The 61,095-nt window shown below is 30.9% G+C and overlaps 5 protein-coding genes and 1 long non-coding RNA gene across 8 annotated transcripts in view; 4 read left to right on the top strand and 2 right to left on the bottom strand.

Annotated features, from left to right (window-relative positions):
* The first annotated feature begins 983 nt into the window (after nt 1-983).
* On the top strand, nt 984-8,019 carry LOC139487888 (THO complex subunit 4-like). Its single transcript, XM_071273054.1, has 6 exons — nt 984-1,357; nt 3,160-3,324; nt 3,778-3,925; nt 4,639-4,762; nt 5,412-5,574; nt 6,140-8,019. The coding sequence occupies exons 1-6, from the start codon at nt 1,097-1,099 to the stop codon at nt 6,152-6,154; spliced, it is 876 nt and encodes a 291-aa protein (XP_071129155.1). The 5' UTR covers nt 984-1,096; the 3' UTR covers nt 6,155-8,019.
* A 2,968-nt stretch (nt 8,020-10,987) lies between these two features.
* Nucleotides 10,988-14,986, bottom strand: LOC139487886 (oocyte zinc finger protein XlCOF6-like). 2 transcript variants are annotated; one of them, XM_071273052.1, is made up of 2 exons: nt 14,911-14,986; nt 10,988-13,450 (listed from the first exon to the last, which is right to left on the bottom strand). In XM_071273052.1, the coding sequence occupies exon 2, from the start codon at nt 13,354-13,356 to the stop codon at nt 11,515-11,517; it is 1,842 nt and encodes a 613-aa protein (XP_071129153.1). In that variant the 5' UTR covers nt 13,357-13,450; nt 14,911-14,986; the 3' UTR covers nt 10,988-11,514. The 2 variants fall into 2 exon arrangements, with proteins under 2 accessions (XP_071129153.1, XP_071129154.1); XM_071273053.1 differs by having other exon boundaries at nt 14,870-14,969.
* Nucleotides 14,987-18,862: 3,876 nt separating this feature from the next.
* On the bottom strand, nt 18,863-31,435 carry LOC139487885 (putative leucine-rich repeat-containing protein DDB_G0290503). Of its 2 annotated transcripts, none has more exons than XM_071273051.1 (7): nt 31,406-31,435; nt 28,225-28,299; nt 27,582-27,731; nt 26,733-26,843; nt 25,684-25,734; nt 23,962-24,796; nt 18,863-22,460 (listed from the first exon to the last, which is right to left on the bottom strand). In XM_071273051.1, exons 1-7 carry the CDS (start codon nt 31,413-31,415, stop codon nt 22,397-22,399), a joined length of 1,296 nt encoding a protein of 431 aa, XP_071129152.1. In that variant the 5' UTR covers nt 31,416-31,435; the 3' UTR covers nt 18,863-22,396. The 2 variants fall into 2 exon arrangements, with proteins under 2 accessions (XP_071129152.1, XP_071129151.1); XM_071273050.1 differs by having other exon boundaries at nt 25,660-25,734; nt 31,406-31,434.
* A 1,439-nt stretch (nt 31,436-32,874) lies between these two features.
* On the top strand, nt 32,875-36,013 carry LOC139490283 (uncharacterized). Its single transcript, XM_071277124.1, has 4 exons — nt 32,875-33,475; nt 34,082-34,132; nt 35,281-35,335; nt 35,876-36,013. Coding segments are annotated over exons 1-4 (699 nt in total). The 5' UTR covers nt 32,875-32,884; the 3' UTR covers nt 35,878-36,013.
* A 4,514-nt stretch (nt 36,014-40,527) lies between these two features.
* LOC139487884 (uncharacterized) lies at nt 40,528-44,295 on the top strand. Its single transcript, XR_011655897.1, has 4 exons — nt 40,528-41,110; nt 41,604-41,651; nt 41,858-41,919; nt 43,991-44,295. It is a non-coding gene; the product is annotated as an uncharacterized lncRNA (long non-coding RNA).
* A 12,366-nt stretch (nt 44,296-56,661) lies between these two features.
* LOC139487883 (cytochrome P450 2B4-like) overlaps nt 56,662-61,095 on the top strand; it is an 11,454-nt gene continuing 7,020 nt past the window's right edge. Inside the window, exon 1 of the mRNA XM_071273049.1 lies at nt 56,662-57,041. Coding sequence (XP_071129150.1) covers nt 56,690-57,041 — 352 coding nt within the window. The 5' untranslated portion in view covers nt 56,662-56,689. The remainder of the gene's footprint in view (nt 57,042-61,095) is intronic.

Below are 61,095 nucleotides of genomic sequence, written 5' to 3'. Positions count from 1 at the left end.
AGAACAAAACTATTGTTTTGTCCTAATAATTAACATAAACAATTAATTTTATGCATTGATTTGTATAGATTGCAATACTATATGCACACACATAGTACATTACAATATTTTTTGGTGTATTTCCCCCGGCTTTAACATCTTAAAAAAGGTATATCATTATAAGGATTATATATATTGTATATTTGTGTCTGTTATTTGGTTTGTAATCTGTTATTTATTGGATTTTCTTTCTCTGTATTCTCTTTGGTAAACGGACAGAAAGTCACAGGACAAAAAGTCACAGGACATAAAGTCACAAATTAGGTAGGACAAATAGTCACAGGACAAAAAGTCACAAATAATTTGCTGACAATTGCTTGGATATATAAGAGAATATTTTGAAATATGCATACTAAAGTTGAGGAAATGTGTCATTATACTTGAAAAATGAAGATTTATTTAATTTTAATCATGCAAAAGATATATTTCTTGGCACCATGAAGCCATTTAAGTGCAAAGCAACGTTGACAATATGTTTTTTTTAACAATTATTTGATCATCTTAAATGAAAAATTTTGTTTACAAAGTTGGTTTATATACAATAGTTCAAGAAAAATACAAAAATATTTTTGTAGAAATAAGGGTTTTTTATTCAAAGAAAATATGAATTGTAACTTTTTGTCCTGTGACTTTTTGTCCGTGACTTTTTGTCTGTGACTTTTTGTCCTGTGACTTTCTGTCCTACATTCTAATCTTTATGCCCCTCGGGGTCCAACATTGGCTCATAAAATTTATATAATCTAATTCTTTTTTTTTTTTTTTTATCTTTTACAGTACATATACGCCATATTTACAAGAAAAAGACTAGGCATTCTTCGAGTTTTTTGTTGGGCGTAAGGCATAGTACATTTTAACATAAGATTCATGTGCCCCTGTGATCGAGGCAAGATCCAACCCGCACTTATTTTTTTTCAAAAGCAAGGGGAGACAATCTTATTATAAAATTCCCTATCCCATCGTGCACCACTCGTATGCCGCCATTTTCACTAAACAGAGAACACGAGAACACCAACAAAGCCGGTAGATATTGATTGAACAACGTATTTCTACAAAGGTTATGACAATGGGAGACAAAATGGACATGAGTTTAGATGATATAATCAAGTCAACCAAAAAAGGAGGTCGTGGTAGAGGAGGCGGTCAAAGGAGGGGACGCGGTTCCGGCGGCGGTGGTGCCGGTGGTGCAACAAGAGGTAGACGCGGGGGAGGAGGCTTTGGGGGCCGACAGAATCGAGGCGGCGGTGGAGGAGGAGTGTTTCGTGGCGGCATTCAGAAAAGAAGAACCAGTGGTGGTGGAGGAAGACAAAGCTTTTCCCGGGTAAACTTCAAAAATGATGTCGACATCAGACCAGTCTTTGTTTTTGTTGTGTACATAATTTCATTTCATTATTTTGTCTATTTCTTAATATAATTTGTGGATGCTAGGCCTTAAAACTTTTGCAACTGCACAGGTTATCATTACTTAAGAGTAGTTTTTGTCCAATTCACTAATTTTTTATGCCCCACCTACGATAGTAGAGGGGCATTATGTTTTCTGGTCTGTGCGTCCGTCCGTTCGTTCGTCCGTCTGTCCCGCTTCAGGTTAAAGTTTTTGGTCGAGGTAGTTTTTGATGAAGTTGAAGTCCAATCGACTTCAAACTTGGTACACATGTTCCCTATGATATGATCTTTCTAATTTTAATGCCAAATTAGAGATTTTACCCCACTTTCACGGTCCACTGAACATAGAAAATGATAGTGCGAGTGGGGCATTCGTGTACTGAGGACACATTCTTGTTTATGATTATTATCAACATGCTCATTAATTTGAGGAATATAAATACACCTTATCGTTAAGCCTGGCTGACATGAAAATCTGTCCCATTTGAACTATGGCTTCATACAAAAATGAAAATCACTTAAATTCCATTGTGGCGTCAGATATTTGTATTGTTTCAAAATTTTACAGGAACCTGTGTGATGTCCAGTTTTGAGTAATGGCGGATAAATAGCCATAATAAGGTGTATTATAAACCATCTTATCGCTATTTTGTGCATTTTTGTTTGATCTTTTTATGTGATAATTTTTCATATCATGCTACTCGCCTGAGATGGAAAATTATCGCTAGAAATAAAGGAGGCATGTGGCGTTGCTAATGAAATTGAAAACGTTGTCATAGGTAAAATAGCGATAAACAGATCATCATTGGTCATCTCAACTCGATTGCTTTTTTTGCTTTCGTCTTTTCGGCTCAAGCGAGAAAATCAATCTTGTTGAGATAATCAACAATAATCTATAAATATATGTAGTATTATTTTTTGTTAGATCACAGACAATTGTGTTCTGTGAATGGGGGATTTACTATCTATACTTGTACAAAGTTCATGAAACATGTTATATTGTTGTAAAGATAAATAAATTACCAGCAGATTGATGTGTGTACATGTTTAATCATGGGAAATGCAAGGGAATGTTAGAAAATATAGGTTGAATTAAACACTTTTTGTTAGCTACATGTACCTTGTGATTTTTCATACTACATATGATATATCTGTTATTTATTTCATGATCAGTCTTCAGGCTCAACCATATATGTAGGCTCACCAGCCTAGGCTTGTAAAAATGCTGTCTTGCCTGTCAAAAATATCTCTACACGCCAATAGAATATAGCTAAAAATTTTATAAGACTCAGCTTCAGGCCTGTAGATTTAAAATATTGACGTGAAGACTGCTTGTTCTGAAAAAGTATGCACAAATACACAATGTTCTAAAATTATTTCATGGTTTTCTACATTTACAATTGTATATATTGTATATATAATTTACATGATAAATTGTGAATTGATGAATTAAAGACTAAGTTGCCAGACACAATAACTATGATTTTGACATCAAGTTCTGGACTCTATATATTATTTGTTTATCATGTTGATAGGACTGTTGAATATTTGTCTAATAACCAGCATATTTGCCTGAAATTGTATAAAAAAAACCCACTTTTTTGCTGACTTTTTGACAGCCTTTTGTATCTGTTTATACATGCTGATGCCAGTTAAGTTAAACAAGTAATCTAGAATGTAACACCATGAAACGTGATTGATGCATAAAAATTAATAGGATTTGTTTTTCCATTTGTTTAGTCTAAAGACACACCAGATGATGTATGGAAGCATGATATGTTTGACGGAGATGTTGGTACAATGAAGAGGGGTAGAGGAGGAGGAGCTGCTGTTGGGGGTGGTGGCAGCACAAGTAAACTACATATATCCAATTTAGACTTTGGGGTCAATGATTCTGATATACAGGTACTTCAATTTAATAAGATTTTCATGTTGTTCCTAGTTCTTTTGCTTTTATGTAGGAGTTTGAAATATAGGAAAAGAAACATTTAATACATACATGTACAAAATGCAGATAGTCTTGTTATCTTGTATTCTTAATTTTCAAAACATGCAGATATTTGAATAAAATCTTACCAGTGAGGAATTACATTTGTATTTTATATTTCAATGTATTAATACAAGTTTTAAGATTACACGAATATGTATTTTAAACAAAATCATTATAAATATTACTAAATTAAAGGTGGCATAGTTTTGTTCATAAAATCTTAAGACATGAAGAAAAACAAAATGATAGACATATTACCTTGAATCATATAATAGATGTTTTAACAAAAGAACCAGTTAGAAAATATGATCATAACTGCTCAATTTGAGTACATTTAAGCATGCTTGCATTTTAATTTTTTTCTTCAGGAACTGTTTGCAGAATTTGGTCCATTGAAGAAGGCAGCTATACACTATGACAGATCTGGAAGATCTTTAGGCACAGCAGAAGTGATATATGAGAGAAATTCAGATGCTGCAAAAGCCATGAAACAATATAATAATGTTCCTTTAGATGGTAATAGTCAATGAATATATACATGTTGTTACATAACATCTTTTTATCTGGTATCAAATAGTTAGGTAATTTCTACTGTTCCAGTTGAATCTGAATAACAATATATTGTGTAAATAAAAGTTTATTAAAAATATATAAACACATAAGGATAAAAATCATTGATCTTTTTATGAAGACTAAGTAAAGTAATGTCAAGTAAAAAAGTATGTAGGAAATTCCATAGTAAGCACCTGTTTTGTCCAAATTATATGAAATTTTTATCAAGAGATTAATATAAGCAATAATTTACAGTGACCTAATCATTACTGATCAAGGACTTTCTAGTTTGTGTCAATGCGAGAATTTTATGAAAACTACAGGTTTATATTAGCAACTTTCTCGGAAGCTGACACCATGATATAGCCTTTTTTTGCTGATTTGGCGTAATAAAAAATCAATCAATCTTTGAAGCTGAATGATCATTTCATTTTAAATTCAAAATCATTGGACAGATACATGTGCTGTACATTTTTAAAAACACATTAACTTTACTCCTAATATCATGTTTGGCCTCAATCAATATTTAAAGTAGCACAAAAGTCAATTTTGTTCATACGCATGTATATATTGTTACAGTTAATTTCATTTCCCATGTCATGATGACAAATTGTATTTCCATGATTGTATTATGCTATAAAGATTTAAAACTTAATTTTTATATAATAATGTTTTAGGCCGACCCATGAATATACAGTTGATTGGTCCAACAGATTCTGGTTCAGGAGATGGATTTAATAGAAGCAGACTAGGTGTAAGCAGAGGAGGTGGTGGTGGTGGAGGAAGAGGAGGAGGACGAGGGTAGGTTGCTCTTAATTTAAAATAGCTTTAGCTAACTCATAATGATATATATATACAGCTATATAAATTATATGTGTGTGCAGCTGGCAATCAAACAGTTTTAAGTTTACTCTAAAGTCTATATACAGCTGATCAAATGTTTTTGTTTGATACTTGATAAAATTATGGAAGATTTTTTTCGCCTACAATTGTGTGGTTAATGATATTCCCTGAATTCATATGTTTGATCATTGTACTATAACTATAACCTGATAATGGAGCAGCGGTACATAGTAATCCTGGTGTCTACTCATCCATTTGTTCATTATCAATGTTAGATATGGTTTGACTGCTAATGAGACAACTGTTAAAGCTAAAGTTAACGTGGATGTAAACAATCATAAGTCTGTCCATATATATTGTATGTAAACGATGATTAAAACAACATTACTGCTGGAGGATATTATAAATAGAATGATAAGTTAAGTTTCAGAAAAAAGGCTGATTACTTCTGTTTAATTCCATTTTCAAGTATTTTCTAGGTAAATCTGCAAATTAAATATGTTTAAGATATAAAATTCTTACATTTGATAATATATACGTTATATATAACATGCAAGTCTTATTTATGAAATATAACCTATGTTTTCACTGAACTTTTAAATTGAAGGTTTAGTCGTGGTGGCAGGCGAGGAGGAGGAGGAGGTGGTGGTGGTGGTGGTGGTGGAGGAGGAGGATTTAGAGGTCGGGGAGGAAGAGGACGTGGAGGAGGAAATAAGAAACCTAGAACAGCAGAAGAACTTGATGCTGAATTAGAAGCATATAATTCAAAGGTAAAAGTTAGAATAAACTTTTGGGAGTATTGCTGATTCATCAAACATCGTGCACATACTTAAAAAAATAATTTTATTGATCATAAGCCAAAGGATGCATATTAGAGAGATATAAAGATAACATAATAATGGGGTGCTATAATTGAAGTGTTTTGGAACAGAATATATCATTTATTGTTGCAGTCAGGTAAAATTGACACCGTGTTTTGGTTGAATATTTTAAACTACCAACCACATTTATTTGAGATAATGTTATTCAATAAGGGGAACCAAAAATCTTTCAAAATAAGCCAGTACTGTCCTACCTTTTATTGGGATTACACAAATTTATTACAAACTAAGAAAGATCTGTATTGAATGACAAAAAAATCAATAAAAATATTAGACATCCACTGATAAGTTATAAAATGACTAGAGATGAGACACTTGACCTTAGAAAGGGAGATAAGCAAGCTATGTATATCATAACAATTTAAAGGTTGTCAAAAAACTGGTGTGTTGTGTTTTCTTATAGTTATGAAAAATGTGTTGTTATTAAATAATATTTTAAATTATTCATTTGCAGATGGAAACTGATTGATGTTTGAAAGAACTTATATAGGAAAGGCAAAGGAAATAATTCTCACTGACACTTGATTGAGTATTGTAGTTATGTGAAAACTTTATAAGAGTGAATGGATCCATCATCGAGTAAAGAGAAGAATGAAATATACTGTGATCATTGATAAATTCTTGTAAGATTCAATTTCAGTGAACAGCCTAAATAGGCTTGGAGAGCGTGTACTCGATAAATGAAATAGAAGAACTATTATATCTTATTTCAAATGAAATCTACATGTTTTTATTTTGTTGATTTTAATATTTGCAATTCAGTTTTCAAAGTAATTTATATTTGCATATAATTTTATTTTGTTTTATTATTTTAAACAATTTAAAATTTATACTTCATATTAAACAAGAAAAAAAAATGCACATGTAAACCTGAACATTTATTATTATTTATTTTCGTCCTAAAAGTTTCATGGACAATATGGACTTAGCATAACATTTTTGAGTATATAATAAATATAAATACATAAATATTTCCATTTTCCACATATTAAAAAGACTCATATATTAATCTCTTGTTCCTATAAATGTTGATTATAAGCTCCCCCAAAAAACTTATTCTGGACACAAGGCAACTGAACAAAAAAATTTTGGAATTCTGCACACAAATTATGTCAGTATCTTTCTAAGTCCATATAGGTACCAAAAACTTATTCATTGACATATGCATTATTGTTTTGAGAGAAAAAGAAAAATACACAAATGTTACATTGTGGTTGGTCATGATTTGAATACATTGAATAATAGTTAATTTGTTTTACTGTAATATGTACTATTTATGTTGATGTTTTTTGTATGTCATACAAGATATATGTCATGGTTACTTCAGGTATGCTAGAACATTTATAAAACTTGAGAACCTGATTTAGTTTTCATCACACAAATCACTTTTGTATTTTATTGTTTTATTTTAATGTGTAAGATTGATCAAATCAGTTGATAGTAGAGAAAGCCAAGTGATCGAATAATTTGGTCATTAGGAAAATTTGATCTTCTTTATATTTCCATATCACATTAAATGTTAAAAAAAATACTGCAGTACAAATGAAGTTGGACCAGGAATGAATGTGAAAATTATTTTAATTTTGAAATAGAAAAGGGCTGACATGACTAGATTTTAGTGTATTTGGGTAATTTATGGTTAGAATCAGTTGTAGTTGTTTTATTTGGCATTTTTTCTTTGTGGGTACTCTCCAGCTTTATTACTTGGGGATCTCAATTTTGAACACTAGTGCTGTGTTTTATATATAACCTAATATATTTTTTGCAATTTTGCACATATTACAAATAAATACCTTTTTGACTAAAGTCTATGTTCTCTTTTACTGTATTTGTAGACAATATTTATTTTCCATTAATATTTTTTCAAAACATGAAGAAAATAAAGGGCAGAAACAGAGATGAATGGAAATTTTAATTTTAAATATGTATTACTTCAGACCTTTTTGTCAAGTTGTTTGTGACTATCATATGATTCAATGGATAATTCGTTTGAAATCAAAATCAACTTGTGTCAAATTGTCATTGTTAAATTTCTCCAAAAGTTGTGTGAAAATGAATTTAAAGGCCGACAATTCTATACTTAAATGACTTAAGGTGTATAATCAAATTTTATTCAGAAAATATACCTCTTTTTAAAAATGTTCATTTGAATGTGATGGTTGAATTGATGATGAGAAAACTAATATTGCAAATGTTCAATTTGCTAGAAAAGGATCTCTTAATTTTTAATTTTCATTTAAATATTTCTTGCAGGAAGGATTTAACGCATTTCATTTACATTTATCAATTCATCATCATCAAAATATGTCTTGTAAATAAAATATTTTTTATTCATTTTGTGTATTTTATTGCTTTGTTATCACAATATGTAATGAGGTGTAAACTAAGAATACCGTCTTCAGTGCACATGACATATTCCTACAGAACATATGCTTATAAATTTGCTGTGGTCTATTGCAGGAACTAATGTCTAGCAAATATTTCATTCCAATAAAATTTAACATCATGCAAGTTCTATATAAGAAAAGTGATCTAAACAAAGGTGAACAATATTGATTTCTCTTGCATATGTTAAAACAAAAAAAAACCACCCGGTTGCAAGTGATTTAATCAAAACACCCATCTTACCTTGGTGAAAAATGGAGAACACTGACTGTATTTTGCACTCTGGAAATGTCTATACAGTATACGTTCCACAAAAAGTTCACGAGGCCAAATACTTAAAAAGATGTTTCTAAGGTGAACTGTCAGCCATGATTCAGGAAGTTGCAATCTTAGTTTTGGTACAGCATCTAATGTTATATTGGGGCCTTGGTGGTTGAGTGGTATTAGTAGTTCCTCTTCTGTCAATTGCAGCTTTCCCCAACAACAAAAACTGGCTACCAAAAAAAAAGCCAACATGTTGTGTTGAAAGTTTTCATTAAACTCCAATCAATCTAATGTAATATTAAAATCAAGTCTGTTCTGCAAAAAACGTTTTGGAGCAGATGGTACTAGCAAAAGTGCTGACCCAAGTTTTAGCAATAGAAATTAATGATGCATGTACTGAGTTCTGTGTTCTTGACAGTAAGTCAACTATTTTTGGTGTATCAAATTATTGTAAGGTGTACATGTCTGGCAGATATTCATGCGATCATGACCTTATTTTTATGGTTCATTGATCTCTAGTTTTTGTGTTTGGTCTTTTTTTTGTCAAGCCTGTGACCTCTGTCGCAGAAAGCTTCACATAGGAATAGTAATTCTGAGGTGGTGGCATTTTACTCCTTAAAAGCTTTATATTTTAGAAGGTGAAAGACCTGGATGTTTTATTCTTTGTAAAAAGAGGCCTCATGTTACGATATTTCCGTCTGTCCATTATCCTTGACCTTATTTTCTTGGTTCAGCGACTATTTGAAAAAAAAAATTAATGTTAATTTCTCTCTTATTATGAGTAAAAGGGTGACTATATTTGGTATGTGGGTAGCTTGCAAGGTCCTCATGCCCGTCAAGACAGTTTTCACTTGACCTCAACCTCATTTCATAGATAAGTGAAGTCCATATCTTGGATACTTTAAGCAATAGGTCTAGTATATTCAGTGTATAGAAGGACTGTAATTTGTAAATGTCCAACATGGTTTAGTGGTTAAGTTAAGATTTGTGTTTTAGTCTGTATACTGTATGCAATATGTTTAAAACATTTGATGTATGAAAATATTTTGATGATGTACATGTCGGTCTCGCAGGTTTGAATTGACCTTGGCCTCATTTTCACAGTTCATTACTCAGTATTAAGTGTTTGTGTTTTTGTCTGTTTTTCTTCAACTATAAGCAATAGGTCACCTTTATTTGTTGTATGGAAGAATTGGAGGCTGTACATGTCTGCCTAGCATGGTTCATCTGACATTGACCTCATTTTCATGGTTCATTGGTCAATGTTTAGTTTTCTTGATTTAGTCTGTAAGTTAGAAACTATAAGCAATAGGTCATCTATATTTAGTGTATTGAATGATTGTAAGGTGTAAATGTATTTCATGTTTGGTTTGTATGACCATGACCTCATTTTCTTGGATCATGTTAAGTTTACGTGATAGTTGTAGTTTAGCTTTATATTTATGAATATCAACATGATATCAATGATTAGTAAAGAAGGCAAGACATTTCAGCGTGTGCACTCTTGTTATAACTATAAACAGAAGTCATTTATATTTTGACAAACTATGTTGGATTATGTCCTATTCTATTATCCTTCAACTGTATGCCTATTTTAACCAAAGTTGGTTGGTCAATGAGGTTGGAGATCCCTACTGAAATTTGGGACAACAGGTCAAAGATTGAGGTCACAGAAGCTATTGATAGACTGAATTGTGGGTTTCAACATCTTATCTTTTGAACCAAATGTCCCAACTTTTAACAACATTGATTTGTTAATAACCATGATGCAAGTCAATAAATAAACTAACACCTTTTGATTTTTGAGGTCACTTGGTAAAAGAATAAGGTTACAGCAGCAATTGGCCAAGTCTGAAATCAGGGCAACAAATTTGTTTTTTGATGTTTTCTTTTTTAGTGTTTTTGTCCATTGTTGGAGACAATCTGAAAGATCTGATAAGTGCTAACATGTTACAAGTCATCACGGTCAGAGCACAGACCTGACAGACCCCCTATGATGTTATTTAGTTGAGAAATCTGGAAAAATGTGACAAAATATTAATAGATATAGGAAGATGTTGTTTGAGTCAATTGAGTGCCAATGAGACATCTCTCCATCCAAGTAACAATTTATAAAAGTAAACCATTAACATGGAGCCTTAGCTCACACTGAACAGTTTATTCAACTCATTGAAAAATGAAAAGTATCAGCAAAGAGGAAGGAGGTGTTCGACAGATAAAAAAATTGCTCACAAAATACAACTCATCACTGTTAAGATGTTAACCAATATGAATTGAATTTGTTTAGAAGAAACTAAGAAAAGTGAGACAAAAATACTAGTTGGACAAAAGAAAGGACGATTGCAATACACTATATCAAAATAATTTTGGTTGCATCTTTGCAACGTTTTTCTTCAGATCATCACAATGTAATATACAATGTCAATATACAATGTACATGTCAGATATATTATGAGTAAAAAAAATAATTATGATACAGGATAACGGAAGACTATAAGGAAGCCAAGACTTTTACCAATTGTAACTTGGAATGAGAGTTGGCTCATTAGCACTTATATCACATCATCTTATATCTATATATATGGAACATAATGCTTAAGGACATCTCATGACATCATATCATCTCTTATTATATTTTATTTAAAATATTTTGATATTTATTCAACTTCAGTTTTTACACATTGGTTGTAAGCATCAACATTTGTTACATTGTTTAAATGCTCTTAAAACCCATCCATTTATTTATAATGAATTTGATCTTAAATATTTTATGTACATTTTGACAATAATTAACATTAAATAGGCTTAAATTTTCATATCTACAAATGTGCATATTCATTCCCTGATACTCAAAATACTTGTACACACCTCATCATAAGCATGATAAGTTAACAACTTTACTATTCTAAAATCTTGTACTGTTAATTAGTGATAAAATATAAGTTTGATGTTTTTTTTTTTAAGTTTAAAAGGATTAATAAAAGGTTTTTCATTTTAATCATTAATAAAAAAAATTGTTTTCATATATACTTGTCTTTCGATTCAGAAGGGTGACGTCAAACATGTATATTTGAAAAAGTAATAATTAAATTTTTTTTCTCTCAAAAAATGAAATAAATCTATGTCAAAACACATAAACAAGACAATCTCTACTTGCACAACAACCATTTACAATGTACTTTACTGATTTTCTTTCTTTATAGCATTCTCCCTTTTGACAAGAGATAAAACTTGCTTTCCACTTAATATCTCTTTTAGACTTTCTGCACTGACTTTAAAAGATCCTATTTTGTTTAACATAAGCACATTACTAGTAGTGGAATTGAGGTTGCTGTCTTCCTCATGGTGGCTGTTGAAAGGAATATATCTTGAAGGTTGTTCAGTCTTTACTGTAGGATTTGGCAATGTGGAACTTGTAAGACCTGACTTTGCATTGGAAATAGAAAATTCTTGTAAGTCATGTCCATCTATTATTGTGCTAACAGTAAAATTTGGTTGTACTGTATCTAAATTCTTAAACTTATTGGATGAAGCAATGTGTTCTTCAAAACCTACCAATCTTGTTTTCTGTCCTATAGTTTCATCTTCAACTTTTATTTTTGGTGCCGGTAATTCCTTCTCATGCGATTTCATATGTTTAACAAGTGCTTTATTAGAACTATATCTTGCTTGACAAATTCCACAGTGAAATGGTCTTGAATGTGTGTTTTGATGCATCTTATAACTTAATTTTGATTTTAAAGTTTTTCCACAAATTGAACATACAAATGGGCAATAATATCCTGTGTGTTTTCTGATGTGTTCTTTTCTTGTACTTTTATAATCAAACATTTTACCACAAAATTCACACTCAAATGGCTTTGGTTTACAGACTTTTCTTCCAGAATGAGTTCTTTTGGTATGAATATTTAGATAATAAATATTACAGTAAGATTTAGGACAATACTGACATGAAAATGGTCTTTTTCCAAAATGGGTATTTAAGTGACCTTCATATATTGCTTTTACAAAAAATCCTTTTTTACAAATATGACAAGTATAAGGATATTTTACATTTTCTGGGTCAGTGTGACATCTTCTGAAATGGTCAACTAAGCAGGTTTTAAAACTAAATTTTTTGTCACAAACTGTACAATTAAACTTCTTTTCTCCTGAACGTGTTGAATGAATCCTCTTGTAGTGTAATTTAAGATTTTTTTCAGATTTTGTCTTAGTTCCGCAGATATCACAACTGTAGGTAGTACTGCTATGCACTTCTTTTATATGTCTTTTTAAAACAGACAATCGGAAGAAAAACTTGTGACAAAGGTGACATGTAACAGGTCTATCATAATTTCCAGTGTGAATCTTCTCATGTCTTTCAAGCAGTTTGTATGTAGAATATTTTTTATTGCACAAAGAACATTCAAAAAACTGTCTCTCATGTGTTATAGAATGGGCATCCAGTTCTGAAGGAGAATGAAATTTGTGACCACATATTTCATATGCATGCCTTTTTTCTTTGACATGACGTCGATAGTGATTTCTTCTACCCTCTGAGGTTAACAATTCTTTTCCACAAATGCTACAAGTAAACTTATCAGTAGAATGGGTCTGTTGATGAACGAATAAACGATGTTTTGAAGTGAAAGTTTTACCACATTCTTTGCATGCAAATGGTCTAGGTATTTGATTGTAGTGATACTTCATATGAATAAATAAGTTGTATCTTTGGTTAAAGCTTTTTCCACAATTCCTACAAGTATGAACCAAGTTTTCTGCATGCATACGTTTCAAGTGAATCTTTAAAGAGTATTCAGAAAAGTAAAAGTTTTTGCATATCTGACACTGGCACTTCTTGGATCCTTGATTTCTCGTTAAAGTAATATTCTCATCTTGACTATTTGAAGATTTATTGATTTGTGACAAAAAGTCTGGGTCTGTCTCCTTTTGTTGATCACTTATTAAAGTATTCTCATCTTGATTATATGATGATTCATTGATTTGTGACAAAAAGTCTGTGCCTGTCTCCTTCTGTTGCATCTCTAATTCTGTGAGTTGTATATTTTGCCAATTTCTCTCTTACAGTGCACTATAATGTTGCATTCCAATATCTCTCATTTCATTATTTATTGCTCTGAAAACAGAATGATTCATTTAAATTCAACTGAAACTAAAGATAAAATAATAGATTGTAGATTAGAAATTATTTAGTATTTGTCAATAAAACTCTTAGGTTCCATTGCAAAGATTTCAAAGAAATTCTATCTTCATACACAAAATTAGACTCTAAGAACATAAAGAATAAATATACTTAAAATCTACATACACTTTTGAGAATGTAAAAACTTTGTGATAAAACTGTTCCTCTTCTTTTCAGACAACATACATGTATGTGTTATGAAGGTCAACTATCCATATACATGATAATTGATAATATACAATTATAGAAGTTATATATGGCAGGCATGTAGCTGCTGTTAGACACTTTAGTCACATGCCTACATATAATTTTTTCTCACCAATTTTGGTTTATTTAAAAAATTAATAAGCAATGTTAACTTATCTGTCTTTCATGTCTGCATGTAGATGCATGTGAAGTCGTCAAAACCCTTTTCTATTATCCTTAGTGAATCAGTAGAGCATTGGAACTGTATGTCATCATATATTCCACCTTAATATTCTACTGATTCATGTATGTTGTGGGCCAAAAAAAAAATTATTTCACTTCTAAAAATGATTTTTTCATAATTAGGCCTAAAAAAAATATGTGTTTTTCCAGTAACATCCTTTTTAAAATAAGGGTAAGTAAGAAGTTTTTTTTGTTTTTTTTTTACACATGGGAAATCGATTTTTAAAAATACAATAAAATGCAAATCGGCCAGGGAAAAAGCTGAAATTCCAGATTTTTTTTTTTTTTTTGGCTGATGCCATAAAAAAGTTAGGGTTGGGGGGCACAAACAAGGGTCAGTCTAAATTTTGTTAGATAGTATGAACAGAACATAACAGAACTTCAGCATGACATATTGACTGTGTATGTGTTTGTGAGGCCAGGGAAGGGTGAAGGTTTAAGAATCAAAAGATGAATGGTGGACATGCAGTCCAAAAGATAGTAATATTATGGTAGTCTCAGTGTTTATTTATCTATTTCTTTTTTTTAATGTAGGCTCATCAATATGTACTATCAATTGACGTATATTTTAATTATACTGAAGCAGAAACAGGTTCTGCTGCTTAATAAAGGGCTATGCTGATCCAAATGAAATAAAATAACCAGTAGCCTAAATGTTTTTGTACACCAAATTTTGCAACTAAGATGCTGAAAAAACGTTTTCTGTTGTACGGGGCTTCAACCCCTACCAATGCTCTTCCCTAAACCTGCTGTGGGCCTGCCACAATTTGTGCCTATAGAGTATAGTTTATTGGATACCTAGCTACGCCCATTTTTTGGGTAGTCGACCATCATAACACATATATGGGTTAGAGTTCCAGATGGCACCCACATATCCCCACTTAGTCATACTTATTAGATAGTAAATTTATATTGGGAACTAACTGTGAGTGACAATATCCATTATCTTACTCCAATAATCTAACCTTTGTTTTTGCTTTCTCTTTTAGTTTTGGGAACTATATGGGAAGGGGAGAGAAACGACTGCAACATGTGTGAATGCATCTACTTGCCTGTAAATCCTCCCTAATGATAAGGAACACATCAATTATCCACAGAAGCTTAACTAGTTTCTCACATATATACATGACCTGTAATGACTGTAATCGACATAATTTTATCTGATTATTTCTTATTTATATTTAGTAATCAAATATTTCAAAAGTTGCCCTTTTTTATATTGTAGGTGTTTTTAAAAAGTATTTTTTTGTTTTTTGTTTTTTGGTGTTTTAAGATATTTTTACGCAACTTTTAAGCACTGCAATTTTGCTATTAGGTGGTCGCCAGTTTTTATTGGTTGAGGAAGCTGGAGTGCCCGTAGAAAACTACCAACCTTTGATAGGAAAACTGACAATCCTTGTCAATTATGATTGGAGTCGAGTGCACCTGCATGATTTGTTAAAAGTACATGTAATTTCTGAGACTGCTATAACCTGGGACATAATATATTGATAGTATACTTGTTTCAGCTATAATACATAGTATGTTCTAGGTAATTTGTAATGAAGTTTGCATGTGCTATTGATACTTTTAAAGAGAAATATACTGTAAATCAAATTCTTCTACTTCTATGTGGTTATAGTCTCAGCCTCAGTCGAAATTTCCATAAAACAGATATACTGTGCACCACATGTCTACACAATCAATAATATTTCAGGGGAAGAGAAATCTTGGAGATTGATCATTTATTTTAATCTTAATACTTTACTTTTTACCAGACCAAGTTATTTTTTCAAAATTCTCAATCCTGAAAAATCAAAAGGATGTCAGTTTTAATATTTGAATATGGTTAGCAGTACTTTATGGATGTTGCTGGATTTCCAATTTAGCTAATGTCTATTTCTTCACTTAATCTCAGCTCTAATAAGTGTTCTATCTTTTTGCCCTGAAATTTAATATTCCCTTAACGCTATTTTGTCTTCAGAAAGCAATATGAAAATATTTGAAAAATTATTTTGGAATGTTAAAAACTCTTTGAATGTTTTAGTTGTCATTGGTTGATCTCAGTCATATTTGTTTTACTTCTAGCATAGATCAGGCTATTGGGTTTTTTTTTTTTTTTTTTTAAATTATTTCACATTTTTTCTGCCAGACCATTTAAAACTTACTATAGAGTATGAGTTTGGCTCATAATGTTGACAGCTATATAATGATCTATAGTTGCTTGTATCTACATCAATTGGTCTCAAGGTGGACAGATGACTCATTGGCAATAATACCACATCTCTAAATATTCAAGCAAACCAAAATTGGAAAATGAGAAGTTAAGCATTTACAAAGAAAGTGGCATTTTATCCCTGTATGTCTGTACTCAATGTGAACAAAAAATTTATGAAACTGTTTTATTATTTTTAAGAGTTAGGGAGCTACCATTTGATTTTTATGGGGGGGCTAGGATGAAATTTGAAAAAAATAGGCAGGACAGGAATTTTGAATTAAAAAAAAAGGCAGGATAAGACACTTGCAAAAAAAAAAAGTCAGGATGACAATTTAGGTAAAAAAAAGTCAGGATAAACTAAAAAAAAAAGGCAGGACCGAATAGAGTTAAAAATAAAAAGGCAGGACAGAGATTACAACTAAAAAAAATGCAGGACAAAATTTTTCATCCTAGCCCCCCCATAAAAATCAAATGGTAGCTCCCTTAAGGTACTCGTTATTGTTCATGTGCCTGGGGAATATTTAATGCTCTCCATACATAACAGGGAGCATTTTTTCTAGTGTATTTTAATACACATCATATTAAAGTTTTAGTTTTAAGGTAGTTTAAAGAGGTTTTGATCCAGATTTTGTGATTTAGTGAAGGTGAAAAGTGTGAGGTAGACATTGGTTCCAATGTACAGATATTCTTGTTCTGTCATGAGGAAGTCAAGTGTTATTTTAAATTGACATAAACAAAAAGCAATATACACATTTGGGATTTTTCTTAGTAAGGAATTGCAGCATTATAGGTTGAAAGTATGGAATAAACGTGAAACTTCTAATCATGAGCAAAAAAGTGACCAATAATTAATAAAATTGAGAATGGAAATGGGGAATGTGCCAAAGAGACAACAACCCGACCATAGAAAAAAACAACAGCAGAAGGTCACCAACAGGTCTTCAATGTAGCGAGGATTCCCGCACCCGGAGGCGTCATTCAATTGGCCCCTAAACAAATATATACTAGTTCAGTGATAATGAACGCCATACTAATTTCAAAATTGTACACAAGAAACTAAAATTAAAATAATACAAGACTAACAAAGGCTAGAGGCTCCTGACTTGGGACAGGCGCAAAAATGCGGCGGGGTTAAACATGTTTGTGAGATCTCAACCCTCCCCCTATACCTCTAGCCAATGTAGAAAAGTAAACGCATAACAATACGCACATTAAAATTCAGTTCAAGAGAAGTCCGAGTCTGATGTCAGAAGATGTAACCAAAGAAAATAAACAAAATGACAATAATACATAAATAACAACAGACTACTAGCAGTTAACTGACATGCCAGCTCCAGACTTCAATTAAACTGACTGAAAGATTATGATTTCATCATATGAACATCAGGCACAATCCTTCCTGTTAGGGGTTTAGTATCATACCATCATAACATATATGAGAAGAACATAACCCGTGTCATGCCAACAACTGGTTTTTGAATAAATGTGTTTAGTTCCGATGCAAAGACCCTATAAGTGAATCAATATTAACGCCAAAATATGCAATCTTTAATGACCTGACAACAGTATCGTAACTATATCCCTTCTTAATAAGTCTATTCAAATGTTTTGTTAGTTTTTGAGGTGAATACTGACACCTTTGTGCTTTATAAAGAATATTTCCATAAAAAATTGGATGTGAAATACCTGAACGTATAAGAAGTCTGCATGTTGAGCTATATTTACCAATGATGTCCTTATACCGATGATAAAATTTAGTAAATGTTTTGACTAGTTTGTGATATCTAAAACCCTGGTGTAATAATTTTTCAGTAATTCATAAATTTCTCTCTTTAAAATCTAATCGTTAATAGTCTATTTGCCTTTTCTATAATTGACCTTATAATTAAAGATCCCAGTGTTCCAGCTAGAATTTCAAAAGGACAGAGAGCCAATCATGAAAAGGCCACATCATCTAGACAATGATTTATCCGCAGAAAATACTGAAACTATAAAGGCAGCAACCATTTGATTTTCTGGGGGGGGGGGCTATGTTTTTTTTTGGAAAAAAAAAGTTTGTTTCCAGTTTTTGGAGAAAAAAATAATTTGTTTTTGATTCTGAGAAAAAAAAAATGTTTGTTTCACCCTCAGCTGCCACTATATGTAATGCTAAAATTGAAAGAAAAAAATTGTTTTCGACTTGTCACGAAAAAAATAATTTGTCCAGAAAAAAAAACCATAGCCCCCCCCAGAAAATCAAATGGTTGCTGCCTAAAACACTTCATCTTCAAATTGAAAAATGTCCATTTGGTCAGATCTGCAGGCTGCCAATTTGCATGATACATGTTCACAGTCTCAATTTGTCATTATTTCATGTTAGTCTTCATTATGCACTTCGGTGTTATATGTCTAATAAGAGTTGACACAAAAAACTACAGAACTGCTTGAGTGCATAAGCCAAGTTTAAGTCAGTTTTTTGTAGTCATTCTCCAAAATCAACCAATCAAAATGCTGGATTTCATGATTCGAGCATGATTTTTGTGCTTTGATCACTGAGCAAAGTTTTATGACGGACGATCACAGACTAGAAAACATGATGCCCATAAATTGGGCATAAAAATATGATTGTTCTTATTGCCATTTAAATATGACAAACACCTTAATGCTTTTTATAGAAGTATATAGATCAACTCCTGTTATTAATTTGTGATTGCATAAAACTGTATATACAAAAAGAATACTTTTATCGTTATATATATTTATTGCAATAGTAAAATTGATGACAAGTAAATATATTAGCACTAAAACTATAGAAATGCATGTCATGTAAAATTGAAAACATTAAAATATAGAAAGATTTGTGAGAATAAAACAAAGAAGAATTACACCACACTACACATGTTGGTTCTACTAAAATCCATGTGTAAACTGTCTGTTTACTGTTTTAGGGCTTATATACTTCCAAGTATATTTTTTATTTTATAAATTTCTTTTTTTCAAGGAAAACCTGTTTAATTTTAGTAACCAAAGGAATGCAAAATATATTTAAATCTTTTTGAACAAAATATATTTCAATTACTATGAAAGCTTACATGGCAATCTCACTTTTTATTGTTTTTCAAATTAATATTCACCTTTGAAAATAGCTTGACCATACATGTTGAGATTAAAAGTGAAAAAAAGAAAGAAATTAAAACATTCTTCATATGAATTTCTGGAAAATATAGAATATAGAAAAATCTAGTAAGCAATGACTCTTCACAAAAATATGTGTATATAAATACTCTATGACTTTTCATTACTATTAACATATTTACATAATTACATATTTACAATATGTGCAAATGTACAAAGAAACAAGAAATAGACAGAAATAATTTCAAAAGTTTGTTTCAGTTCATCATTTATATAACTGCATTCATATCTATCCATTTAAAATATGGAACATTTAAATTTCAACATTTCTTTTTGCCAAAGATAGTTACTATTTTGCTGTCAGTCTGATTTTATCAATGATTTTTTTGGACAAATTTTAACAATTAAAATAAAAATACACTTATAAAAATACAAATACAATGACAATATAATTTATCGAATGGAAATGTTTATGGCTGTACCATGAACTTATCTGACCCTCATTACAAATAAATGTTCACATACAATCTCAAACAAGTATATTTTTGATAAATCAAAAGAGTTGCCTCTGCTAAGATATAAATCAACAGATTAAAATAATATCTCCATTCAACTTTACATTAACTAGTGGAATAAAACTTGGTCATCAATAGAACTGAAAAATAATCCCTTTCAAAAAAAAACCAAGTTTTAGCACAAAAGGTGTGTTAAGAATAAAGAATTTTTTAAATGTATATCTAAACATCTACAAAACTTTAGAAAAGACTGGTCAAATTTAAAATAAACGAAAAACAGCAATATGGTTATTAAAATTCATGATACATGCTATTTTCAGCTGTCACGAAAAAAAGGAAGAAATATCTGTTAAAATACAAACACTTATTATGATGATATGATAATGTCTAAAGACAAGGCCTCAAAATTTATAAATAGTTACTGAATGCTTTTCAGGTAATGCCTTATGAAGTGATATCAGAATGACACGAAAAATTCGTGTAGTTTGAAAACAAATATGGACATGGAAATACCTGAATCTAAAAACTAACTGAACACATTTAGGTAGGATGGAAATTTCCTTTAAAACACTAATATAACTGACTAAAAAAAATTGTAAAATAAATGAAGCACTAAATGTGCTAGTAATGAATTGCAATATTGATAAAAAAAATATTGGTATCCCTTCAAAATTGGTTATGGTAAAAATAAGGGAAGTTTATATTGGCTTTACCTTCCAATGTGCAGTAGAAAAATAATTCAATTAACTGTGTTAAGACTTGTCCAATATATTATATAGAATATATTCCCCAGAAAGGAGAAATTTAACAAAACTGAAAGTTTATTACCATCATTCAATTACATTAAAATAAAACTCCCATTTGGAGTTATTGTGTTTAGAGACCACTTATGTCAGTACACCTTTCCTATATTGCCTACATTAAAATAAAACATTTGTAATTTTTAAACTGTATTTTTCTTTAACAGACTTAAATTCAATAAAAATAATAAAAAACCAATAGTAAATTATAGACTACCAGTACATATTCAATAGGTAAAACAAACATTAGAACAAAAAATCATACCAAACGAAATTGCCAAAGAAATTTGTTTGGTTGTAATTTAGTTAAAGGATGCATTTTGTATAAAATATTACCAACAATAATCTAGATATTTTATTAAATATGCATGATTGGTTCATTGTATTTGAAGCAAAAACGTAAAAACACTACATTATATACACAATTCTACATTGATATTTACAAAGCTTTAAAAAGTATTTAGGTTTAAACTAAATTTTAATGCCATTTTTAAAGTCCTACTGACCATTAAAACAACCAAAAAGATCTGTTGTTCCTCAAGTTTTAAACATGATAGGTTGGGTTGGTTGAATTTTAAATGTTCTGAAAAAAGTTGAAAACAATGTTTGTACAAAACATAGACATTCATTGGTTATTTTTGTTCTAAACAATGAAGCACTTTAAGAAATATCTAGATTTATATACAGAGAGACACTATTTCACCAGTGTCTGTACTACGTCAGTTCATAATAACATGTTTAGCACACAGTATAATGTTTTGCACTTAATTTGCATTAACTAAAATGCCCCAAAACTAGATTACTACAGTATTGTAAACATTTGAGTTAATGTTTATACCATTTCAATGTTATTTATTTACATCAGCTAACCAAGTTTCCGATTAAATACAACAATTATAAATAAATATATATACAATTCATATATATGGCATTAAAAGTTATCTACATCAGGCTGAGATAGTAACCACATTTAAAAAACTGTAAATTAAAAAAAATACATAAATACATGAATCTTATTAAAAAGAATGTCAGAATCAAGAAATGGAGATTTCAGCAGGTGGATAATGGTATTAGTAAATGATAGATTTATTTTATTTATGAAAAGATGTTTATGTATCTGTAATTGCTGCCTTTTAAATTGCTTATGATTCTTTTTGTAAATTGAATAATGCATGATGGCTAGAAATATTTATAACAGCAAATTGTCTCCCCTTTAAAATGAAATTATAAGATTTTTTAATAAAAGCCACAGATTTATTTCAGTTTTCTTAAAAATATTTTTCATATGGTTAAAGCATACAATATATTACCCTTTTTCTTTTTTTTTAATTGTATGACTGAAATTAGTCCATAACATGAAAAATGTGAAAACATTAAATAGATAAATCGTAGTTCATTTAGGAAAACACTCAATAATTAATTTAATAAAAATAGTTCATTCTGGAATTTTAAAAATAATGTTAAAAATGTACATGTACATGATGTATAAAATTTTATTATTAAAATTGCATATCAAAATTACTTAAGACAATTTACTGATGTTCTCTATTACTCAAATATATAACAGATACTTCAAAACCATGATAAAGTAAATGCATTGAAAAAAAAGTGCTGACTTCAGTAACAATCTTAACAACATCAATTAATAAATACTTAAAGTTTAACTTAAAATCTGCCCAGCAGATATTTTTATAACAAATTACAAATGTATTTGGTTTGATAAAATGAAACATGTACAAATATTTTTCACAGTGCATTTAAATGAACAAATGAAGCATAACACAAAATAGATTGATAATATAAAATGTCTGTACACTGGGTGACTTCATGATGAAGAGGTTTTCTTGTTTGATTCTGCTGCCTCTTGTCGCTGGTTCACAGTTAGTAACCTACAATGAAAAATAATACATGTACATGTGATGTTTTCACAGTTTTATATATAATATTCAAGGTTTGAACGTAGTTTTCTATTTAGACTTTTTAAATATTCATATCATGTATATACATTTTGTATTTTGTTATTATATGAACTTCTACTATATATATGTTGTGTACAAGTTGTTATGTTGTACAAATTATAATTTGTACAGATTTTTTTGTACAAGTAATCAGTGTTTTAGGAACGGCTTAACAAAAATGGACAATGCAAGCACACCGTCTTTTGTTTTGCATATTTCTATCATATTTCCTTAACTACATGATACAGTCTAATACTGAACCTGATACAAAAAAAACACATTAAAAATACTTTAACACAATTTAGACTTTTTATGGATGTGATTTTGGTATGAAGTGAAAAATAAAATTAGAATTTAAACCATTCAGGTGTCTTCATTTCCACTTTAATGAGAAGGAGAATACATGTAGCACTAAATGTAAGGTTCAAGTATATAAGTTTAAATTTTAAGACATTAAACTGATACATTATAGAAGATAAACTGTTATCACCTGGTGCTAAAAAGTATGTTATACATTATGTAATATTACTAAAACTGAGCATGCTAAGGTTGCAACTGCTTCTTTACTTTTAGACATATTTTGTTTTGATGATCACAGAGGTCTTTGATATCTGTCATTCATCTCAAGAATATTTGCATCTAATGAACATGATGACAATTATTCAAAAGTATTGTTATGCACAATGTCAATGACATCAGTTTTACATTTTTTTTTACTTCTTTCAATACAATTGAATAAAGCCAAAATGTTTCTAGAGGTAAACATAAATGTTATCTTTTTTTTCGATTATAAACTAGTGTCCATACCATTTGCTAAGCTAAAACAAATCTAGACAAGTTGAAAATAAGTTTAACAAAACTATAAAATATGTATTTCAGCCATATCTATATATACATGTACAGTATGTCAAATTCCTTAATTGACAAATGGGATTTAGACACGGCCACTTATGAGATTTCTGCCTATGGACATACACACTACCTTATGAAGGCATCAAATTTGATGTCCCATTCTGACCTTTTGTGGCATTCATTATTTGTAAATATTATATTATCCCTCATTAAATGATATGCTGTGCAATATGATAAATAAACTGGGTACCATATTCATCAAATACTTGCAATAAACCTAAATAATTATAATTTCCATAACTTGTTCATCTTTCTGTTTCCAATATATATGTACTACAACTTTGATAATGATGGACATACTTTCTTTAAATAACATACATTTACATGTATAATACTAGTCATTTGCTAGTACAAGTAGAAACAAACAGCAGAGGAATTCTAATTATCAAATAAACATTTTCTCTCGATAATCATGATAATACATGTAAGACTGCTATAACATCTTCATTTTTATAGACTTTAAAAAAAAACCCATCTTTATGTACGGGTATTTCTCTAATTCAAATGTACATGTACTTACATGTTTTTTAACTCCAGTAACTGTTCAAACAGATCTTGGTTTACTTTGTCCTGAGATTGTACTTTATCATTTAAATCACTGATCATTTTATCTTGTTCACTGATATGTTTATTTTTCTTTTCAAGACCTTTTTCCAGATTTGCAAGTCTTTCATTCGTAGCACTCATTTCCACATGTAACTCATCAATGACTAGACATTGTTTTTTAAGCTGCCTATCTTTTTCTACACACAATTCTTGTTTTTCTTGGAGATCACTATAAAGTTTTTTGTTCATGCACTTCATGTCTTTAATTTTACCATCTTTTTCCTTATTCTGTGATGTCAGATGTTCAATGGTAGTGTCTTTTTGTTCAATGGTTGTGCCTTGCTGTTCAATGGTTGTGCTTTGTTGTTCATTCTGTGATGTCAGATGTTCTATGGTAGTGTCTTTTTGTTTTAAGTTAGTTTCCTTTTCAGCTACTTGTACAATCAACTGAACAATTTCTTTGTCAAGACCAACAATTTGCATGTCCTTTCTTCTATTATCTTGATGTAACCTATTACATCTTGTATTTACTTGATTATTCTCTCCAATGAGCCTTGTACACTCGTTTTGCAATAGACCATTATTAGTAACATGTTGTACATTAATTGTATTTAATTGTTCAGCAGTATCTATAGCCTGTTCAAATCGCCTCTGTAAGTTCACACGGTCTGTGATCAGATTCTGAAGCTGGTTCTGTTGTTCCGTTGAAACATGCACAGCATGATCTAATGCTAATCTGAAATTCTCTTGGTTAAGATTCAAATTACTGTTGTCGGATTCTAGGTCTATGTTTTTCTGTTGCATTTCAACTGAAATAAATAAAATATCCTAATATATAACACTGAACATGACCTAGTTGGGAATAGATAAAGAATAGTTAAATAATCACCATACATTTTTAGTCAATTTTAGTTGCATCATTCAATAATTACAAATTCTTTTACATTTTATCTTAAAAAAATGTTCACTTATTATATAACAACATTTATAATATTTGTAAACTGTCGCTATAGAGAGAAAATGTGATTAAACATACATTCTGTTAGTTTTTCAAGTGATATCAGTTTCAAAATTTAAGGGAAATATGTGAACATTGAACATAGACTGGTGTTTGAAAAAAAATACACAGAAATTCATTTATCAAAAAAGAAAATTAATTTTAAAGAAAATAATATCTTTTATTAATGTGCCATTTTATCAAATGTATTGAGGAACTACAACTACAATCAAGAATCAACATTATAATCTACTGGTACAATTAATCATTTACTTTGAAGCTGTTTACTATAAAAACTGCAAATATTTTACCACTGTACCTAATTTTTTTTTTATATAAAACAGTGAAGCCATGAGGGCAAGATATGCTTGTTATAAGCATACTAAATTTGTTAGAATATTATAGAATATTGTGGAAGGCTTTTAAACAGAATACAGTGAAAAAGCTGGGTGTATAACAAACAGGTATATTGGAAGTTTTATGTTTATTTTCTATAGTTAAGATCATGCTTTTGTTTGCTATAAATGGTGAAACCTTTATTTTCTGAACATTACTAAATTGTTACCATGCCATGTTACAAACTTTGAAAGATTGTTTTCATATCTGTGCCATATTTTGGAAAATAAGGCTTTTAGTTGATAAAACATGGGAGATAACTCAATAGACAAAAAGTACCTAGACAATTCTTCCTTGGCCTACCTTGCCACTGTAGAATGAAAACTCTGAAGTCTCGTAAAGCAGGTATTCTTCCTAAAATAAAGATTAGATCTAATTAGTTAAACATATAGACACAAATGATGCATGAAATCAACTATAACCTATCATAATACCATTCAAATATTCAATTTGAAATACATACAAATCTCAGTATGAAATAAAATAACTTAGTTCTCAGTGTCCTATATAAAAAGCTCTTTTTTATTGAAATTGTTGTGAGCTTACCCATTATCCACAAATATTTTAACTAACCAGGTTCACAAAAATCGAGTACGAAAAAAATGATTTAACTTGAAAACATATATGAAGTACACATGTGCGTAAGTTTCATTGTATTGCTGAAACTCAATTAAAATGAATTATGTAAAATATCCAAATGGGTCCAGCATGCTTTTCACTAAAAATATCATACAATTACTTTAACAATAGTTGATTGTCACATGATGAAATCAAGTAGAAGGTATGATATAAGGCCAGGTTTTCACCTTGGATTTGCTATTGTATTTATCAGTTGTAGCCTTCAGATTTTCCAAAGACTCTTAATTTTATCAGATATCAGTATTTAAATTTTTTAAATCATGTCTAACCGCCTTAAACCTATTTGCATCAAAGGTTAACACTTCTTATCTTGCTTTTGATGCTAAACTCTAAAACTGTCTACATAGCCTTATTTTGAGATCATAGTTATTAGAATATATTTCTAACCAATTTCCAAAATTTGACTATTTTTTTGCATTTTAAGGCCAGATAATGGTTTTTATTATACCTCCTGCATTAAATTTTAGACTTGATTGATACCTGCACATCATTAAATAAATTGTCCGACTGAATGTCAATAAAAGCAACTGAACCAAATATAGAATTTTTTTTCTTCATGAAAACTATGTCTGAGAAGCAAATTAGTAAGTTAAACTTACATATAAAGAATGGAAACCAAATAAAGATTTTTTTTAAATAACAAAGAGTGTATGACACAACTGTCATTTCAGAGATAACCAAAGATTGAAATGAAAATAATATGAAAATGTTACCATGTCTTGCAAAGTATTCATCATAAGCCAACTGCAAGTCTTCAGGTGAATAATTCTCCTCTAGAAAGTTTTTGTGGTTATTTTTTTCTACGGATGGTAATGTTGACCAATCTGCAAATAAAGAAAAAATTAAAATCAATATTGAAAAGAAACCTATATCCTTCCAAGTCATTCTAGGGGAGATAATTTCAATATTATGCTCTATATTGTTGTTACATTGTTTTCAAAAATATATTAGAAATATAAAACAATTATTTTCAGAATTTATTAAACATGTTAAAGCTTATGATGATTTACTTTCACTTAATAGTCATCAGAAGAAGCTATTCTGTGTACCTGTGTTTCTTAGAAATGGATTCATTTGTAATTTATAATCCAGTTGAAATTTCTATGTATAATTGTTGATTGGTATTTTTGGGAAGTTCTCAAAAACTGGCAAAAATTGTGTGAAAAGACTTCCTGAATTGTAGCTGAACCTTGTAGTGGAAACAAATTTTGTTTAAGTTGAAGTATTGATAAGTCATAGTGAATCCCAATTCGTTCAATGCATATTAACTTTTGACTCATTTGAAATCTCAGTTCAACAAGACTATTATAGAATCCCCCTTGTCGTAAAAAAGATACAAATGTGGAAGTAAATTTTTACATCCTCTTTTATTCACATCACAAATATTAAAGTTGACCATTTCTTTCAGTGCATGACATTAAGTTTTTGTTAGAAATACAATGTAAATCAGTAGGTGTGTATAACAATTACGTTTAATAATTTTATCAAAACTTTTGAAGATAAATCAAGAAGAACATTGTTTTGGTGAGAATCAAAGAATAAATTAAATAAAATTCAAATACCAGATAATTTCTCAAACAGTGATCCATCATCTGTTGCTATGGTGGTTAGATGACATTCATCACCCCTTGTGCTTAGTGATCTCTGATGAATGGTGTTTTCTATCAATTCTTGTATATCAGCAATCAGTCTGAAATCTTTAGGCAGTTCACCTAGAAAAAGACTTGAAACTGAATATATATCTTACAATCTTACATTGTAGCTTTACATTAATGTATTTTAGTTTGATAAAGATGACAAAAAAATAATATGTTTAAACCAAAGCATTTCCTTTAAAGTCATAAACAACATTTAAAACATCTAACCAATTGTCTTTCATTGTCTTTGAATCAGTTTTACTCTAGCAACACTATATACAACTTTTATTTCATACAAAAATGCATATGCATCCATTTATATTTTGGATGCAGTAATATGCAAGTTTTTAAAATATATAACATTATTACACTACTTCAACTGCTCCACCATAAATGCCTAACAAGGGAGATAATTTACAAAATTTATATTTAATATGAACATGCAACTATAAATATTGGATGAATGCATATCAACAGGCAGAATTTACTGATAATATTTTTTTTTTATCAATTTGAACAATCTTACAGAACTTGTAATAAATAAATCATTAATATAAAGCAAACAAACCAGTAAATGACTTTATCAACTCAATGGTCTTTACTGCTTTCTCTTTTGTCCTGTTACTTGTATCTTGTTCAATTTCTGTCAATATAAATAAATAAATTGAATAAGCAAATTTCTGACAATAACATTACAACCACAGAAAATCATTCAGTCATGTCAGAGCACCTTAATTTTTATTCATCTTTTTTTCCATAATGATTATTATTTTTATGGGTACTTATAATTACATGGATTTCATTTTTAATAAGTCAAAATATGATTAACTAGACATACAACAAATGAGGATAAAAGATGTGGTATGAGTGCCAATGAGACAACTCTCCATCTAAGTCACAATACGTAAAAAGCTAACCTTTATAGGTCAAAGTACAGCCTTAAAAACAGGGACTTGGCTCAAGTCAAACAGCAAGCTATAAAAGTTCCCAAACTAGTATATATAAAACATTTCAAACAGACAACCAACCGTCTAGATCTTATTACGTGTATCTATATAAAAATTGAGCATGTCTTTACAGCTATGAGTACTCATGATCCTATATACTATTGTACTATTTACTTATATTTCATTTTACAAGTTTATTTGTTTCTGTTTATGATGTCTTTAGACACAGAATCTGCTCATACTGCTGAATGTGTACTAATTGAAACTTTGGTCTGGGAGGAGATGATACATTTAATATCAGTTGTAAGAAGCTTTGAACTAGCTTTCAGTCAAGGAGTACTCTTTTAATGGTGCTTCATGTCTATTGTTTTCTGTGCTTTGTAATGATCTATTAAGTAAAGCCATTTGCAACTAATTGAAAATTTGTTCTAATGTACATGTTGTGCTGTTACATCACTGCCCAAGGTTAAGGAAAGGGATGAGCAGTTACAAACATACATTTATATAACCCTCCCCATTCTTCTTTGTGTGTGTTCAAAGTTAGGTTGCATTTATTTCTATAGATCTGTGGTATTTGTTTTTCATAAAACGAATTGTTATAAACTATATAAAAGCTATATGATATTGGTTTTGCTCATGGTTGAAGGCTGTATAGTGAGTTCAAGATAAGGTTACTTACATGTATATCCACATTTTATGGACTCTGATGGAAACTTGTTACATTGACAATCATACCACATCCCCTTATTTAATATACAAATGTATATATATGTATACATAACTCCTGAACTCAATGTTGTACCCGTTTTGGAACACAAATACTACAGTACAACAATGTAGTTGTATATTTCAAATTTTTGTTAAGTATTTATTTACTTAAATGATCTCAGTTAGCTATATATAGGGGTAATACTTTTGCAAGTCATTTCTATTTATTTGAAGATGCAAGTTATATTTACTTGTTTAAGTATATTTGCAAGATTTTTATTTTATATATAAAGTTTGAATTACCTCCCCTTAATCATCTGGTTTTCTAATAAATTTTCAAAAAGAGTCCAATCTTTTACCTTTAGAACCAAACAATTTACAAAGAAGTCTATTCAGCAAAGAGGTATAAAAGTAAGGCTTCCAAAAATTGCTACCTATAGGCTTGTAAACCAGCAGTTATTTTTCCATGAAATGATGCATAGTAAAGACAGCTTTTGATGACATACAATTAAACACTCCAGTAGAGCAATGTACAAATGTGTAGTCAGGAGAAATTCAAGAAAAGAAGGAAATAAAAAAATTAGCTGTTAGAATGTCTAAAAATGGAACTTTTCCTCCAAAATAATTTACCTACATTGTACATGTACACCAGTAAATAAATGACCATTGTATAAGTTTTTCCCGTCAGACTGGATGTATGATATCTGTATAAATTTATAGCCGGCGGGATATGGCAAGATGAAAATGGAACATGTCCCCACCTTGTATGCTAGCTTATATTTGGGATTATATTCTTCTGTGTTCCCACAGAGATTAGATTGGGTCTTCTTTGTATGTACCATTGAAAGGAACATCCTGAATTGGTCCCAGTTTAGAACTTAAGGGGTTCTCTTTGAATTTTATAATAAATAAGCTGGAATGGAAACCAAAGAGTTCATGGGGGGAATATTTGCTACATATTGGGGTTCATTTTTCATACGATCTCTCTATTTAGCATTTAACGTAGAGGACTGTAGCTTTCATTGCCTACCAGTGAAGTGCAGGTTCAGCGGTTTGTAGGTTCATCTTTTAGGTAAAAATCCTTTATTGTTAATTTATTGCATCCAAGTGCAGAAATTTCTCACTACATTAAAGACATACTGGTGGCCTTACACATTCCTCTTTTCCATTCTCTTTTCACTTAACACTTAAAATAATATGGGTATTGTAAATTCTACTAACCAATTAACAAAAACATGGTTAGCTGATTTTCTGAAAAAAATTTCAAGAAAAGTTCAGGAAAAGAACAATAACTCTAAAATTATTTATAAGGGTCTAGAAAGGGGGTCCTAAAATTTTGCATCCTTTAAATTTTTAGGGCATTTTTCTTTAGAAAATTTTACGTTAATTTATCAATTCTCATGACATTTTAAATTTTTCTTTATTTATTATTTTTCTGCCATTATTTTGTAAATTTTATACAGATCCTCATTATTGACAAAATTAAGAACCCCTTAATAGTTTTACAGTATATTCATAATATTGACATTTTTGTATTAAAAAACTTGCAGATGCATTTTATTTTGAGTGTATTTTTACAAACTGTATTAAAAGGTACACTGAAATCTATTTCATGGTTAACAAATTTCATGTGTATTAACTTCTATTAAAGTATGTGTCATAGACATACTAACAATAACATGAAAATAAAGTTTGTGCTTGGGAAAAGAGCCTAAAAAAATAAATAATAACTCCCAAATTAACAAATATAAACACAGGAACCCTTAGTCAAGTGAATGCACAAAGAATATGTGAATTGTGAATGATTCTAGTTTGTATCTAAGTTCAGCTGAAATAATTGCTTAAATTAAGCGTGTGAAGGGACTGTGTATAATTTAGATTTAAGCATGGGAACAGTATTTTTCGGCAAAAGCCGCAAGTAAGTTGGTGGTTTTCAATCATTTGCATTCATAAAACACATTAAATCTTAATGGCATTTGATGCATACAAGTCATATAAACCATATGCGTATCCTTAACCGCATAGAATCTCATAATAAGTTGTATATATAGATAAATAGGGGTAACACTATGTTTCTAAAAAAGAATAACAAACCAGACGCCATTTTCTATCGGGAATTTTGTGATAAATATAAGTACCAACAAATAAATTTAGCATCATCAACAACGGCCAGATATAACCTAGGACCATAAAGGGTTTTAAAGACAAATTCTGAGCCTCCTAATGGTGTTTTTGATTTTGTATACAAATAAGTCAAGGGTTCTGTTCTATGTTTAATACCAGTAAATAAAATATAATTCTGAAATAGCAATATAACATGAAAATGCACTTTTGATGTATTATTTATAACCATTTTGAATATAAAAAGAAGATACATTTTATTTCCATCTTGACTGTCATAAAATGATTTGTATTTAGGGAAGTTAAAAACAATTTAATTTCATCATCAACAACCAAATACAATGAACTTATATCGGTTTTCACCACCTATTGTTTAATAAAAAACAAAAACACTTTTGTTTGGCTAGTCAAGCATTAGGGCTTAAACAATGTATGTGTCACCTACTAATATGATCATACGTTTAAATGAAATTAAATACATTGGCATACATAAACACACTATGGCATACAGAAACACGTAAATGTGACTTGGTGAGTAAACAGCTATCATATAAAATATTTCATCCATCTTTTCTTTAGCTCGATGCATCCATCCAGTTTGATCTGAAACAACTTTACGTATTCCAATTTTCCTGAAAAGATTCTAAGTTAAGACAGGAATGTTTGAAAAATATAGAAATACACGTATTCGTACTGTTAGTGTGATTTGTTTTGTATTCATTTTATATTTGCTAGTTTATACAATCACAAGTAAAATATATCAGAGAAAATATTTTATTTATTACTTGGAAGGTCCGATGGGTCAAAAGTCCAACATTCTAGTTGTAAGACACTAGTTGGTCCAACAGGCCATTAGACGACAATTCACAATTCAAAAGTCCGACAGTCCACTAGTTCGGTAACCAATTGTCCGTTTTACATAAGATGTTAAATATATGATAAAAATGTGTGTAACTAAAAAGTACAACATTCCACACGTTAGACACACAGCTCCAATTAACAGTCCATTGTGCATACATTTGAAATGATTTGATATTTTCGGTAGAAGAACATTCCAAACATATAATTGTAAATTTTGATATGCCGATTTGCCTGCAATTTTCAGGAGGTAAATATGAAACGTTTCAAATAAACGTTTGGAAGTGAATGTCGTTTGGACAAATTCATCGAAGCCAAAAAATTCGAATGGAAATGAGGAATGTGTCAAAGAGACAACAACCCGACCAAAGAGCAGAACACAACAGAAGGCCACAAATGGGACTTCAACATAGCGAGAAAATCCCACACCTGGAGGCAGGCTTCAGATGGACCCTGTCCTATTCATTCAACGAATCTGTAACTTCAGATATTTCAAATTCATCTTCTATGCAACGCCATTCATATTGTTATGCTGTAACACATATTGGTTTTGATTTTTTTTTTTTATAGAATGAGGATTTTTTTTTGTAAAATATGGAACATGCCCACTACAAACGGATGCTGAAATTGTTTCAGTTATGTGGAAAGCCAGCCTTGCTGAAAATATTAGACGAATATCTAAAAGAAAATATGTTATCGTTTTCGGTTTTACTTGATCGTCACAAACATCGGGTTCTTCACTTATACAGACTACCGGGTGCTTGTTGTCCAAACGCCATCAACTGCAAGAGTCCAGAGAAGCTTCCGCTTGTGAGAAGTCAATGGCTTATCTTGTACGACGACACAAAAAATCCACATTGTAACAAAGTGACGTGCGTGTGTAATGTTATAACGAACCATGTTCGTGCATCTCATTTAGACTTTTACATACTTTCTTTATTGATGGTGACTTTCGTTGCCGGTAATTCAGACGTTATGCCCAGTATACGAGGTCTTCATCGAGAATGTAGACTCTGTGAATTTATGAGACCTAAAAAGATAAGCAACGAAGCATTTGAAACTAAATGGAAAAATGCGTCAGAATACCTTCGAAAACTTGGTGTTACTAAAAAACAGATTGAAGAAGTGAGAACAATGCCAGTAGAAGATATACCGGAATATGAGCAACCTGAAACATGCCAAGTGGTATTTCTTAGATTAAAACTACATGCCAATAATAAATATTTAATGATTTATTATCCAAACTATTCAGCACTTATTACTTCATTAAATAAAAATGCATCAGATTCTATTGAAAATACTGGTCGTTACCAGTCGTAAAACAAACAGACCACTCAAATGCACTCAATACATAGTCACCAAAGGAAATATTTCGTGTCAGAACTCATTTGGGTGTGAATACAACTGACAATGGACAATTGAGAACTCTTTCTTCAAATTTTAATATTATGCATTGAATTGAATAAAATTAAGTGCACAAAACTGTTGATGTTATGTCACATATACACAATAATGAGCGGCCTTAACGGCTTTACCTGAAAATGAAGAATCTACAGTGCTGAGTTAAAAAAAAAAATCATTCATATTTCCATTTTGAAAACATAGTCTGCAGCCTTAAAATGGCAACTTAATTTAACCAGAAGCTATTCTAACGTTATTTACAGAATCTAACGAAATTAATATAAAGTTGGTTTTAGGGTGTGCACATACTTTTGCCGATTTAAGTTTGTATACTATATCGATTTTTAATGCTTTTCATGGTTTAAAGGCATCATTTTATTTTTATTTTAGAAATGGAGACACCGCTTTCTCAAATGTAGAATAGTAGCCTATATACTGGCTGTATCCTTTATGGCTTTTGCATTTGTACATCAAAGCTTTCTATTCTACTCAGACAAAACTAATATCCGTAAATCTTATTCGCTGAAACAGAAACTCGTATAAAAGGCATAAGACCTGGTTTATTTCTTAAAGCATACAATAGCAATTAAGTTAAATATGCAGAAGACCCATAAAATAAATATAAATAGTTATAAAGGTCAAGTGTTTAACCTTCAGCAGACGATTTAATTATCAAATATAGTGATTACTTTGTTTAGATTGTCACACTCAGAGGACATCTAAAAGCTTAAAATAACTCTAAATGATCAATATATTACATGGACAGATTTTGAAAGTCAAGTTGAAGAAAGATTTCTCCAAAATTGAAAAAAAAAATGAATTTATACAGTCTCCGGACATCCTACTCATCTATTCTTTCACCCTCTTCAGTTTTCTTAATTATAGAATTTGTATGATTTTCCAAATGTAAAGAATCACAATCAATATTATTTCCGATTGAGACACGTGTCAATTTAGGTCATGACACACATCAATTAACCATTTTCTCTGAAGAACCCTTAAAGTAGGAGGAGCTGTTTGCATCTCATAGTTTTATGCTATTTTATTTGACTTTCAATTGAAGAGTCTATTCAGTGGTTGTTATCTCCATGGTATACTTTTTGTTTGTTTGATTAGATTGACCCAAATAAGGCTATTATATTTTTTTAACGGTCTAATTTTGTATTCGATGGTCCATTCATAGCTTGTAGCATTATAGTTCTTGCCTTATCGTTGAAGAAAAAACAGTGACATTTGAATGTTTCTCCATCTCAGATAAGTTGGCGATAGTACCATTTTCTTCTTTTTAGATTTATTGAAAAACAGTTATAATATCTTCAGAGAAAGTTTATAACAATGTATGTATAACTTACTATACAGTATGCCTTTAATAATTTTTGAAGGCTGTTTCAAATCTTATAGTTGTTGAAGATCCTTTGACTTCTGATCTTTTGAAGAATATAGTTGTCTGATTGACAATAATCATTATTTTAATAAACCATAACATCAGCATTACAGTGCAGCAAAACAAATATATAGTTTTATGGAATAAAATGTATACAATGTAAAAAGAACTGATGTCACATTATCCTTAACTTTAATACTTACAGACATTAGTTATTATTGGAGTCCCACTAGGTATTGGACTGGCTGTCGCTCTAACATGTAAGTAAACATACAATGTTGAATGTCACGATATGGGAATGAAATCTAATTGATATACACGTTAATGTATTATTTTTGTACAGCAGTTGAACATTTTTTTTCGTTTTGTGTTGGAAACTTCAAAACTTTAATTTCAGAATTATGCTCACTATAAATGTTGCATTTTATACTAAAAAGGGTTATTTCCCTCAGTTAAGGTCGTCATTTGGTTAGATACACTTCTGGAATTGCATTATTTGGAGGTTTTAAAATAAAAATCGTAAAAGGCTTAAATCTTATTGATATGAATGATATCATTTGGCAATCTGAAACGTTTAGAAAACAAGATTGTCATATTTGCCTACATTATCATATTGAGGAAAACATAGTTCCAATAAGTACACTATTTGTAATTAGCCCCTTTTTATGAAGATTCATTATTTTTTTTATGCGTAGTGTACTAAAATTTATAAGTAAAAATATTATGTTTCCATCCTTTCTTGATTTATTTTTCATGGTTAACAACGTATCTAATATTTTATTTTTGATTTTCTATTTAAGGACTATGATCAACATCGAAAAAAAAAAGAAACAGTGGATTTGTTTATCTTTTCTTCATGAGAACACGACTGATTGCCATTTGGATGATGGAAGTATTATAAAAAAAATCTTTCTTGCTTTTATTAGTGGCATATACAGTTTAAAACAATACAATGTGGAAAATGCAGTTTTATGTCGAATTCAGAATTTATTTTATAAATACATTGTACTATTAAATTAAAGCAACAGTAGTATACCGCGGTTCAATATACATAAATCGATTAGGCGATTTAACAAATCCGGGTCACATACAAAAAAGAAAAAAAAACAAACAACGAGGGAACCACATCAACTATAAGAACAAAACAACGGATCACCAGAAAGACTGAACTACAGCAAAAACAAACGTCAACATATATAGAAACGAAAAAAAAATTATCATAACAGTATGAAAAGAGAATAACATTCACATAAATACTGAACTCCGAGGAAAATTCAAAAAGAAAAGTCCCTAAACAAATGGCAAAACCAAAAGGTCAAACCAATAGAAAAAAAATGTCATATTCTTGACTTGGTACAGGCCTTTTCTAATGTAGAAAACGGTGGATTAAACCTGGTTTTATAGCTAGCTAAAGCTCTCACTTGTATGACAGTCGCATCAAATTCCATTATATTGACAACGATGTCTGAACACAACAACCAGAAATAATAGGTAAAAATGTCCCCAAAAAGGGCTATATTTAGTTATCAAAGGTACCAGGATTATAATTTAATACGCCAGACGCGCGTTTCGTCTACATAACCCTCATCAGTGACGCTCAGATCAAAATAGTTAAAAGTCAAACAAGTACAAAGTTGAAGAGCATTGAGGAACCAAAATTCCAAAAGGTTGTACCAAATACGTCTAAGGAAATCTATTCCTGGAATAAGGACATCCTTAGTTTTTCGAAAAATTCAAAGTTTTGAAACGGGAAATTTATATAAATGACCATATAATTGATATTCATGTCAAAACCGAAGTGCTGACTACTGGGCTGGTGATACCCTCGGAGACGAAACTTCCACCAGCAGTGTTATCGACCCAGTGGTTTAATAGTTATCAAAGGTACCAGGATTATAATCTAATACGCCAGACGCGCGTTTCGTCTACATAAGACTCATCAGTGACGCTCAGATCAAAGTAGTTTAAAGCCAAACAAGTACAAAGTTGAAGAGCATTGAGGAACCAAAATTCCAAAAAGTTGTGCCAAATACGTCTAAGGTAATCTGTTCCTGGGATAAGAACATCCTTAGTTTTTCGAAAAATTAAAAGTTTTGTAAAGGGAAATTATAAAAATTACCATATAATTGATATTCATGTCAACACCGAAGTGTTAACTACTGGGCTGGTGATACCGTCGGGGACGAAACGTCCACCAGCAGTGTTATCGACCCAGTGGTGTAAATAGTTATCAAAAGTAACAGGATTATAATTTATCACGCATTTTAAATAAAACATTTTGTTATAATCTTATTCACCATAAAACAAACAAATATGTAACAAAGAATCACAAAAAGGCATATAGACAAAAATTTAAGACAGAATACAAAAATGTACCAACAAATAAAAGAACACGTACCTTTAGAAGATGGTGAGAAAACAAATTAATTAATGTTCTAAAATTTGAAGGGGCTACATTTAACTTCAGAATCATAACATCACATTTTTGAATTAATTGATCGGCTGTTCAATATAAACAAAGTGGCCCACTTTAAGCATCTACTTGTGCAATGCTTGTTGAAGGAACATGTTCAGGAGTAATCGATATACCTGTAAATCATTATTTGAAAAAAAGATTGCATAACAGGATTTCTCTTGATCATTAAAAGAGAAAATACAACATTTTATTTAAAGTTGGTTTAGTACAACATACAAAAACGCAAGGTCAAGAGCTTTTATCCCCAAAAATGATATTATCTCATAACGTCGTAACAAAGTTCTGTAAAAGTAAAGTAAGCACAAAAGTAAAATTACCCAAAAGTATGAAGTAGATATAGCTCTTTGTTAATTTTACGTCAATGAAATAACCCAGCAATAAAAATGCCATCTTACCCCCAATCAGCACGTATGATGAACCTATATGATAATTTGTAAGGAAATTCGAGAGAGACCAACGATCTGAAACAAAGAAAAAATCAAAATCAATGGCAAAATACGCTAGAATAACGCGTATCCTTTTTCCTAGTAAGAATATTTTTTTATGAGAAAAAGTCATAGACTAATAAGGTTGTTTTCCGAAAAAAGACAAACAGAAAAAGAAAACCCAGATTAAATCAAACTCAACCATCAAGTGCGAGTCTTTACCTGCATAGTCATGAGATGCAGAACTAAAGAGCGAAAAACACAATCTTTTAAAATAACGCTGCATTTAGTACAGCATGAGAGAGGTTTGCCACACAATTGAATATGAGCTGTGAACTTTGCAATTGGTTATCTCAGTTAAAGCGTTATAAATCATACGTCTTCAAGGTTTTCCGAAAATAAAAATTGACATTCATATATCATATTCACAGAAACTTCAATATTTAAAGTAGTTACAGAAAAAAATTGTATTTAAGTTTCTTTTTCATTTTGCTAGAATTGCAAATTAAACTCACCAAATTTGTATAAAAGAGGGACGAAAGATACCAAAGGGACAGTCAAACTCATAAATCTAAAACAAACTGACAACGCCATGGCTAAAAATGAAAAAGACAAACAGAAAAACAATAGTACACATGACACAACATAGAAAACTAAAGAATAAACAACACGAACCCCACCAAAAACTAGGGGTGATCTCAGGTGCTCCGGAAGGGTAAGCAGATCCTGCTCCACATGTGGCACCCGTCGTGTTGCTTATGTGATTACAAATCCGGTAAATAGTCTAATTCGGTAGGTCACATTCATGAAATGGGAGGGGACTGTAGTTACGACGTAAGGAACATATCCGATATCATTTGTGAAACGGTTATTCCATAACGTTCAACCAACTCGTGATGGCGTCCGTAAAATTTACGAAGGGATGATTTCAACTTCACCATTTGGAACTCTTGGTTTAATAGCTTCCTGGTGAGCAGTAACCCTCTATCAAGAAAATCATGATAGGAAATGCACGCACGGGAATATCGTATCAACTGGGAGATATATACCCCGTATGCAGGTGCTGCTGGAATGTTGCTACTTAGAAATGGAAAGTTCACAATTGGAAAACTGAAATCATCTCTTTTGTCGTAAAGTTTTGTTTTCAACCGACCCTCATTGTCAATTTCTAGATGTAAGTCAAGATATGAAGCCGACTTAACTGTATCTGTAGTATCCTTTATCTCCAATTCGATGGGATAGATGCGTTCCACATAGTCACCAAATTTTGAATTGTTTAGTGAAAGAACGTCATCTATATAGCGGAAAGTAGAGTTAAAGGATATTGCTAACTTCTTATCTTTCTTCCTAAGAAGTTCCTGCATGAAGTCAGCCTCATAATAATAAAGAAACAAGTCGGCAAGTATAATATTCATTTTCTTATATTGGTCGATTCCACTATAGGTGGACTGTTAAGCCACTAGGGTATCATCATTTTAGTATTCAGTGATTCGATACTGAAATTATTATTAAAAAACTTTGCCTAAATTTTGCTTTTCTGCTCTTTGGTCGGGTTGTTGTCTCTTTGACACACTCCCTAAATCCATTTCTTAATGTTATTTGATAAATTTTGAAGAAGCTAAAATTACACCAAACTGCCTTTGTCAAAGTTGACCATGGATGAATTTGACTATATTGTAAGGTTACTTTTGATTATATAGCTGCACAAGGATTTTTCTTTTTTTTACGTATTTGGCTTCAGAGATTGTTAAGAATTAATTAAAACATTATAAGGAATAACCGGCATTGCAATTTTTGATAAAGAAATAAAATTCGTCTAAAAAATAGTTACTGTATTAGTAAGTCTGATTCAATCTACAATGTATATGTACGAATATTAAGTAATGTTTTTAACAACAATGAATGTTAAACGTTCTGTTTCGCAAAGCACAAGAGATATTTATTTCAAACCAATTGAAATAAATGTGACATGATTGTCGAGGTCACGCTAAATTTATAACACACACACTTTACGGTAAGTTTCAATTTTAAAGTTAATCATTTTTCTTTCTTTTTATTAAAGACACTTTTTGTTTTTGTATCAGTGTAGAAAAAGTTTAAAGTCAAGGAAATACACCCAAGAATTGTTTAAAAGGATGAATCCAGTTGGTCTATAAATTACAAATACGACACCTTGGGCATCTAATATAATTTGAAAGGACATACTGTAAAACATACTACTACAGTATGCGGGCCGAATATGAAAAAGTATTTATTTATAAGTTTTATTTAACTATGTACAGTAGCTAATGGGGGAAACTTTTCATAAAATGTTATATTCAATATTCTCTAACTGATTAATTTTGACTCTTCTAAACTTTCAACCGATTTTTTCAAGGCATTCAACGCCGATAAGTTCGATCTGATAATGTACTGAAAGTTTCCAGGAATGTGCTGCCTATTTTTGAATGTTGAGAATTACATTGGTTACCTTGATCACCAACGAAGATTTTATCTTAATAGATAAAAATTCTAACAAATTTAAAATCTCTTTTATCTTCATACAGTGACAAAGAATGCTTACAGATACTGAGTACTACGAGCGACTTCGGCTTCTGTTAGAGAGAGTTGTTTTACCATTTTGTAAAAGATTACTCAATAATTACTTACAATCACAATACCTGACGCTGTTTACATTTTTGGACAGAAACAAACATAGGATAATGCATTGTTTCCGCCATGATGCTTATTGCTGCTTCCAGAACAAATACAAATGTGTTTTAAATGAGACACAGACACTAAGTGAACGTGCGTGGGGTCGTATCTTTATGGAAGTCAGGACAAAAAAGTGTATTAAAGATGGTTGTATTTGTCATGTGTTAACAAAGAGTCGTCGAATGCCAAAATTCGACGTCGAAATCTTAACGTTTTTAATACGCGAATTCAATATTATAGAATTTAAAAAATTTCCCGCTTTAAAAGAACTCGAAAAATTCAGTGAATATTTCCACGAATTAGAAAATACAAGAGTAAAAAAAGACGAGTATCTAAGAAATTGGAATACGGTTACAAATAGTTTATTAGTTCTTGGTTTAGAATCAACAGCAATAGATGAAGTAAAACGGACAATACCATCACCTATCCCAGTAAAGCAAGTAAGTATACAACATATATTAAGATAATTACGTTCTTAAATTCATTATTCATGATGAAGTTTTTGAATATCCTGCTGATATATAGAGTACTGAAACATTCCGGCTTCTCTTGTCTGTATCTTTATAAGGAAAAGGCCGGAGACATAGGATGTGATAAATCTTTCAATTTGTTTCTACTTTTTTTTTAATTTAAATCTCGAGTGATTCCAAAAAGAACCGTATATAATTCCAATAAAAAGTAATTTTTTATCATATTGTTTACTGTGGCTTTTCTTAGATTATATTCAGTACCTGTTGGTAAATATAATTAAAAATAGCCAGTGCCCGATTATCATTGTAAGAAATGTCGAGTGATATATTATTGTGATTGTGTATATATTAAAAGAACATTTTATAATATAAAACGTGTCATTGCTTTTTTTGTTTTTTTCCCCGAATAATTTCTATTTTTCTAATTAGATATTCACTAAGTAATCTTTATTTTCATTAACAGGACAGTATAATTGGACCTCTCTGTAGAGTTTTAATGATGGGATGTGTGGTATCCTTAATATAAAAAAGTCTTAAAATGAATATAAAACACACACCGTGAAATATCTTGCTATTTAAATGTTACTTTAGAAACAGTTGAAATTTCTAGAGGTGTCCTAAAAAGCAAAAATAGTTACTTAATTGAGCACAGAATTTAAAACTTTGAACCATTTAGGATTGATTTTGACAATTTATAATTCCTTAAATTATCTAAAGATATTAATAATACTGGGAATTCCCATAGGAGGAGCAGTAGGATTGGCACTAGCTCTGTCATGGTGAGTAGATATAAGAAGATGTGGTATGAGTGCCAACGAGACAACTCTCCATCCAAGCCACAACTTGTAAAAGTAAACCATTATAGGCCAAAGTACGGCCTTCAACACGGAGCCTTGGCTCACACCGAACAGCAAGGTATAAAGGGCCCCAAAATGACTAGTGTAAAGTAGGACAACGGTCTAATCTATATAAAACGAGAAACGAGAAACACGTATGAACCGCATTAACAAACGAAAAACCACTGAACATCAGGTACAAGACTTTGAACAGGTGTAAACACATGCAGCGGATTTGAAAATTTTGTCTGTCGACAACTTTAACCCTAACACGAGACAGTGTAACAATACAACACACAATGACACACTATACAACATTAATTGAAAAAGGCAGAAGTCACCCAAGTATGAATACTAACAGATTTTAGACAAAAATAGTTCATGAAAGCAAAACAGTATACAATAAATTAAACAACCAGTCACTTGATATGGACCTACCAAAAAGAGCTTGTTGAGAAGGATCTTTAACTTGCAAAGAGTGTTGTACTTCCTGAACACAGAACATTGGACTAAACGTTCCCATCCGACGGACACGTTTGACATACTATTATGTAGACTAGTCCTTAGTATACATAAATAAAGTAAACAAGACTGAGATCAATGAAAACAATATCAATATTTTGCTTTATTCAATAGATAACATTGTTGCTGTGCAGAATGAAAAAAAAGTTGTCAGAGAAATTAAAACCTGCAAAAAGAAGGGGGTGATATTCAAGTGGTCTTGACGGTCTGTGTCTAGTTTTATTTGTATATAAAAGAGGGACGAAAGATACAAGAGGGACAGTCAAACTCATAAATCGACAAGAAACTGACAACGCCATGGCTAAAAATGAAAAGGACAAACAGACAAACAACAGCACACATAACACAAAATAGAAAACTAAAGAATAAACAACATGAACCCCACCAAAAACTAGGGGTGATCTCAGGTGCTTCGGAAGGGTAATCAGATCCTGCTCCACATGTGGCACCCGTCGTGTTGCTTATGAGATAACTAATCCGGTAAATAGTCTAATTCGGTAGGTCACATTTATGAAAGGGAAGGGGACTGAAGTTACGACGTAAGGAACATATCCGATATCATTGTGAAATGGTTATTCCATAACGGTCAACCAACTCGTGATGGCGTCCGTAAAATTAATGAATATAAACGTATGAAAACTTCTTACAAGACAAACCGCTAAACTGTTTGAGAGTATTGACCAAAAGTACAAAATCTGTTAAGTTCACATTAGACTATCAGATTTGCAACCGTAGTAGGTATAAAGCTGACAATTAGATCATTGAAAACACAACATTTATTTTCCTTGTTACATAAACTTCCTATACAATCGAAAGTTGTTTTACATGACTTTTGATCTCTTTTGTTTTGTGCTCTGGTATCGAGATTTTGAAACAAGCATTAACTAAGTAATTTTAAATTTTCTACCAAATATTTGTGAGGTGTTCTGATTATTATTTTTAGTCTAGGTTAACATGGATTTATTTGGAGAATTTGACTTTGATTAGCCTTTAGTAACTGCATTTTGCAAAACAATACTTTGCGTCTTTTCTATGTCTTTTTGTAATTTGTTTTGTTTGGTAGCGATCCGATGAGTGAAGCTGATATTTTAAGTATGTTAATTGGTGTTTTGTGGAAGCATAAATCATGGCATTGTTTTTCTTTTTCTCAGAGTTCGGTATTTTTGTTAATTTCTTTAGTTGTTTCATTTTTTCAAACCATGGCCTTTTATAGCTTACTGTAGTGTATATTTTTTTGCGCAATGTAATTGTTATCATTTTTTCTCGGTAGCAATTATACCAGATATATATTTTTAAAATTCATATGAATATCCTTTGAACCTGAAGATGATTTTTCTGCAAAGGAGAATAGAAATTATACTGAATATAGTTATAATGTTTGATTTATAATAAATTTAGAAAAACAATTATAAATTGATTATAGCTGAATTGAAATGTAATTTATAATGTCGTTCTCTTAACTTTCAGTTAAGAATATTGTTTCTAATTTCAGATGCAGTAAAGGTTATTTTTGCTAATAGCTTTTTAACAAAACAAAATTGGTGCTAATTGCGTAATGGATTATTTGTAGAGAACACAGCATTCAAAGCGTATCATAAAATACTAATAAATAGCCCAGTCTACGTCCTTCTTTGAAAACTAGTGTTCTTTATATTAGATTTATCTACAGTTAGAAAAAAATAATCGCAGTTATTTATGTATCTTGAAGGAAGAAACAAATCATACATTGTGAAAATTGAACTGTTATTAATTGATGATGACATCCCATTGAACTATTTCATTGAACTAATTGAAATAAAAAATACCACAGATATCATTATGTCTGTTTTAAATTTTTACTTACATCTACAAATTAATAGTATTTAGTAAGCTGTGCCGGTTTGAGCTTTTGATTTTGCCATTTATAAGGACTTTCCGTTTTGAATTTCCCTTGGAGTTCATTATTTTTGTTATTTTACTTTTTTTAAATTCCCTGAACTTTCCATTTCTCTGAAGCAAGCTACTAGCCAAGCATGCATACGGAATATATATCTCCTAGTTGAGAGGATATTACACAATTTGTGATTCATTATGATACTTACAAGGATGTCAATTATCGGCAATAATTGTCTAATGCCAATCGACAATATATTCCATCAAGAGTTACACGTCGGGTAACACTTGTGAAGTTGGAACTGCTGACCCTTCGTTTATTTCACTCACCCGATTTGCTCCATCTTTAGTTTGTTTTCTGTACAGTGGTAACTTATAGTATATTCATCATTTTTCTTTCTTAAAAAATACGACAAAAGATACCAAGGGGACAACAAAACTCATAAGTCGAAGAGTCAACAACATCGTAAAAACTAAAGATGACGAAAACAATACATTTAAACCTGAACACTAGAATAATACAAAAAATAATTACAGGTTCTCTAAAAGGATAAGCGGATCCCGCTGTAATATTTTCACCCGTCATGTTGATAATTTTAAGTACACATTCAGTGATAAGTCACATTCGGTGATATTATAATAGGGGAAAGAGACTGTAACGACGACTGAATTAACCGTTGTCATCTGTGACACCGATATTCAATAACGGTCAACCAACTCTCGAAAATATTACCCAACCTTTATAAATTAGAACCATGCGTTCAATATATCTTCCATGTTAGTAGCAATCCTCTATCAAGGACATCATGATAAGAAACCCAAGCATCAACTGGGGTACACAAAGCTATATTTAGGCTCTGCTGGAATCTTTAAACATATAAATTAAAGGTACATAATGGGGAAGCTGGACTAATCCCTTTTGTCGTAAAGTTTTAGGGTTCGTTTTTGTTTTACTTGTGGTTTATAAATTTTTGTAAATAAAGATATTCCTTATATTACGGAACATAGCCCATATTCTGTGTTGTTCATGTTTTTCTGAGGCTGCCTTTGACATATTTACATTGATGTGGGAAGATGTCTTCAAAAGATAGATTATTTCCGAAGAAAGTGTCTTAATAAGGTCGGAAATGTCATTATGCATTTACTTTGTCCGCTTAAATATTTCCCATCGTTATATGACACATATCAATTAAATGTTAATTGTTCTTTCATGTCTCGATTTTGATAATCCCGCCTGCAAGAAAGTACTGTTATGACTGAAATATAGCATTCAAAAGCAATTTTATAGATTTAGACTGCCCTTGCTTTACTGTCGCGATTGCCTGAAACAACAACTGTACATTAATAATTAAGAACAAATTCTTAGTATTGCGTATTTGGAATCTGCAGTGAAGCTAGCAGGGGCATTTTTACATTGATGCCGTAACTAGAAGTTTTATAACCGTTTCCCTAATTAAACGTTTGGCATTTATTTCAAAAATAATGAATAATAACTAGATGCAATTTAAATTGGATAGCTTCCGACTCATGTGTTGTTGAAAATAAAGGAAAGCCCACTTAAGGTTATGTACTTTTAAAAAAATGCACTATAGTATTTAAAAGGTACTATTATTGTTGTTTCTTTTGAGTGTCAACGTTTTACAAAGAATTGAAGAAAAAAAAGTTTAATTTGTAACTGCCTAATTTTTCACTTAAAAAACCTTTTTGTCTGGTACAACTGCCCTTGTATCTATTAATACATACACCTTTCATTTGTACGCTCATATGGCCTGTTTTGTTTTGTAAATTATTAAAGAAAATAAAAGTGAACAATAATGAAACAGAAATAAAAAAACACACAAGGTAGTATCAATTATTCTTGCAGATATTAAAAAATATCAAAAAGATAAATATCAGAACAAGTGAAAAAAAATATATCATTGCCTTTTAAAAAATAAGACTTCTTTGAAAAAACTATTCATAATAGATGTCTGTTTGACGATATCGTCCTTTTGTCTCTGATGGATGTTGTCCTATTGGCAATCATACTGACGATAAGGCTGTGCAATTTATCCATTCTATATTTACTGGTATCTCGTGTATCCAAGGTAGTTTGATTATAACGATTCTGATTTATATATCTTCACCATTTTCTAAAAATTTAAGCAAAAAAGAAACATTTTTGACAATCACGATACTAATTTTTTTTCAATTAGTTCGATTAATTTCATTTGTTATATGAAACGCTGGAAAAAAATAGACAATACTAGGTCAGTTAATTCGACATAGCAGATATTTTATCAAGAAGAACTCACATATTCTATGTTTTGTGAGTTTAATTATTGTTTATTAATATCTAATTCAATTTAATAAATCGGGAATGCGAGGAAGATCAATTCGTCTTAAAACTACAGTTCTACATTCGACAAGACTGAATGGTTGATCATAACATAGTCTAAATTTAGTAGAGAAACGTCATGACTATGCCGAAAATACTACATGCCCTACATTGTACATATGTGTCAACGGTTTTTCAAGTTTCTTTGAAAAGTGCAAAGAAATGTGTATGAATTTAACTTGAAGCCTGTAGTGCTGGCATATTAAGCAGCATCTTCCATGTCAAAACATCATGACTCACTCTTATTCCTTTACCTGGACTGAAAGTTCAAATGGCTTTTGTATATAACCATAAACTAATAATTAGTTCTTATTATCCTATTACTTCGATTTGCTTTTAGAAATTTGGTGTTGTTAACACACATGTTTGAACTAAAACATACACTATAAAAATTATCGATTAGAACGGTTATGACATTATAAAATTACATACGTACGTACTAAATATTCTTTATTCATAGTTAATAAAACAATAAAAACAATAAAGATTCACTTATGTGAATCGCTTTGTAAGTCTAACAAAAATCTAAACATTTGAAAAAGGTCAACTATTTATAATTTCATGTCATGTGGTATTTGTAAGGATTTTGAATATTGACCAACAAATATCGGTAAGATTCTAAATATATATATATATTATATATAAACAAATTCATGTTTTTCTTTATAATTTCATAGTAACTTCGGCTTTAAAATATAAATAAAAGATAATATTGAGAAATTGATAATAATTTTAACAGGCTATCAAAATTTGTTAATAAAACGGACGTCTTAAATGACTTAAACATAAAGACATAACTTAAGACTACACATCAAGATTCATAAACAGATAGATATGTGCGTGCCAGGTTTACACCGTCATTGTTAGTTTTAACACAAAAACAACTTCCTTTAATTTCGAGCAGTGGAATTACAACAGGAATAAAAAACAACAACAACAAACAATGATCATCATTTTAGAAAAAAGCCATACAATCATGCTAGTATGACCAACAACAAACACAGGTACAAACATACAACATTCCATAGTACCGTATCGAAGAATGTTCGCGTTCTATGAATGTAAGCAAAAGTACATAATCGGTAATCCCTTATTTTTGATAGCTATTTTTCGCGCAAAATTTCAAACAGCAACGTCACGAATAAAACAGATAGACACAGACACGACCAATAATTCAATAATAACTATCATTTCAGGTTATTCTTTTGTCCCTGCAAGAAACATGACATCAGAAAACCAAAATTACGAGCGTCTGAATGGATTATTAAATCAATTAGTATACCCAACGTGTGAAAAGATTCTGGACAACCATCTGCGAGAAAATAGATTGTCGTTCTACCAATTTTTAGATACAAATATACATCGCATTGTGCACTGTTTTCGTGTCAATACAACGTGTTGTTCACTGCATGCTAACTGTACATATCCAAAAAAAGGGAACACTGACCCAAAAACAATGGAGCTTCCTGTATAAATACGAAAAAACAAATAGTTGCAGGAAGTCAGGTTGTATTTGTCAAGTTATAACAACATGCACAATCTAATCTTAATCTAAATGTTATATGTTTCCTTATAATCGAATTCTCAATGATTACTAAGTTGAAGATTTGAAGAGACTAAATGAATTCAACCAATAGATGCATGACATAAGAGCAAGAATAATTCCGTATGATGAATTTCAAACCAAATGGAATACCACTACAGACAGTTTAATTAATGGTCCTAGGTGTTACTCAGCAGCAGATAGATAGAATAAAGAATTTGAGAGTAACTGCACCTACTGATTTAGATGGCCAGTTAATATTCTGAAAGCGTTTTCCACAAAAAAAAAGTGGTCGTTGCAAATTTTAATACCTTAATACAATAGGGTACAAAAGATCACGTCATTCATTTCTGCTATTTTCGTCGTACCTTAACAGTCCATTGAAAAGAAGTGACAAAAATCGGGTTAAAAAAGGTCAGTTTCGACAAGAAAATATTGCAACATAAAAATAAAATTAAGAAAGGAAATCGGGAAAGTATCAAAGCGACAACAACCCGACTATAAAGCAGACAACAGCCGAAGGCTACCAATGGGTCTTCAATGTAGCGAGAAACGTCCGCACCAGGAGTGTCCTTCAGCTGGCGCTTGAAAAATATGTATACTAGTTCAGGGATAATGGACGCCATACCAAACTCAGAATTATACACAAGAAACTAATATGTATAAGACACACCTTTAAGCACCGATACTAGATGCTTATAACATTAAATGATAATATGATAAACTTAAAGTTTTAAAGCTATTTGTAAACAGACACATTTTACGAAAAGGTGCATGGCACACTTTGGCAGTAGACTCGACAACCCAACCACTAGAATGTGTAATGCAGTTATAATCAATATATATCTACAGCTAATTCAGACATCCCTTCTTATTTACTAAGCTTTGGACTGTGAACTATTTAGACCTCAAGCATCACCAAGGACACATTTATTGTCCAAATGCCCATCTAGTTTAGAAAAAACTGGTACCAAAATGTGTTACCTGCAAAAGATATATTTTATCAGTGAAATTAATCTATACTATTAAACGAGAAGACTTCATTTTGTGTGTCGCTTCTCTTCCTCCCACAATAAATTAATCATCATGCCTCTGTGTCCTATAGGTACCATGCATAGTCGCATTTGTCATCCATTCTTATAACCATTCAGTTTGGGTTATTTTGGGAGAAAAACGAAAATTAAGGCATCCGAATATCGCTTCCGTCATCAAACAGACTTTCATGTCACACATGACTTCCGGTTTTAACATTGAGAACCAATCGTATGATAGTTAACAAAAATGAAAAATAAACAAGCCAATCAGAGCGTTGTCCATATCGTGGTTTTTATATATCGTAAGAACCACTACTATTATACTTCGGTTTTAACTTACACATAATTTTTCTAAGTTCTTGGACGGGGAAAGGACAATTATTTTTGCGTTTATCTGCATGTATACTATGATTAATATACTATTATAATACATAGAGACTCTTCTTCTTCTTCTTCTTCCTCTTCTATATGTATTTCCTTCCAATTATGGAACACCTCCTCAACGGATATTATCCAGACGGGAGTTAATTAAAACTTAGTATGCACTAAAAGTTTTCCACAAATAACTCTCTTTTTGTTTTAGATGCACTCTCTATACAATAAAGCAGTAGGTTTCCGTCACCAAACCGACTTTTAAGTCAGACATGACTACCGGTTTTAACATTGATATCCAATCGTATGATAGATAACAATAAAATGATAAATAAATAAGCCAATCAGAGCGTTGTCCATATCGTGGTTTTTAGATCGTAAGATCCACTACTATTATACCTCGGTTTTAACTTACACTCAATTTTTCATAAGAACCTGGACGGGGACAAGACAATTATTTTCACGTTTTTCTGCATCATCCCCGTATACTATGAATAATATACTACTGTAATATATAGAGACTCTCTATATAATATAGCAGTGATCGCCATGGAGAAAAAACTTTATAGAATTAATAGTTAATAGAAAATTAAATACACTTTAATATTTATAATATAGATACGTATGTTCATAGTATACAGAAACGCGAAAATAATGGAATTTAACAGAAAAAAATAACGGGACTTTGGAAGAGGACTTAAGCTGTTTCCAAGTACCTATACATTTTGATACCTTTTTTAAATTCTCCAGATATGAAATCTCAAAAGCTCTAATGCCCGCGATTTCGCGGGTGTGTTCTAGTCAATATTGAAAATATAACAGCTTATATTAAATACCTGATGATGATGTTATGCCCCTTCTAATAAAATGTGAACTTTTTATAAAATATATGTTAAATTACTAAATTTCAATCTTGGTATCTATGATGAATTAAATAATTATAATTACATGACGCAGATTCTACAATGTACTAAACATGAAAGTATGATTGCGTGAGCGTGGCATCATTTCCTGTAGAAACATATTTTTTTTTTAAAATTTATTTAAAGGAAAACATAGTATAACAATAAGATATTGGGTGATTGCCAATTAGACCTGATGGGCAAGGATGTATCATCTACAGGTTATCATACGGCCTTCAACAATTATCAAACCAAACAGTAGAAGAGACTACATGTATGCACACTATTTATAATTTTAATAATTTTATAGTTCAAAGATTTATTTATCTGTTTAAATGGAATTAAGTTTGATACTTGGATGTTTAATTGTTATATCATTTTAAATTCAAAGATTAACTCATTTTTGCAGTCATGGATTTTAAGTCTTCATACTTAAATTAAGGGTTTTTTTCCTGGTCAAAATTAAGAATATTACTCTTATTAATTTCTTTAACATTTCCTTTTTTTGCAGGGATGCAGGAATTCATGTTTTAAATGTTTTAAACTTCTAATAAGTATGCTACTTGTATCCTTCATAATAATTCTGAAGCAAGCGGTTGATATGAAAATAAAATGGCATGTAAAATTAAAACTTACAAATCTCGTATATGTATCCATGTATATCAGAGGTGAAAGGTAATGAAATAAGTTCGTTTAGATACACAAGAATATAAACCGAGACGAATTTGAAATCAAGCAATGATTTGTCGCTCAGGAACGAAATCATAACGTTTGTTATATTTTTTGTGTTATGGGGTCTTATTTCGTATTCAGGGTCCATCTATAGCTTTAATCAGTAGGGGTATTGCCTGTCTTTAAAACGTATACCGTGACACATGGATGTTCTGTTTTCTGTTCCTTTTTGGTTATGGTTAAATAATCAATGTGGCGTCAATTTCACCGAAATAGTAAACATTATTTTTGAGATACCATTTGCAGTCCGCCTCCGGGTGCAGGATTTTTTTAACAGCTTGTTCGACCTATTGGTGGCCTTGGTCTTTTTTATCTTGCTAGTAGGTCGGGTTATTACCTGTTCGACACATTGTCCGTTCCCATTTTCTATTCCAATCGGCGTAACCACAATCCCGTCTTCCATTTCCCCGAATGTGACCTACCTGATTAGACGTACCAAAGGGTTTGTACTTACATGAGCAATGCATAGATCAGTCTCTGTTCACTCTTCCGAATCATCCCCCTATTTTTAGAATTTTGGGTCACTAGTGATCTTCAACTTTGTACTTGTTTGGTTTTTTTTTTAACCTTTTTCATCTGAGCGTCACTGGTGAGTCTTATGAAGACGAAACGCACGTATGGTATATTAAATTACAAGCCTAGTACCTTTGATAACTATTAGCATGTTGAAATGTCCAAATGTAATGTTTGTTTGTGTATTTCTTTGTCCTGAATGTTCTTGCATTTATTTGTACTGTAGTCCTGTCATGTAATGTTGTCATTTCAATGTTGTAGTTAAAATTTCCATAAAAGCGCGAGGTTTGGCTAGTCGCAAAACCAGGTTCAACCCACCATTTTTTTCTTTAAATTTCCTATATTAAGTCAGGAAAATGGTCATTGTTATATTATAGTTCGTTTTTGTGTGTGTTACATTTTACTGTTGTGTCATAGTTCTCCTCTTATATTTGATGTGTCTCTCAGTTTTAGTTTGTAACTCGGATTTGTTGTTTTCTCAATCGATTTATGAATTTCGAACAGCGGTATACTACTGTTGCCCTTAGTTGTGGTGATAGTATTGCTCAATATCTAGTGTTATATGTTCTGTTTTGTATACTGCTGTTTGTCGTTTAGTTTTGTTTTTTATTTGCAATGCCGATGTAAGTTTGAATATCTTTGGTATCGTTCGCCTCTCTTTTGTAATTTCATCAGAGAAAGCTGATAACAATTTCACGCAATGTATATCGTACTATATAGTATGTTTTTTTTTTATTAACAGTTGAAGTCCTTTAGGTGTCCTGTACTTGTTGAACATCCTTGAACTTTGATTTTCTGGTGGATAGTATTCTGATTGATAATTTGTTAATTTTTAAATACATCATATTAAAAAAACGGTATAAACCAGGTTTAATCCACCATTTCCTACATAATAAAATGCCTGTACCAAGTCAAAATTAAACAATTGTTGTCCATTCGTTTGATGTAATTAACCTTTTGATTTAGCTATTTGAATAGGGACTCTCCGTTTTGAATTTTCCTCGGAGTTCAGTATTTTTGTAATTATAGTTCATATATAATTTTATATTAGTTTATTATCGGAAAAAAATGCTTAGAATATTATGTAATTTGATAGCAGTTTTACAGAATGTCCTTTGCAATATATGGGATTTATTAACTGTAAAGACCGTTTGGTGTTCTGTTGTTGTTGAACATCTTTGACCTTTGGTAATTTGGGGGATGTTTCATTGATATTATCCGAAATTTAATGATACATAATAGTATATAAAAGTGTAATACACAATTTGTCAATCTATTATAGGATTAAATGTATAGAATGTAAATAAAAACCTGACGTTACAATTTCCTTAACTTACATACTTACAGCTATTAATAAGTGTTGGTATTCCAATAGGTATTGTATTGGGTGTCGTTCAAACATGTAAGTTAACATACAAAATATAAACCTCACAGTCAAAAATTGAAAACTGAATACTATATTTTTATAACAGTTTGATATTTGAATTTTTACGTTAATTAAATGTTATTCTTCGTTTTTTTCTTTAAATTTGAAAATGTTCATTTTAGAATTAGGTTGACAGGGGCGGATCCAGGATTTTCGATTAGGGGGGGGGGGGGGGGGGGCGCAAACTTAAATTTCGGCGGAGCGGAGCGAGGCGAATTTTTTTTAAGGTATTATTATCGAAATTATTGAAATATTCTTCTAGAGAGGGTGCAATGTAGATATCTTGCCAAGCGTGGCGAGAAATAAATATTTTGTGGTAAAATTAGCGAGAAATTTAAGTTTCAAGCTAAACCCGCATAAATCCACCCCTTACAATTTGTAATCACTATAATTAACAAGAAATCTGCGAGCTTCTATTCATTGACTCAATATAATAGCTCACCGACCAATATAAGATTTTGAAAACAAGAATTTCTACTTTTGCCAGCGATTTTTAATTGTCTTTTATTCTATTTCCGGAGGTCGTGTCAAACTTTTTATATACATTTCTACCGCAAACCTGTAAAATCAGAATGAGGTCCTTGCGACGATATGTTTATTTTCGTGGGATCCTATGTAATACGGTAGTACGGGTTGGGGGTCTTCACCGTTTATGCATGCTTCGGCAAACTTTACAGGTTGAAAGTGAGAAACATATTGATATCATACAGAGATGTTAAACAATGATACAAATTAATAAACGAACCTTTCGCTTGAACCAGTATTCCTATCTTTCATTAAGAAAGAATTTAAACAGGACTGTTTTCTTGGCCGTGCCATAATGAAATAACCAACCCAATCGCGGGTAAGGCACTTTCGCCTACTTCGTGGGAAAGTGAGGTAGGGTTGTTTTTGAACTTATCAAAGCAATTGTTTATAAAATCCGCAACTACCATGTCACATTGTTTTACTTGAACTGCTAAAAGCCTATGATATTTTTTCACCAAACGCAGAACCGCGATGAAGTATAATATATTTATAGAACTTATAAATAAACCGTAGGTCAGTTTATTAGTAATCACGTTGATTCTGTTAAACTTACTGTTTTATATACTTTTTTGAATGTTAAAACAGATGCAATGCGACGAGATTAACATTCGTCGTCTGTTCAGATACTTTATTGAGCTGAGGACAACCCATGCTTTGCAAATTTTAGGGGGGGGGGGCGCATGACCGCCACGCCCCCGCCTAAATCCGCCCCTGGTTGACCAAAATGGGGCATCGTTTTCCGAAAATAGTTCAGTTGTTAATTATTCACCTCATTCCTCAGTAGTAAGTATGCTTGCATCTTATATGGGTATGAATGAGTTGAGGATACATAATATCACAATTATTTTTTATCTGTAATGACACTTACAATACTTGTTTTCGAGAACAAAAAATGCTTGTATATTTTACAATGTAAAACGACCAATTAAAAAGATTGTCAGATATCTCCACAGTACTGCGTACAGATAATTACAATTTCAGCTTATAAACTATTTGAAATTAATCCCTTCTTTATGAAGTGAATTCCTTAATTGTTAAAAGTGCTTACTGTAATACAATTCCTTATTTCGAATTTAGTGTTACTCTCCTTCTTGATCTATTTCGAATAATGAACAACGTATTTGATTTTTTAATCGTTTTTAAAGGATAGAAAGAAAGAGCACTGATCACTATCGTAAAACAGAAACAGTGGACTTGTTAAAAACACGACTGGAGCTTGGAAGACTTAAGAACACCATTATTTATTATAGCTTTTATTCGTGACATAAACAGGTGTAAACAATACATTATATAGAAAATGCAGTATCATATAGAATTCAGAATATCTGTATACATTGTAATAAAAATTGGTCATTTTGGTATGAAAATAAAACATCAAGACTATCGCATGAACTAGAAGAAAAAAAAAAGGAATTTTTATAATTTGAAAAAAAAAAAATAATTTTAAACAGTGATGGTCATTAACATATATGCAATGCAAAAATATGTATATTTTTGTCTGTAGAACTAGCTAAACAAGATTTTTTTTATTTGATACAACGATACATTCTTTACATTGAAAACAATGATGAATAATACTCCTTAACACAATAAGCAGGTCTGCCATATTTACAAGTAATGCTAAAATCACGTTACATGTATATAAAGACATTCAAGATGCCATTTTACCGCGGTATCACAGATAGTAACTGAAGATGTCTTGCCGGTGAGACAATATTTTTTTTTTTATATCATATGCTTTTAAAGAGCTCTGGTGTCATTAATTCATATTAAAACTCGTAGCCAACTGAAGTCCACTTCCAGTTGCGTTTTTTTTTCTGTGGTGCCTTTGGTGGCCTGTGAGTTTTTTCTGCTCTTGGGTTGGGTTGTTGACTCTTTAACTCAATCCCCGTTCTCAATTTTATTGTTATTTCTTTTCATTTCACATCCATGCTCTGATTCAGCTTAAAGAATTGAAAAGCTCAAAATCCCTTATTTTATTATAGACTAAATATCTCTTGTTATACATCGTAGTTCATCAACCGATATGTATTTTTTGTGTGTAATCTTAATAATTGTTCAATTGTCTTTAATATGCAAACTGTATTAGTGAGGCATTCTAATTGCAAACGTCGTACTATCCAGATACACAAAACGGCTTGATACCTCGGAAATTGACATGACTTATCGTCGAGAAAAAAACAATATGGCAACGGTTGTTACCGGTAAGGTTTTTGTTATTGTTGTTCTGTCTTTTATACTTATTTGCTATGTTCATCAAACGTATGCTTTATATAAAAATTTTGATATGAGCGTCACTGATGAGTCTTCTGTAGAAACTTTTAGAATACATTTGTATTAACGTTTTTTGTGGTTCCTGTTGCACGAAATTTGCAGACACCACAACAATTTTTATTTCTCCCACACTGAAAAGTTGACGTGCTGCCATTGGTCAAGAAACACTGTATACATATATTCTATTTGAATCTGCCAAAATGAAAAAAAAGGATCTTTACAATTGGTTAGCGAAAATAGGAACAGATTTGATATTGAGAACTTTTGATTGAACTGACCATCAATATGTCCATATGAAACTTGGTATTGTTAGTATTTTGTGCCCTAATAATATTGGAGTCTTGAAATAATGATAACAATCATGTTAACTAAATTAACATTTAAAAAAACAACAGATTCTGCCAACATATCATTTGAAATGTTCATGTAAACTCGTCTTTGGTCGAAGATCTTATGCTTCAATGCCAAAAGGAAGGATATAAACCAAAAACATTTAGTACAATAAGTTGATCGTATAATCGTACATTATCATGTAACAAATGTTAATAACATTTTAAAACAAATTTTATCTTATCAGTGACAAGGTCAGTATACCTGTCTCATTTTTCATAAAATAAGATGGATTTTTCTCTTTTCACTGATGCATCGTCAATTTTGTTTCTTGTTTTGTTCGGTCTTATAACGTATACACTAATAAAGCAATGTCGTCGTCCGTCTGGAATGCCTCCCGGGCCTCGTCTCTGGCCAGTCGTTGGAAACATGATGTCCATCACAGGAAAACAAAATTTGATTGAAGCTTTCCGTGAATTACGACAACAGTATGGTGATATATACAGTTTGAAGTTGGGGTCGAGTTGGATAGTAGTTATAAATGGATACGAGAATTTAAAGGATGCTTTAGTGAAACAAGGTGACATGTTCAGTGATAGACCAGACAATTTCTTTTTCACAAGGCTATTACAACATCAAGGTAAACAGATTATGCAAATACGCGACCGGATCTTGTGTTATTTTTGTACATTACAGTATAAAATTAAGTATATGTATATATATCAATGGGATTGTAGCAAAGTGATACACACATACATACACAAACATAAAAGAAAACTAGACAAAGTGATGCCCTCGCACTCTACTCTGAAGTAACTGTATTATAACAAAGTCAATGTAGGACTTTCTTTGAGAATTTATGGTGGGAGACAAAATTGATTCACCCGCAGATATAAAGTGTTATTTTACAATAACTTTATCATTTAACCGCTTATACCCCAATATGTTAAAGTTCAACTATCTCCCAAAAGAGCAAACAATAATAAAATTCAAATCCTGACCACATGCACATCTTCAATATGTGTACAATAGCCAGCAAAGTGAAACCTTTCTAGCATTCAAACTGTAAGAGGAGTTATCTGAAAACGATCCTCTTATGTAAGTAAATATTCCAAAAAGTGACAAAGTTCAACTATCTCTCAAAGAGCGAATATTAACAAAAATCAAAATCCTGAACACATGCACACCGTCGATATACATGTACAAACAGCAACAAAGTGAAAATTTCCTAGGATTCAAACTTTAGGATATGTTAAGCTTAATAACTATACATCAATATTGGGACGGACAGACGGACAGGGGTAAAACAATATGCCCTCCACCTTTGAGTTGCAAGGGCATAAAACAAAGACCAGAGGCCCACAAACATTACTGAACAGTAGATCTAATGTCTTTACAGTATACCAAGGTCATACTCTCTCAAAGACTTAACATTGCGGGATAACTATATTAGATACAACAGGTTGAAATGATGTTTGACATATTATTGTCAAATTTTGGGGTTTAATTAATCATGGTAAAGAAAGCTAGAATTTTCAGTCTTAAAAAATTATAACTATTTCAAAGCAACTTGGATTTTCATCAAAATCCACTGCTATATTCATTATTTATTTATCTTACAAAAAACAAATTATTTGGTTTATGGCTGTCAAATTTAAATATTTAAATTATAGGCATCTATCTGAATTTTGTCAAAACTGAACATTTGAGCCTTTTCCTACCTATAAACTAAGTCCCCAAACTTGACGGCAATACATCAAAATACAAAACAACCTGGTATTTTGTAAGATAAATATATAAAAAAAGATAGCTGAACAGTGCAATGAAAATCTAAGTTGATTTGAAAAAAGTTATAAAATTTAAAAAATGACAACTTTGTTTTGTTAAAACTAGAATAGTCATCGCATACAAAAAGCACTTTAATAATGTGTAATTACATCAGTATATGTGTGTTTTACAGGTAAAAAGAAAGCCCTACTTTTCTTAAACTCTTGTATTATTTATCTATTGAATTCAAAAGGCCTTGCGATTTAAGTTTACCAGGATGTTGCAATTTTGAATGAACATTATTTAGAATTGAATACACTCTGGTACGTGTGATCTATTTAATGAGTTTGACCCATGCAGGAGGTATTGCTTTATACCTCACACCAGAATAAGAACAATTTTGATAATTTCTTTAACCTTTTTGAACCTAGATTAATTCAATCCTTAAATTTGACAGCAATACACCAACATACATAACAACATGGGATTCAGTAAGATCAGTATATAACTGAGATAGCTGTATAGTTTGATGAAAATCAAAGTTAATTTGAAAAAGTTAGAAAAAAAATTTAAGTGTACTATCTGAATTTAATGTTAACATAAATTCTAGCTTTTTGTTTTACCTTGATTAATTTAAAAAAAACTTAAATTTGACAGCAATATACCAAACAACACAACAACTTGGAATTCAGTAAGGCCAATATATAACTGAGATAGGTGTACAGTTTGCTGAAAATCCAAATTAATTTGAAAAAGTAATAAAAAAATTTGTAAAAAGAATGTACTATCTAACTTTAGTCCGAAATGCAAATTCTAGGTTTTTTATCTAGATTTATTTAATCCTTAAATTTGACAGCAATACACCAAACTACAAAACGACATGGGATTCAGTAAGATCAATATATAACTGAGATAGCTATATAGTTTGATGAAATTCCATTTATAGCCATGGCGTTGTCAGTTTGTTTTTGATTTATGAGTTTGACTGTCAGTTTGGTATCTTTCGTCCCTCTTTTAAAATGTGTGCTTGATTTCACTTGTCGAGCACAACGTCTGGCATTTCAGACTCTGAGTAGTTTTAGTGTAAAAGGGTACCATCAGCTCAGTGGTTAGAACTTCGATACCGACATGAGTAATAACAAAACTAATTCTTATACATTCTATTAAGCTTTGACCATTCCTAATTATGGTAAATCCAGAAAAGCACTTCAAACGAATGAAGTTATTTAACGTATTGTTTTCATGTTGGGTATTCTAAATTAGCAAGTGTAAAAAGGGACAACGATTGATTTTAACGTTGATTTTGATAAGAGTGTGATGAAGTGGATTAATTTCGTATGCATATTCAGAAAGATCAGGATTTATTACAAAGAATTCATCGTCAAAATATCTGCTAGCATCATACACGTAACCATAATAGTAAACAGAGTTTTCTTACAGATAAAAACGTTATTGTGCGAATTATCATCATATATCTGTATCGTTATATCTTTCAAACTTCATGGACGAGGACAAGATTTCAGATCATTATTAATTAGACTTTACTTATATGTAATAACCAACGTTTGAATAACATTATCTCATGTCAGTAAATATGTAATTTGTTTGATTGATTGTGTTTCTATGTCAACAGTTGTTACACCGAGACATGTTAATCGGGTAATACTAGTTTCAGAAATGGAAAGATTGCAAAAAGAGGATCTTTTAGACTCGATAATGTCAATTGATGACTTGCAATTAATATATGAATTCAGTGATTATCTGACTTTTTTATTTGAAACGATAAGAGCGATGAAGTAGAACTTAACTTATATTCTTTTTTGACAGCATTAAAACATAAAAAAAAATAATACAAAATTAATGGTATTAACAATTTTTTTTTAAATCTGACCTATCATCCTTTGTAGACTTATTTCTCTCTTATTCTTGTTTGCATGTTATTTGTGATAAAAATCATAATCATATTCTATTGTCTTTGTCTGTATCTTGATTGATATGCTTGTTATAATTATTAATAAAGAGTTTATAACTTTTAATTTTCACTGCATCACAAAAGCATCAAATTTACGTAAATATCACATTTTCTGAAAAAGATGCTTAGGGGCTGATACGAAAAATTTATCAATTGCTTCCACTTATGTTCGCATGCCTTTCCGCATGGCATCATTACGTCGTGAAGTTTGGTTATATGCTAGAGTAGGATGTGGTCTTTGTAGTTGAAATGCAGTAAATGGAGTTAATAGTGTAGAAGAGTAATTTAGCCATATAGTAATTGAAAAGCCTTGGTTAAATCGTTACTCACTGGATTGTAACTTTTACTAGAATACACGTTAGTCACGGTCATTGCATTTTGCTGTTAACGAGTATTGTTGCTTTTTGGCTTTGTAGCAAATCTTTGACTTTTTTTCCATTTTTGTTTTAATCATTGAATGATATTCACAATTTATACAGGAAAATGTCATCAACTGTCTTGCAGACAGTTATGTCAAATATCATCTATTAATATCGTTTAAAGTATAATTTGTATCTATATTCTTTTCAAATATTCAACCTATCTTCCTGTCTATAATGGTGTCATTGCAATCTAACATTGGTCTTATGACATTGCGTAGGACAGCTTTGATTAAAATGCCCCATATGTTCAGAACACAGTCAAGGACTAAAGTTCAGGTACAGTAAGTCAACCTGATTAAAAATATTAAAATAGAATTTGTACATACATAGTGTTGACACAGATTGTAAGCCCATTTATGAATTTTGAATTTTAATCTGTTTATCTCATCATATTTAATCTACACCACTTTTCTATATCTACGTATCTACATGTATTAAAGTAAAATCACAAACATACTAAACTCCGAGGAAAATTCAAAACGGCAAGTCCTTAATCAAATGGTAAAATCAAAATCACAAACACATCAAACGAT

This window comes from Mytilus edulis, chromosome 9 (assembly GCF_963676685.1).
Source record: "Mytilus edulis chromosome 9, xbMytEdul2.2, whole genome shotgun sequence".
Classification (NCBI taxonomy): Eukaryota; Metazoa; Mollusca; class Bivalvia; order Mytilida; family Mytilidae; genus Mytilus; species Mytilus edulis.
This window is presented reverse-complemented; position numbering and strand designations above follow the sequence as displayed.

Coding starts and splice junctions, on each gene's coding strand:
- LOC139487888 (XM_071273054.1), top strand. CDS start 1,097: ATGACAATGGGAGACAAAATGGACATGAGTTTAGATGATATAATCAAG. Junction 3,926..4,638: donor TAATAATGTTCCTTTAGATG/GTAATAGTCAAT, acceptor ATAATGTTTTAG/GCCGACCCATGAATATACAG. Junction 4,763..5,411: donor GGAAGAGGAGGAGGACGAGG/GTAGGTTGCTCT, acceptor TTTAAATTGAAG/GTTTAGTCGTGGTGGCAGGC.
- LOC139487886 (XM_071273052.1), bottom strand. CDS start 13,356: ATGCAACAGAAGGAGACAGGCACAGACTTTTTGTCACAAATCAATGAA.
- LOC139487885 (XM_071273050.1), bottom strand. Junction 27,732..28,224: donor GTTGATAAAGTCATTTACTG/GTTTGTTTGCTT, acceptor GTCTTTTTCTAG/GTGAACTGCCTAAAGATTTC. Junction 25,735..26,732: donor TGAATACTTTGCAAGACATG/GTAACATTTTCA, acceptor TCTTTATTTTAG/GAAGAATACCTGCTTTACGA.
- LOC139490283 (XM_071277124.1), top strand. CDS start 32,885: ATGGAACATGCCCACTACAAACGGATGCTGAAATTGTTTCAGTTATGT. Junction 33,476..34,081: donor AACCTGAAACATGCCAAGTG/GTATTTCTTAGA, acceptor TTTTTATTTTAG/AAATGGAGACACCGCTTTCT. Junction 34,133..35,280: donor TAGTAGCCTATATACTGGCT/GTATCCTTTATG, acceptor TAATACTTACAG/ACATTAGTTATTATTGGAGT.